The following is a 72089-nucleotide window of genomic DNA, read 5'->3' as shown; positions in this document are numbered from 1 at the left end:
AACAACAAGCAGATGGAAGGGATTTGGGATGCAACACCATTTCCTAGCATTGCCCGACTTCCTAGATGTTGAGAACATCCTAGATTTCAATTCAAAACACCAGGCACATCTCTAATGAAAAAGATCTTTGGTTTTCATTTTTTGCTAAAAGCAAAGAAAAGCATAAAAAAGGACACCTAGCGCTAGCCTACCTAACCTATTATCTTGTCTATAACTTACCTTAACCCAACCCATAAGCACAAAGTCTGAATGCAAAAACAAGGAGCTGACCAAGCAACAGATTTGATGAGGCAAAGGGCAATTTTTCATATTATAACAGAGCATATGCAGTAGAAGAACAATCACAAGCATTAAGAAATAGTTTAACTAAAAGATGGAGGAAAAACAATTGTAGACATCTGACTATCCTCGGGAAGTTCAAGAGACATCAGAGACATTCCTAGCTATCCAAAGGACAACCAGATGTCCCTGGATGTAGGGTTCAGTGAGGATGCATCCCTGAAACTCTTCATGGCAAGGGGCAGCCAAGGAACATCCCAGACTATCCCCATTTCTTGGAGCCTATATAATCCTTAAAAAATAATAGAAAAGACTATTGAAATAATAGCTAGTTCGGATCAAATATAAGTATTACTTGTATTGGGTTGGGCCCAAACGCATTATGTAACTTGTAACCATTAAGGATGTTGACATTTGTAGCTAGGTCGGATCCCTTCTAGGGCCGATCTAGCACACTTAGCATGTGTATGGCCCTGTCAGCCTTAGCCATGTTTGCTATCACATTTTGTTACATAAATTCTTGTTTAGGTCTAGCCCTATTTGGGCGGTATATGTAACTTGCAAATATGAAATTGGGCGAGACCCATAATGTAACTTGTAATAGGTCAAGACCTATATGTGTAACTTGTAAATCATAATGTAACTTGTGATTCTTGGCGTCAAAATTATGCAAGGCTGACTAGAGACCTATAGAAGCCATTGACACCTATATATGCAAGGTGATTTGGGGTCAAATCACAATTAGATCAGTGAATCATCTATCTCTCTATTGTGTGACTTACCTTTGCACATCAACCTGCAAGTCATCTAAGTACTCTGCGAACTCCTTTAACAGAGCATCAGAAAAATACATTCCTTGAGCAAGGTAATGAACTATTCCCAAAGGACAACGAATCAATTCTAGGACAGTGAATACACTTCAAGATCAGCGAATCCATCTTCAATAACAACGAACTGACTTTGGAGGAGAGAACTTCATTTATAGTCAGTGAATTATCTCCTTTGATCAGCAAATGGTGTCAATGATCAACAAATGGTCATCAAAAGTTGTCTTCCTTTGATTAGAATTCTTCAAGTATATTGTAGATAATTTTATTATTCTACAATGCATGCCCTAGTTTGGTTTCATTATACTATTGTGCATATACTGTTGTTCTAAATGCTTCAAGTGTTGAAGCCGAATTGTAAAGATACTAACTATTGCATAATAAGATCTGAGATTTATAGCTGGGTTTTTCACCTCCAAGAGGGAGGTTTTCCCAGGGTATGTTGGTGTTCCTAGTGTTCATTATTTGGTTTTATGTCATTGCTATCATCTGTGTGATTCTAATTTATCAGTCAGATCCAATAGGAGAAGCCTAGAGTAAGGAGTTAGAAGCCTAGATACATTGATTTGGCCTTGTGGCCATCAATGAGTATTGACCCAATAGGAGAAGTCTTGAGACTGACAATTTTAGAAGTGTGGCATTGTTGAGAGCCAACACTTAGGTGTGAACCCTATCTTCACGTATTATGGTTAGTTTCCATGATACTTGACCCTATCCTCATGGTGTTGGCTCAATTCATATTAGTTTTCCCAAGCCTAGAAGCCAAGTAATGTATCCAAGGGTGTCTAGAAGAATGGACTATATGATCATTGACTGTGTATGTTGAAACCATTATACATGCCCCTCCCTTGAGGGTATTGAGGAAGATTGGGATCAGAATAGTGTGTTTTGTTGAATAAACATGGTGTGAGAAGTTTGATGCAAAGGCAAGGGTAGAACTCAGTATTTCATATTAGGAAAACAACCACATTGATTAGGAAAGTCAAATAAGGTCTCTCCAATGTTTAGGATACACAAGGGAAGCATTAGTCATGTAAGTATGCACGAGCATGGGAAAGGATAGTTACTTTCCTTTTAGACTCATTTGGACAGTATTGAGAGGATCCTATAAAGATGACTATCACCATACTCTCGATCACTTCACAACATTGATAATGAATTCACATTAGACACTCATGAATTGCCCCAATTAGACATTAGTCAACTTAAGATATGATACAAGGATTGCATACCATAAAGCCATTAGCATATCACCTGCTCTAAATCACCACAAAGCCATTAGATATGTTTTGAGATGAAAAAGAAGAGTTAAATGGTTTTGGTTCAATTTGCATTATTTCCATGTTCAAGTAATTTAATTTGGTATATTATACTAAAACATGATTTCATAACTAACATTTCAACTTCTATATAACTAGTTCTATAACCCCTTTTTTTTGCCTGTAAAGAAAGACCATGTCAGACAATATCAGCGAACAACAAAATAAGGAGACAATTTCTAGATTGTGGTCTAACTTGAAAAGAAGGTGATGGAAAATTTTATTGTCACTACAAAATTTGTAAGGGGTTAAAGACTAGAAGACTTCTAATCAAAACAACTAAGAAACATTGTAGGCTGCATGGTCACATTGAAGGGGGACATGATTATCATCCATTTGGTAAGTTTTTCATTATATCGTTTTAACAATTTATATACATAAGAAATTACTTGATGGTGAGATCATGATCATGGTTTATTTATGTTGATCATTTTTTATATAGGTCGAGCACCCCGGAGCACATGATATGGATCAACACAACCTAGAGAATATGGTTTTCGAAGTGGAGGAACATGGAGGTGTGAATATCGAAGCTGAAGATAATGATCTCATGGAAGATGACTATCATGAGCCACAAAACACAATTAAAGATGATGATACAAATACATTGATCCATGGCACATTTAGTATTAGCGCAGATGATCATGATGATGAAGATGACCTTGATGTTGTTCATGATTTACCTCTACTTGAGAAGGCATATGAGTCCCTTTACAAAGGCTCCCAGACAACTCTTCTCTCTGCTATATTGTTGTTGGTGAACTTGAAGGTTATGAATGGTTTATCCAACATAACAATCTCATGTATGTTAAGGTATGTCATATATGTCATTATATTTAATAAATGGTGAATCATGTACCATTAATATTCTTTATATTAACAAATTATATTTTTTTGTTGTAGATTGATAGGTGAGTTTTTGTTACCACCATCAAATATTCTACCTCCCTCGTACCGAGAATTATCTGCCATTATGAAATATATTGGAATGGAGTATCAAGCAATAGATGCTTGTCCCAATGATCATATTATATATCACAAACAACATGAGTTTCGAACGGAATGCCCTGAATGTCATATTAGTAGATATCGAACAGATCAAATAACAAAAAAGGTGCCTCGCAAGGTTCTTTGTTATATTCCCATTATTCTACATATGCAACAATTATTCAAGTGCACTATCTTGGCACAATTTATGGATTACCATGCACGCAATAGAAGTCGAGATGAAATTATTCGAATGCCTACAAATAATTTAGCATTTACAGACATAGAGGAAAAGTGACCACACTTTAAAGAAGAACCTCGTAATCTCAGGCTTTCATTGACAACGGACGGTGTCAATCCATTTGGAGAGCTGAGATCTGTTTACTCAGTGTGGCCTGTTTTTGTTATCAACAATAACATTCCTCCATGGATGGCAATAAAGAGGGAGAACATAATGTTGGCAATGATTGTTCCAAGTATTATATCATTTAATAGTCGTCTACATTTAATTATAAATATTGTAATAAAATGGTCATAATAATTATGTAATGTTTTTGTTCATTCAATTAGGTAAGTACCAAGATAAAGATATGAATGTATATATTGAGCCTCGTGTCGATGAGTTGTTGGAATTATGGAATGGTGTCACTATATATGACGTCTCTAGACCAATAGGATAAAGATAATTTCAATTTCATGCGATGCTTGTATGGACAATACACGATGCCCTAGGGCTAACACATTTTTGTGGTATGTTATAGTGTTCAAGTTGCACATGATAATTATAATTAAAAAATTAACATATTTAATCCAATTATACATTATCTTGTAGGTCTTCAAACAAAGGGAAAATTTGCATGTCTAGTTTGTGTTCCAAAGATGAAATCTCATCATTCAAAAAGTTTAGGAAAGAAGGTGTTTGATGAGTATAGGCACTTTCTCCACAAAAATCATAAGTATTGAAATATTGAAAAACATCTTCTCAATGGGAAAGAAGAGAATACATCAAAGCCACAAAGAATGACACCTCACTTGTGGAAGTTGGAATATAATAGAATTAATCGTCAAGGTAATGCCATTCCATCTAATGTTTATGTCATAAAACATATTTTCTATTATGTTTTGTTTACTAGATGATGTGATTGATGATCGTGAAGGTCGTCAAGGCATTAATGACCACCTTCCTAAGGGACTAAAAAGTTATCCCTGACAATTTAGTAGGTTTCCCTACTATGAGTAGTTACAAATTGTGCATTTGTTTAATACTATCCATATTGGAAAGAATATAACAGAGATATTATGAAAAATATTGGATGGAAGGCGTGACAAAGAAAAAAATGTCAAAATTTGTGGTGACATTCAAGAATCCAATCATGCAATGAAAAATGTCATTCAATCAAATAGCCATGGAGACCATATTAATATAAGTGACCTTCCTTGGTTATTAACGAACCAACAAAGAAATGCTATAAAAGAAGTCATACGAAAAATTCAATTTCCCACAAGATTTTCTCCGAACATAAACAATCTCATATCAAAGAAAAGTGAATTTGGGCCAGGGATGAAAACGCATGATTGACATACCTTCATTAAGTTAATTCATGTTCTTGTGTATTTACTATATATTTGTATACTGTGAATGTACTTTTCATTGTATTATGTTAGAAAAACTAAAAAGATAATTTTATAATTGTTGCAGTATGTTCTACCTCTATCTACCTCTATCTCTCCTAGACCACTTCGACAATAATGTCAAGAAAGTCATATATGATCTTGGAAAATACATGAGGTAACTAGTGATATTTGTTCAGTTCATTGTATAGATATTATATTTGCTATTTGTTTTACTTGTTATGTAATATATATTTTTGCATCTTGAATATCTTGTAGGTGGTTGTCATGTAAAGAAATCCATAAAGAAGATATAAATGTTGGAAGAGAAAAATTCCTCATCTAATGTGTGAAATGCAAAAGTGTCTACCTTCAGCTTTTTTCAATACACAAGAACACTATCTCATACACCAAGTTGAGGAGATTGAATTGTGTGGACCTATACACACTAGGTCAATGTGGATGGTTGAGAGGCACTTGAAATTTTTGAAGGCTTTGGTTTGACAAAGAGCACATCCTGAGGGTTCCATGGCGGGGGGATATATGGTATAACAGACTATGGTGTACATTTTTGAATGTCTTCCTAAGTTTGTAGCAAAGATCCACGTGGATCGCATTTGGTACCCCAACCCCATTGACAAATTCGAAGGGGAGTACTTGACGGGGAAAGGTAGATTGAGGAAAGTGAGAGGTAATTATAAGATGTTATTGTAGTTAATTAATTCTTAATCTTCAAAATAAATCGGTTGTAAGACGTCTATTTATTTTTGGTACATTTGGTCAAGAGTGGGATGCACTACATTTGTATATTGCAAACAATCTTGATTGGATGACGGTATGGATTGAACGTTGTCAACATTTCGGTCGCACATTAACATGGGAAGGTATGGCTTCATTGGTTAAAGAAGCTCATCGTAATGGAGATTCCATTGTTACGCAAAGGGAAATTGATTTAGTATATGGTTTAAGAGATAAACAGGTACGTATAAATTTATCAATCACCCATATGTTTATCAACTCACGATGCAATATTTTTTACATGTTTGACATATTGCAGGTCAAATACCACAACGCTATGTGCTGCAATGGTCATAAATTTTGCATCAAAAAGTTGGATGACACGAAGAAAACCTGTGATTCTGGGATAATTGCAGCCTTTGAGGTGACAAATATTTCATCAAGAAATGACATACATCCTCAAGAGTCTCAAAATTGATATTATGGCATTCTGGATGATGTACTTGAGTGTGACTTTAATTCCTTCAAATTAGTTTTGTTCATCATCAAATGGTACAGGCTACGATTGAATAAAAATGATCCTGATAGAATTGTTATTAAACATGATAATGGTTTTACAATGGTTAATACAAGGTCGTTTGAACCAGTTGGGGATGAGCCCTATGTTCTTTCAAGCCAATGTGAGCAGGTATTTTACTCAGAGGTTCCACATAAACCAGGTTGGTCATTTGTTGTTAGACATGATCCAAGAAGAAGTCCAATAAAGTATAATGTGATGGAAGAAGAAGATACCAAAGAAGTAGAAGATGATGTAGATGATGATCACGATCAACAGTTACTCGATGATGATGAAGAAGAAGAAGGTGATGATGATGATGATGATGATGATGATGATGATGATGATGATGATGATGATGATGATGGTGATGGTGATGGTGATGGTGATGGTGATGGTGATGGTGATGGTGACGATGACGAAGACAATGATGGTGGTGGTGGTGGTGGTTATGATGATGATGATGATCATCATCATCATCATCATCATCATCATCATCATCATCATCATCATCATGGTCATGATGATGAGTTGGATGAAGAAGAAGATCATTGACATGAATGAAATGTATGAGGTATGCGATTAGTATATTATCTATTTAATATTGATTTCTTGATAGAAATTTATTTGACTTATATGGTTACATAATTAATTCATTGTGTTTTGAATTCTAATGCCATTACATAATTAATTCTTGATGCACCTTTTAATGTTTTTAATTCATGTTCCACCTCTAGCGGGTCCTAATAGTAGAACTATGCCACTCCGAGGAGATGGAGATAGGGAAAGTGACTATTTATGTAATATTTTTTAAACTTTGTGTTAATTTATGGAATTTGGATTGTTTATTAACTATGTGATGGATGTAATTTAAATTACATATGTGATGGATTGCATGTTTATGATGATACATGCAACATTTTTTGAACTTTGTGTTTATTTATAGAATGTGGATTGTTTATTACCTATGTGATGGATGGTGATTTATGATACATATGTGATGGATTACATATTTATGATGGCACATATGTGATTCTTATGATGTTGATCAATTACATATATGATGATACATATGTATTTATTGTTTATCAACTTACAAATGTAATGCTTATGATGCTCAATTGATGGTGTTGATTTCATGTATATATTTTGTGTGATGTTGTCACCCTTGGTGGGAACGTGTCATTGACTACAGACATCGTCAACCCTTTAGTTGGGGATTCTGCATAGTCTACATAAAGTAAAGGTAAGGAATTATAAATTTGCAATGATTATGATGACAACAAATTTTTTTTATTTAATATTTTTTTTGTCTACAAAGTTCATGTTGTTCATGTTGTGTACTATATAATTTTTAGCTAACATAAGATAGTTGAATTACATGTGCAAGAACCTAAACCCCTTTGACGAGGATCATGCACAGTCTCCTGGATCGACATGTATAAGTCAATACACCCTATAGAAATTGTAGTCACATAAATCTGTCCACTTAATTAAATGAATATTTAATATTTATTTGATTAATAAACCATCAATAACCAGTTAATTAAATTAATATTTAATTCATTCATTCTCAACCTCTTCTCCTATTAATTAAATAAATTATTCAATTTATTTAAATTAATTCACTAAGCCACATTCTAAAACAATCAATTAAATGAATAAACATATTAATTTAATTTAACCCCTTTCCTCCTTTAAATAAATAATCAAATATTTATTTAAATCCCTAAATTACCATATTCATCTACATGTGGGAAACTCATGCATACCCTCAAGTCTTTGACTTGTACACATTGATGTTGAGGACACTTATAGGCTCTATACCCTTCTCTGCACTAGAAACATGTTCTATGGAAGCTTCCTCTTTCTATAATTCATTGTCTTCCTCTTCCTATTTTATCTCCACTATTTTGATCGCATGGGCAATAGACATTATTTACATTTTGATTCTAACTATTACTAGATTTTTTATTATTATTTTGGTCTTTATTTCAGCCTCCATAAGATCATCCACCAATCTTTCTACCACAACTTCTATTTTTATCACTCTCAAATATTTTGTTCAACTTCTCTTATAACTTCAAAGAATATTGATATGCATCTTCAATGGTAGACTTTCTTACCAAATTTAACTCTTCTTGAATGCTTGGCTTTAACCCATTTATGTAATGGGAAACCTTCTCCTTGTTGGCCTCAAATTGGCCTATTCTGATCAAGACCCAATAGAACTCTTTAACTACTCTTTGATATATTTTTGTGTTTGTTTCAAACCTCACATCTTTTTCTATAAATCAAGCTCATGTAGTCAACATGAACAAATTGTCTCTTCAATTTGTCCACCATTTGATCCCATCTTGTTATTTTCTCTTTTCCTCTTCTGTTTCTTTCTAATCGAACTTCTTTCCACCAAATACTAACATGGCCCTTTACCTTGGTCTTTGCAAACTTGACTCTTTCAGGATCACCCACTTATTCATACCCAAAATATTCTTCCATATCTCTAATCTAATCGATTAACTCTTCTAAAATAATATTTCCAAAAATACGGAAACTTTAATCTTTGGCCTTTTTCCAATCTTGTGAATGACTCTAAAAAACCTAGCCTCATTGGGATCTTTAGCTACTTCTTGTTCTTCTTCAAAATGACCTTCTTCTTAGATTCATCCTCACATTCATCTCTTGCCCTAATATCAACTCCTCTACACAACCTCTCTTGTAGTGCCTAGACTTGTCTCTGGATGACTCTAAAAGCCTCTTCTATCACACCAACATTTCTTCTACTTGTGTTCCTTTGTGAAGGCATTTTTCTCACTTTTCTCACAAACCCAAAACCATAGTCTTGGTGCAAACTGCCTCACATTCAACAATTTGTTTGCACACTTAGGAACTTTTTCTCTAATACCATTTGATAAAGGGTACTCCCCTGACAAACCCAAACACATAACAACAACTTAGAAATTAAATAAAAATGTAAGAAAGGAAACTCTTGCATTTGATTATTCCAATAAAATAAAATTATAACACAAAAAAATAACATGCTACAACCACATGGGTTTTCTCATTACAATATGTGTACCACTAGAACTATGTTATATAAACTCGTCTAGAAAGTGAAATCGCCTATTTTTGGTTGCCAAAACCCTAACAGACCAATCTTTTACATAAGAAAATATTTTATTGAATTTCTAGTACTTGAAGCTCTAGGAGACACAAATTTAAAACCAACCATTAGATCTTCGATCATCATATATTTTTGGAAATCTTGTGATGAGACCTACAATGGTACAGTGTGTTGATGCATACTTTTGTTTACTTTCAAGCCCATCTGAGGCCTCTAAGGCCCTCAAAATTGCATTAGAATTTTTATTAGAGGAATTTCCTAGAAAACTCAAATATCTCTTGCATGCCACAAGATATTAGGGTAATTCATTCACCATAGGCTTCATTTCACCTTTTAGGAGGTTTGTGTAACATTTCGTACATAATTATCAACTTACTAAAAAAAGTAAATTTTCCATAAATAGTAATCATGCCATTATTAACCCTTACTAAAAAATTAAACATTATTTTTGGGTGATGTTTGATTGCTCTTACACCCTAGATGCTTATGCATCAATCTTGTTTGTAATTGTAATGCCTTAGATTTTTGTTTAATATCTAGCTATGAAAATGTTGTATTGATTCCTTTTGCCAAAAATCTAGTGTGAGAAACACATTTTTATTGATTTTATAATTCTAAACATAGAATTTAAGTATATACTTGCATGCACTACCACATCATTCCTTCTTCCACAAACAAATATTTATACCAATTTTACCACTTTAAACATATAATTCAAGTATATGCTTGCGTGATTATAGAACATTCTTTTTTCAAGAGGGATGGTGTAGAGAGGGTTGTCTTGAAACTTATAAAATGTTATGTGTAAACTTGGGTATAACTTTAGGGCCTCTCATAGGTTCAATACTATTATGAGCTCTAAGATCAAACAAAAATAAAATTGAGATTTACATTTGTAAATAATTTAAAAGAACACAGAAACCATATCATGTTTTGATATTTTATATAACTACATTATTCAATAAACTTTCTAAAGACCCTTACACTTAAATTTTTACATCCAATTTTCTTATACAAGCCAATTATTAAGTACTCAGTTGACACAAATAATAAAATATTAAATGTGCATAATGAAATTAAATCAACATGTTTAACCATTACACTCAAAGACAAGGTTGTAATAATAAGACAACATTATGTACATATATGCATGAAAACTAAAAAGAGACCCAACATATTTTTAAAAAAACTAAAGCCATATAATAATTCTAAAATAAATGAAATAAAAATAAATAATTATAATGTTAAACAATAACTCAAATAAGAATTAAAAATAAAATTCAAAGATATATTGAAAAAATTCTATTTATTAATATGTAAATAAAATAACTCTTTAGCAACTAAAATAAATTTTAAGTAAAAATAAATTATTTTCAAATAAAATTTGAACAAATAATTTTAAAAAAATATGATTCTAAATTAAATAAAATAACTTAATATTGATGTTTATATTTTTTTAATAAATATATTTAAGATTTTTGTATTAGTAAACATAATAATTATAATATAAATTATATTAATTTATTTTTAAAAATATTAAGTAGTTTTACATATACTTCTTTTTCCAAAAAATAATTATACATTTATCTTCTAATTTCAAACTATATAAATATTAAGTAGTTTTACATATACTTCTTTTTCAAAAAAATTATTATACATTTATCTTCTAATTTCAAACTATATAAATATCTTATAAATTATTAGTCCCGCCTATCTATAAGCGGAGACTAATGTTTTCATCTCCATCATTTTTTCAGTTCTTTTTGCTTTAAAAATCGTGTGAGACATTTATTCTATAGTTTACCTTATAGTTGATCTGATTTATTTATTAATATCATTTTTCTTTTTATTTTTAGATTTTCCCCATTGGCTGGTGCACTTTTTCCTAGGCTTTTTATTTATTTTTATTAAAATAAAAATAAGTGGCCAATCAAATATGATGAGTGACAAAATTAAAATGATTTTCTAATGTCTTTTAAAAATTAAAATCTGGTCCGACAAAAGCCTCCGTGAAACATCTTCCCGGCTCCCGACAAACTGCTTTCAGGTGGTTGTTAAACATGTACAAAACACTAGTACAGAAGGCGGTTCTGTAACATGCCCAAAAGATGGATTACAGAAAGGTGATCTCTATTGGTTTCTTGACATTTTCCATCTCTCTATCTTCATTTTCGTCCTCTCAGTTCTCTCAACGTTGTCAAACTTCTGATGAATTGCAAGTAGATTTCCAAAAAAATGAACCATAATGGAAGATACATGACGGTTTTCCTAAGGCGGTTTGATGCAGGACAAACCACCGAACTTTATCAAGCTGGGTGAATTTGTAGCCTACAAACAAAATCTTGAATCAAAATTTGTAATATCATACACAAAATGAAAAGCTCACTTAAATATATTTAGATCCAAAATAATATACTATATCTGAAATAATTTCTTGTTCCTAACATTCAGTTTCTAAGATGTACAGGAGTCCGAATCAGATTTACCGGCATATACTCTGTTTCAATTAATACAAACCAAATTCCTTATTCAGCTGGCAGTCAAATTAGGCTCCTTCTTCTCTTTCTTTCAAAACTCTTGATGCAAGACAAAAAAATGCCCTCCCGCTACAATTTTACAATCTTAGACAAAGAACTTCAATTCTTAAATTACAACAATGAATAAATTCAATCACATTGCAAAACAATATTTACATAACAAAACCTTCAATTTATTAACTTTTTCACATGAATCTTGCCTTCTCTTAGGCAACTGTCTCACCTCCCTCTTCTCTCATTACGTAGCTCCTGCTCAGTTCAAAATCTGCAAACTTAAAGTTACACCGCATTCTAGTAATGTGTTCTTTAATTAATTCAAAGCAGTTTTATACTTCCTCTGTGCATAGTCACTTCTTTACCCACATTCAGGTTCATCAAACATCTCACTGGCCATACATTTGGCTTCTCTCTTTCTTGCCCTTTCTTGGCCAATATCCCTTACTATGCAACCCACTACCCACACTGCCTGTGTTGCCTCCCTTTCTCCTTATATCGTACTTTTTAATCTGCAAACTATTCACATTCTTCCTTTTACAAATTCTCTATTCTATCAACAGGCCCAATATGTTTGAGGGTTTTCAAATTCCTCCTTTTTTAATATGAAATTGAATTGGTTGTATACCAAGCTTTCTCCGTTCACCAGATGTCTTGGTCCCAGTCTACACATGTCGATTTCCCTTCAATTCGCCAATTTAAGTAGAAAATCAAAGTTCAATCGTTCCAAAACACCTTTCAATTGTGAAGGCTATGTGTCCTGTGGACGTTATAGAAGGTTGGGAATTTGGTTTTTATGTCAACCAATTACTTCAAAGTATCTGAATTTTCTAAAGTCCATTTTGCAATAATTTATTTTGGGCATTCTGTCAAACGATTTGTGTGTCCTTCCCATGCCTCTACATTTGCCAGCGTGTCTACCGGGGCAATTCACATCTTCAACATCTCACCAAATTTTCACTCTTTATACTTCTATGGATGTCGCGCCCTATTACAATGATCATATTTTCACACGGGCTGGGAGTCTGATATTTTATATCTATGACATATAAACACAAAAAAAATTATGTTGTTCTTCGTAAGGTTGTAAGGGAATCCAAGGATACATTTATTAATTGTGATGGGGAAAATGTGAGAAAAATGTAGTTGATGATGTCTAGAATATTTTGGATATAATTTAGTGAATTTATAGAAATGTTTGGGAGTGGTGCTTGCGCAATGACAAATTTTGAATAAGATATTGATTTTGCAGGTGTTAAGATAAAAGGAATGGATTGGCTATGATTTCAATTCATTAGTAGTTGGCTATTATTTCAATTCATTACTACTATTTTAGTAATATTTATAAATTTACAAGTAGGGGCAATAGGGAAGTCACTCAAAGATGTTGTATTGATAGGTATTGGTGGTAGCTTTGTAAGGCCACTCTTTGTGCACATTGTGGTTCAAACAAGTGGAATGACAATATAAATCTTTTGTTTACTTTTACAATTTTCTTTTGCATGGGTCTCCATTTTTTGTTTATTATATCATATTTTCTTATTAGAACTTTTATTTTATGTTCATGGTAAGACTATAATTTGTTTTACAAATATTAATAGATCTCGAGATAGCATATAAGCGATTGTATGTAGGTAAATAGTATATTATTTTCTTGTTTTTTCTAAAATTTGTTTTGAGTTTTACGTGTTTGAAATCATTGCAAGTTAATGTATTTTCTTGCACATATTCACTGAAAAAGAAACTTAGTTAATTTGAATCTCATAAGTATTGTACATACCATGTCGCTAAGTTTCCCACCAAGGATTCTTTTCTTTTGCAAAGGTTTGAGAATCACAACCATAGTTAACTCAAAACTAGATCAAAACCATGACCAATATTGAAGCTTTACTTTTGCAATCATTTAAAATAATTTCTGCTAATCTCTTTTCATCTTTCTTGGGATTCAACCTCCACATATCACCTTATTGTTGAGCAACATTCATATCAAGATAAGAAATGCACTATAGACAACTTTGTCTTCTTAACACAAGGAATGCTACTCTTTCTACATATCCATATTTGTTTGTAAGTTTATATGTGCAATGAAAAGAATTATTAGCAATGGGTGAATTCACAAAACTGGTTCCCACTTTTGCCAACGAAAGAATTTGGCGAAAGTGGGAATTTCGGATTTGACAATGTTCGAGCGAAACACAAATGTTCGCTCGGACTGCCCCTGGGAGTCCGAGCGAACCAAACGGTTCAGCTGGGTTCGAGCGAACACGGTGGTTCGAGCGAACCCATTAAATATCGATATTTTAATGGGTTCGCTCGAACCCCCCATTCGCTCGAACCCTTGGCAGTTAGGATTTTTTTTTAAATTTTATAAATATCGAAAATGACAGTTAAAAGGTCATTGTTACATTTGACTTTTTCTGTCTGGTGGGGGTTGGATCGAACCAGTCATCAGCATCACGTCATCGAGCCTTGTCTGTAGCAGTTAGCATCTTTCTTATTTCAGTTTTCGACCCTTGTTATATCAGGTGCACAAAATAACCCTTTGTTTGGTTTAATAATGTCTTTTTTTATTAAATTTGTAAATAATTTATTTGTTAATTTAATTTTTTAATTAAATAATTATATATAGTTATTGGTTTTGAACATTTTAGAAAAATGTTTGATAATTTATTGTTTTTCATTATTTTAGAAAAATGTTTGATAATTTAATATTTTGATTGAAATGTGTAAATTTGTTTTTAAAATTACGTAATTGTATAGATGTATATTTTTTTCAACATTTTAAAAAATTGTTATGAAAAACATAGAAAACTACCCTGTAGTAAATCAGATCTTAGAAAAACATTAGCAAAAAAAGAAAAACGTTAAAAAAATTAATTTAAATAAACATTAGAAAATTTAGATACCAAATTTAAACAAATTAGACAAAATAAATTTCCTCTACAATGTGACCTATTTTCACATCCTATTACACGCACAACATGACCCCTTAAGACCACATATGACACTATACGTTCTCTTAGGAGGTCATAGAGGATCACATATAATATAATAGTGTACATGTATGACATTCCCTTTAGGATCACATCTAGTGTCCTAAGGGGTCATACGTGGTTCTAAGGGGTCACACGTGTTATAACACATGCGAGACCCCTTAGAATCGCATATGACCCCTTATAAAATTGTAGGGTGAATGACATACCCCTTAGTCCATCAAATAGTGTCTTAACACATACGTGACCCATTAAAATCGCATATGACCCTTTATAAAATCAATCTTAGTGTGAACGACATATCCCAAAACCCATCACATAGCGTCTTAAGGGGTCGTATGTGGTCCTAAGGGGTCACGCATGCTTTAACACATGCGTGACACCTTAGTAGGTCACATAGGACCCCTTATAACATCCTACTATACATATGACATTCCCCTTAGGATCACATAGTGTCATAAGGGGTCATATGTGGTTCTGAGGGGTCATGCATTTGTTATAACATATGCATGACCCCTTAGAACTGCATATGACCCCTTATAAAATCCTAGTGTGAACGACATACCCCTTAGTCCATCACATAGTGTCTTAAGGGGTCCTATGTTGTCCTAAGGGGTCACGCATGCATTAACACATGTGTGACCCCTTAGTAGGTCACATATGACCCCTTATAACATCCTACTGTACATATGACATTCCCCTTAGGATCATATAGTGTCCTAAGGGGTCATATGTGGTTAGACCCACATATGACCCCTTATAAAATCCTATAACCACATATGACCCCTTATAAAATCCTAGTGTGAACGACATACCCTTTAGTTCATCACATAGCGTCTTAAGGGTCATATGTGGTCCTAGGGGCCATGCATGCATTGACACATACGTGACCCCTTAGTAGGTCACATGTATGACCCCTAATAACATCCTACTATACATATGACATTTCCTATGTGTCCTAAGGGGTTGAATATGTGGTCCTAAGGGCTCACGCATGCATTAACACATGCGTGACCCCTTATAGAATCCTAGTGTGAACGACATACCCCTTAGTCCATCACATACTATCTTAAGGGGTCGTATGTGGTCCTAAGGGGTCAACATGCATTAACACATGCGTGACCCCCTTATAACATCCTACTATACATATGACATTCCCCTTAGGATCATATAGTGTCCTAAGGGGTCATATGTGGTTAGACCCACATATGACCCCTTATAAAATCCTATAACCACATATGATCCCTTATAAAATCCTAGTGTGAACGACATACCCCTTAGCCCATCACATAGCGTCTTAAGGGGTCATATGTGGTCCTAAGGGGCCACGCATGCATTGACACATGCGTGACACCTTAGTAGGTCACATAGGACCCCTTATAACATCCTACTATACATATGACATTCCCCTTAGGATCACATAGTGTCATAAGGGGTCATATGTGGTTCTGAGGGGTCATGCATTTGTTATAACATATGCATGACCCCTTAGAACTGCATATGACCCCTTATAAAATCCTAGTGTGAACAACATACCCCTTAGTCCATCACATAGTGTCTTAAGGGGTCCTATGTTGTCCTAAGGGGTCACGCATGCATTAACACATGTGTGACCCCTTAGTAGGTCACATATGACCCCTTATAACATCCTACTGTACATATGACATTCCCCTTAGGATCATATAGTGTCCTAAGGGGTCATATGTTGTCCTAAGGGGTCACGCATGCATTAACACATGTGTGACCCCTTAGTAGGTCACATATGACCCCTTATAACATCCTACTATACATATGACATTCCCCTTAGGATCATATAGTGTCCTAAGGGGTCATATGTGGTTAGACCCACATATGACCCCTTATAAAATCCTATAACCACATATGACCCCTTATAAAATCCTAGTGTGAACGACATACCCTTTAGTTCATCACATAGCGTCTTAAGGGTCGTATGTGGTCCTAGGGGCCACGCATGCATTGACACATACGTGACCCCTTAGTAGGTCACATGTATGACCCCTAATAACATCCTACTGTACATATGACATTTCCTATGTGTCCTAAGGGGTTGAATATGTGGTCCTAAGGGCTCACACATGCATTAACACATGCGTGACCCCTTATAACATCCTATTGTACATATGACATTCCCCTTAGGATCATATAGTGTCCTAAGGGGTCATATGTGGTTAGACCCACATATGACCCCTTATAAAATCCTATAACCACATATGACCCCTTATAAAATCCTAGTGTGAACGACATACCCCTTAGTTCATCACATAGCGTCTTAAGGGGTCATATGTGGTCCTAGGGGGCCACGCATGCATTGACACATACGTGACCCCTTAGTAGGTCACACATGACCCCTAATAACATCCTACTGTACATATGAAATTTCCTATGTGTCCTAAGGGGTTGAATATGTGGTCCTAAGGGCTCACGCATGCATGACCCTTTATAGAATCCTAGTGTGAACAACATACCCCTTAGTCCATCACATACTATCTTAAGGGGTCGTATGTGGTCCTAAGGGGTCAACATGCATTAACACATGCGTGACCCCTTATAACATCCTACTGTACATATGACATTCCCCTTAGGATCATATAGTACATCCTAAGGGGTCATATGTGGTTAGACCCACATATGACCCCTTATAACATCCTACTATACATATGACATTCCCCTTAGGATCATATAGTGTCCTAAGGGGTCATATGTGGTTAGACCCACATATGACCCCTTATAACATCCTACTATACATATGACATTCCCCTTAGGATCATATAGTGTCCTAACATACATATGACGTGTTAGATCTCTCTATTCTTGAATTTTTTATGTATGTCAAAGATTTAAATATGTACATGTACATTAGATCTCTCTATCTCTCTGAAATATATGTTATCTCTAGATCTGAAATATATGAACTCTCTCTCTCTCTCACTGAAATATTTGAAATTTTTACATGTATTTTTTGAAAATGAAAATGATCTCTCTCTCTCTGTCATGAAGATTTATATGTATATAATCTCTCTCTCTCTCTCTCTCATGAAAATGATCTCTCTCTCTCTCTCTCTCATGAAAATGATCTCTCTCTCTCTGCTTACGTATTTATTTTAACTTTATGACATGTACCTAGATAGATGGCATCCCAGGATATACCTTCGCAGGCTCCTGATTAGGATCCACCTTTGCAGGCTCCTGATCAGGATCCACCTTCACAGGCTCCTGATCAGGATCCACCTGCGCAGGCTCCACATCAGGAGCCACCACAGCAGGATCCTCCACAGCAGGATCCCCCCTTGCCCGATATTGCCACTATTTTTCATTACAGTGATCGAGAGCTGCATAGGACGAGGGCCATACTAGATGACCCTCGTACTGATGGCGTGTACAAGAGTACGTGCACGTCCATTTTTGACAGTTTGCAGACATTGAGGGACCGCTTAGTATCTCATACCTCATTCTCACCTAAGGTTATAGAGGATATATATAGACAGTTGAGGAGTGAGGTGAGGGGTCCTCATTCTTTTGCTGATGTGGTGGGGGTGGTCTCGAAGGAGACCATCAAGGAGAGATGCTTCCCACAATATCAGGAGAAGAGTAAGGTGAGGGGATATCAGGTTACCAGATGTATTGACCCACAGGTTGCGTCACTGATTTACCCACGATTCTTAGCAGCCCATGGTCGTTATCCTAATAACGACCAGATTCCATTATACTTTGCACAACAGGTATTTGCTGAGGTTCATTGTCAGATGAAACCAAACTACCTTGATATTCCGGGATATTATGGACAGGGGAGGGGCAGGATTGCTGATAGAGATGCATACCGTAGGCGTGATAGAGCTCCGCCTAGACACAGGGACCTTGTTGGCCAGAGATTTCCTACAGTAGTCCCAGCCATGGCACCCATAGCAGATCACATTGTGATTGCTTCTCAGAGAGAAGCAATTGATAGGATTGGACATATTGCATCAGCAGCAGCCACCATATCTTCTGACAGGGTGGGCAGATATATGATGACTCGACCACGTTCGCGATCATCCATAGATCATGCATCTTCTAGTCATGGGGGGGCTTCAGATTCAGATGATCGGTATATTTCTGCTGGCATCCCCTCCCCAGATGAGGTAGCAGCTATAGTCAGAGGTAGTAGACATGTACAGATGTCGCAGTATTTAGTCGAGGACCTACTACATGCTTATAGTTTTATTTCATCTCGACTTGGGATACCATTGGGTGATGTTAGAGAGGAGATTCTCAGAGATGTTCAGGCTACAGCGGCATCGACGCATACCCCGAGGCAGTCACAACATTCTCATCACTCTACGCATGCTCCAGGCACTGACCCACCTACAGATCACTCTGTTGCTGCAGAGGAGGAGCTACGAGCTGATGAGCTCCATATCACAGATGAGGGCCGGTTGGATTCATGTGAGGAGATACGAGCTGATCAGGTACATATCACAGATGAGGGTTTGGACTCATTTGAGGATCAGCTGAGAGATTTGAGCCATACTGGATTTATGGACATGCTACTACAGTCAGACACTTCATCCACGATGCCCACTCATCTAGTTAGCCCCTTGCACTCCTCAGTGATACGTACAGCTAGAGAGAGATATGCTGCACGAGTGATGTTGTTGATATGATTACGGGACAGGATCAGTCTACTATACAGCCTACTCCAGGTGATACACAGGTATGTACATGTACATGTGCGTTTAAAATTTTAGAAGATATGTATACTTACATTGCAAATTTGTACCTAATAAATCTATATATATATAGATCTCATGTTTAATTTAAATAATCTAGAACTTTCTAAGTTTTAATTTGTAGATCATTTAAATTGATTGTGGACTAATCCTTAAATTGACAGTTAGCTCATGTCACTCCTTCCTTGAGCTCTGAGCATGTACGTAGGAGAGATTCTTTAGATGCTGACATTAGTGTACAGGTTAGTTATGGTTTTTGGTATATATATATTTGATGTACATGCACGTCTAGAGAGATCTATATATATTATATTTAATATTTAAATAAATTCTACTTTTGCAGGACTCCCCCTCAGATGGTCGCTCAGTTCGTAGCCGACATGATGATCCCCAGTGTTGATTTGCTCCAGACTTTATAGCTCATTTACATTTATCTTTTTATATACTTTCATATTATATATATATTCATGCACGTACATGGAGTTTAGACTCTAGATTATACTTTATACCTGGTTTATGTTTGACTCTGGATTATACTTTATACTTTATACATGGAGTTTAGACTCTAGATTATACTTTATACCTGGTTTGTGTTTGACTAGAGCTAGATTATACTTTATACATGAAGTTTAGACTATAGATTATACATGTTATAAGTTTTATACATGTTTGATTATATTATATTTATACACATGTTTGATTATATTCTAGATTTATGTACATGATGTTTGATTAAATTAGATTTAAATACATGATTGATTAGATTGTATATTTCATGCATGTGTACAACGACTTGTTTAGACTCTAGATTATACTTTATACCTGGTTTGTGTTTGATCAAGATCTATTATACATGTTTGATTATATTAGATTTATACACATGTTTGATTAAAGATTAGATTTAAATTCATGTTCAAGATTAGATTGTATATTTCATGCATGTACAACGACTTGTTTAGACTCTAGATTATACTTTATACCTGGTTTGTGTTTGATTGATCTATTATACATGTTTGATTATATTAGATTTATACACATGTTTGATTAAAGATTAGATTTAAATTCATGTTTGATTAGATTGTATATTTCATGCATGTACAACGACTTGTTTAGACTCTAGATTATTCTGTATACCTGGTTTGTGTTTGATCATCTATTATACATGTTTGATTATATTAGATTTATACATGTTTGATTAGATTAGATTTAAATACATGTTTGATTTTCAAACAAACTTGATTTAAATGTATTCAATTATACATGTTTGATTTTCAAACAAAAGAGTATGTATGAAATGAACAAACTAAACTAAGATAGGTCATGTATTGAATAGTTCACATCCAGTACATGTATATTACATAGGTATGTATATTTGTAGGTATGTATATTGTAGTTAAATAGTTCACAACATGTACATGTCCTAATTCCATATTAAATATATCAATTTTACAAATGTACATATTACATTCTAATTTAAATATGCATTTTTTAATTAAATACAAATACAATTACATACAATTAAACACGTGCACATTTAAATACATCCTAATTTGATATAATGTATAAATAAACTTAAAAAAATATTTATCCTAAATAGTTTCAAAACAAGTTACTTGAGATCTAGAATTTATCTTGAACTTTTACATTAAAATTCAATTCAAGTGGATTACTAAATTATGTATATATAGTTCATACCACATCAAGTGGTTCACAACGCTCTTCAATAACACTTAATATTTTGTCATGATCTTCACTATCTAGTCTCCACTTTTGAGTCCGCCCTCGACGTGGAACTGTTTGAAGAATTAGGCCAACAGCAATGACCAAGTGACTATACTGATATACCTTGTTATCAATTTGGTATTCAGTGAAATGAATCCCATGTTGAACAATTTTAACTTGTTTGAAATATGTCCCTTGCACTACAACTGATCCTGCATGTACATGTATATAAGAAACATGAGAAATTAAAAAAATTCACACAAGCGATTTGTATGTATGTACATATTCAAATCAGAACTCAAACCTGTGGGAAATGACATTCCATCACTCATCTCAGATTTTGATAACTTCTTTCTCTCTTCTGTGCAACGCAATAAATAATAACTAACACCTTCTATATTTCCATCTTCTGCTATGACTGCAAAAATATCTCCTGCAATTTGACACAAGTTAAATAAATTCTAAGTTATATGTCATTTTTAAGGAAATGTTTACATGTGTACGTCATGTACATACATACCTTTTTTAATCAATCCTGAAATATGATCGTAATCACCAGAAATCAAAGGAATGTCTTCAAAGTTTTCATCCTCATTTGAATCCTCGTATGTGTCAGAAACATCTAGTGGCACCATTTTCCATTCACTAACATATCCAAGCTCTTGGTTCTTGCAATCAACATAGTTTTCGAAAATGCATTCAGAACAAAAACATGAATAATCTCTAGTGTATAATGTCCATGGGCGATTATCTGTACTCATGACACAATGCAAAGATCTTGTCCTCTCCACACTCTTGCATCCATGCATTGATTTTCTATCCACATCTGTAAAATGTACATGTGTACAAGAATACATACATGTAGATCAAGTTGTTAAATTAAAAAAAAATAGAATAAAATACTAAAAGAGAACACGTACCGGTTATCTCCCAAAACACTCTATATGGAATGGGCTTATATGTTCTTGATGATGATTCCCCAGGATAATTAGGTTGTTCAAAGTGTTTCTTACACCATTCAACAACATCATGTGCATTTTCTATACGTTCTCCTGTGTACTTTATTTGATGCTTTCTTATAGCACGTTTGATACAAGCTCCTGCACCATCATGTTCACCCTTTCCATGACCACTCTCAAAAAAACTCCAAACATGTGGTATTTTGTCATTTCGATGATATCTACATAGTGCATAAAATGGCCTCGAAGATTTGAATTGTGCCGCACATCCATCAGACCAAACAAAATGTTTAACTATTGTTATGCCTCTATCTTTCAAATATTCAAAAAACTTCTTAAAGCAATGTTGTACAAAAAGTGTGTCATGCTCCTTATCATCACTGATATAGAAGTGGTACTCTTTCTTAATGACACGATTTTCAAATGTACTATCAACACCATCTAAATTCATCTGTGCATGTCGATAACACACATGCACGAAAATAGTGATTTGCTTTGAAAAATAATACTCTGATTGAATCTCTTTTTGATGCACAAAAGAGTAATTCTCTGCGAAGTCAACTACAGATAAAATAGTTCCAAGTGGGAAAGTGTCTCTTAATCTTTTAAATTGTTCTGCTTGCCACTTGGCAAAAAAACCATGGCATATGTATGGTTTTATCAACTTACGAAAATTTTCCATAAATGTTCCAATAGGTATTTCTTCTTCTACATAATCTAGTCTTGTAGATTCCTTTCCAAATTTTGTTTCAATTTTTTTGTACTTATAACTCTTGCAATTTACCATCTTCCTCATGTCAGTATCTTCATCTCTCAAAGGCAATTTAGCCAAGTCCCCGCATGTTCCACAAATTCCTCTTATGCAATTTATTTGACCGGTTGCATTATCATCTGATTTATCACATAAGATGGATGCTATGAATTGACTTGTTCGTTTAGGAGGAGCATTTTCATAACCATCATTATCTTCTCTAATCTTTCGAAACACCTGATAGTACAAGTCAAATTCGATGTGATAACGACAACAACAAGTTTCGAAAACTTTGTTTAACTTCACATAATATGGCCTTAACCGTTCAAACATGGTTTGTCCAATCTTTATATGAGGGTTTGTTTTAGTAAACAATACATACAATTCATGTTTTGTTGTGTCTAGCCAATGTTTTACATGGAGATCATAACGATCAGGACCAATCCTTTGCTTGATAACATCTCTACTATTTGATGAAGGGCGAGTATTATCATTCCAAAAACTTGTCACAAAGTTCCTAACAACATCTTCAATTCTATCAGAACGAGGAGCTCTACACATAATTGCCCAATTCCCTTCTGAGGTAGTATCATCCAAAATCTTTCTCCTTTTAACATATTTAGATATTGTCCTTCTACTAAAACCAAACTCAGATGACAGTGAAGAGATTTGTCTTTTTTGAGGCAATCTTTCATTTACTAAAGATGTCAACATCACTCTTCTTGAAATGGTCTTATCTAGTTTTCGAGATTTTTTACCAATGTTCACCAAACCTTTCTTAACATTATCAACAATAGATTTTTGTAGCTGAGAATATTTCCTCTTTTGATTTGTTGTATCTATACCCAACAATTTCATTGGATCTATTAAGTCTTTATGAGTAAGTACAATTGATAACAATTGAGCTTTTTCTAGTGTAGTATCAAGATTGTTGAAATGCGACATTATTTCTTTTGCACTTTTATTCATTGACCTCCTTTTAGTATGTCTAGGTTCTTCACTGAGACGTTTCAACTCATCCACATCCATTTCAAGTAAATGATCTAAATTTTTATAAGAAATATTTCTCTTCACCTGTTTAGCTAGATCCACAATATGCTCATCCATATCAGTGGTAGGAGGTAAGGAGCCTGACCCCTCTCCTTCAAAGGTCTCCATTGGTTCAACTTGGACAATCTCCTCCCTATGTTCATCAACTATATTGTGTTCTTCAACAGGTTCATTTGCCCGTTCTACACATAATTTAAGCGTTTGTGTAAGGTTCTTGAATTAATCAGAGATTATTCAATTAGGATTAAGAATAGGGGTGAATTTGGCTTAAAGCTTTACATGTTAAAATTAAAGCCCATTCAATTTGGTTTATTAAATTTAAATACTTTTTTAAGACCTTATTGTTATAACTCTAATTAAATTACTTGTTTAGGTTTAAAGTTCAATTTGTTCTCAGGTTAGGATTAAAGTTCAATCTCTAATTTTGAGCACTTATTTAACACATAAAATAAAATTTTGATAAATTAGAAATTCCAATTTTGAAAATTAAAAGTACAAATATTTTGATGCATGCATACGATAACTTAGGTGACCTCATATTAATTTGTTATGGACCATAATGTAAGTGGACTATAATTTGTCACATGTGAGTATATTTAAGACCTATTATTGCATAATAGACCTCCTAATCTGAAATGTTTTTGCATGTACGTGAAGTTGAATATAAATAGTTCACCTAAATTATTCAACATGTTTAATAGGAGAAAAATGCAATTACACAACAAGCAAGTTGATGGAAATTGAAATTTGCAAATACACATGTATTATCTCAAATTAATTATGTTTTCCAATTAAAACAAAATTATTTTTAATCCTATTAAAAATATTAGATAAAAAATATTGAATTCTAATTAATTGATACGTAATACATATTAAATTAAATAGAAATAAAATTAAAAATACATACTTGCATCATGATATCTTTGTCTTCTTTGTTCTCGATATCTTTCTTCCGTTTCGGGAGAATAATTCCTTGCAGTCTTATTTTGCCTTCTCTTCTTGTTCCCCATGCTTTTACAAAAAACCTTCAAATTATTCGCTTTCAAAATAATTTTCAAATATCTTCTCTCATCCAAAAGTGCAAATTATTTTAATCATTTGAGTGATAAAAAGCGAAAAAAAATTATAGATATTTATACGATTCCACAAATGAAAAAAAAAATGAAAAATGCGTCGGCCCGTGTTCGAACGAAAGCCGACAGTTAAAAATTGTTGGGTTCGCTCAAACATGGCAGTTACCAAAAAATGCGTGCCGAAATTTAGCTCGTGGGTTCGAGCGAATGGGGGTTCGCTCGAACCCACTTTGGTTCGAGCGAACCCAATCCGATCGAACATGTGTTCGATCGAAACCCCAAAATTGGAAGTTTCTCCCAAAAAATTTCAGAGTTCTGAAGAATTAATGACTTCGGAGCTCTGGTTCAGTACACGAATGAAATAATCTTCATAACCCAAAAATATTAGATGGTAGTACTCGAAACAAGCTTTCCAACGGATATAATTTTGTTATATTTTGAATTTATTATGTTCTTGATTTTTTAATTTTATTAAAAGTTGGTTTTTAACCGAACATGAACTTCTCTGTTCAACGCATTGGGAAAAATAAGAAACTAATTCAAAAAAAATTTGAAAAATATCTATGCCCTTGGTATTGATGTCTTCTTTCTAACAAAAAAAAAAAAATTGAATTTCGATTTATATAGAACAAGTTATGTGTTCAAACGTAAACCTATGTTTGAATTATGACTAGTCGGAATTCAAAACTTTATAAAATGAAAAATATTGAACATATCACTATAAAACCAAATGCATGCCCTGGATATTGATGTTACAAACCAAAATTCGAAAGAATTGAGTTTTTATCATTTATAGAAAAAAAGTTATGCGTTACGGAAGGCACATCACTCTTAAAAAATGTAGTTTGTTGTAAAAAACTACTTTTCGAGGGAGATGGAAATTTTTTTAAAAAATCTTTCAAAAAAATTTGAAAAAAATGTATATAGAATCTACAAACAAAATGCTAGAAATCACTAATTTACATCATCTTCAAATTTTTAATAGTTTAAAAGTTATAGTTCTCGGAAGTTGAAGATTATTTTAAAAATGTACATCTCAGTGTCAAAAGTGGCAAAAAAGTGGGAACCATTATTGTGAGTTCACCCCAATAGATAAAGTGATGGATTGTTTCTTCATGGGAATCTATTTTTTTCCAAAAAATGAGAAAATTCAAGAAAATTTAAAAATTTATTAAAATAACATATATATCTAATTATATGATACAATGATTATAAATATGTATTGCTATTGAAGTATATATATAATATTTAAAATTAACTTTTTATTTTCTATCAGCATTAAGGATAACCTCTTTTAGATGCAAGTGCTAGTTTTAATTATTGATGGGCCCACAAACACTTTTCTTAAGGATAATTGTCACTCTTGTTTAATATTTTTGTATTCAATTTTATGATAGAAACCTTAAAAATTCTTAGATAGCTCACACGAGTTTTTTTAAAAATTTGTGAAAATTAATGTATTTGAGCAAGCAAATGAACTTCTAATAAAAAATTCATATAAAATATTGATTATAAAATATAAAAAAATTAATAAAAAATTCTTATAAATTATTGATTATAAAAAAAAAAAAATTTAATAATATTTGACATTATCTATGATATAAAAAAAGATAATAAAAAAAATACATAAACAAAATTATTTTTTAAAATCTTTTTAATATGTTTTTTTGTATTTTTAATTTTTTCACTATGATTTTATTTGTAATTTTTAATGTAAAAGTTAAAATGTAAATTGTATCAATTTTAATATAGTTTATTTTATTTTTAATCTTTTACATGAATTATATAATTTCAATTTTTCAAATCTAATTTATTTAAGAAATTAACTATATTTACGTTCAATTTTATAATTAAAAATTATTTGTTAATATTGAATTTATCTTTCAATTAATCTTATTATTGTTTGTAATATCAATATTCTATATTTCTATACTTTTCAAAATTTAAATTTAGATTAAGAACTGCATTGCTAGCATGTTTTTAGCTAAAGGCAGGGACTCATGCTGTCTCACAGCTCTTGTTTTTTTTTATAAATCATATATATGATAATAAAATGATTATTTACATTATAAAAAAATTATAAAAATACACCCATTCTACATTTCATTGTTCTCTACAACCTCCCTTTTCTCAACATTTGATTTTCACATTGGATTCTTGGCTTTCATTTTTTTCCATAATTCCCCACCCTCCTCAAACATATGTGTTACTCCTGTATACTTAAAGTCACACTCTTTCAGACTTTCCAGAAGCTCAAATTTACTTGGAACTTCGTGAGCTTGCAACAGCGTTCTACTCGTAGGATCTCAAGATGTGGCATTGCTCCATCCTCTAATTCTGGTAACTCCTCTAACTCTGAAAAACAATCAATTATAAAATAACGCAGCTGAGGAAATCTCCCGGACTTCCCGAACCCTTTTGGCAATGCCTTGCAATTTCTATTTCCATCTAAATGGATCTTTATTAAGTTGGGCATCATTTCTAGTGCTGGATATTCAGCACAATGGCAATCAAATAATTCCAAATGCATCAGATTTGAGAAGCCGCATATCCAATCTGGCACTTCAAGACGACGAAGAGAAAGGAATTCAAGATCCTTCATAGCTAACATTTTCTCTGATAGAGGAGGTGAAAGATTATCATCAACATAATTGACTATTGTCAGAAGACGCATCTTCACTAATGTGGCAAGGATCCCGTTCTCTATACTTTTCAATTCAACCTCGTGATCAAGATTTATCCACACTTCACGGAGGTTGACCAAATTGACAAAATGCTCCAACTTGAAGGATTCATTCTCTTCCACGGATAGTGTGTTGTCCTCAACTAGTTTCAGTACCTGTAAAGACACAAGCTTCGATATACCCTTCGGCATGGATTTCTTACTGCATCGGCATATATCCAGATGTTCCAGGCAATTAAGCTCACCAATCCACTGAGGGAACTGTTGTAGACTCCTGCAATTAGAAATGTCAAGGAAGCGAAGACTCTTATTGCTTTTCAGACATTCTGGTACCTCGGTAATATTTGTCTTGCTTAAATTCAAAACTCTAAGGAGCTTCAAATTTCCGACACAAGCGGGCAATGAGGAGATTCCAGTTCTACTCAAGTCAAGTACATGCAGTACTCTCGCACCATCAAGCAAGATTGCTGGAATATTTTCAATGCCACTATTTGCTGAGAATGATAGGGTGCGAAGACATGATGTAGAATATGCCCTGTTTCTTGCCATTAAATCTACATCATTATCACCTATGCTTCTCTTGCCCATTAAAATTCTTCGATACCTCCTGCCCGTTTGCACAGTGACATCTTTCTTGAAGGCTTCCTCCACACTGAATGCACATTGACTTTCTTTTGCTATGCTAATGGCCAAATCAAGCAATAAATCATGCTATTTGAACCATCTGTAATACTGATCATACCTGTGTTTCTGATACTCGTATACTCTCTCGACCAAGCATAGACTGTGAAGATGACATACATAACTCCATCCAATATCTAGCTGGTCGTCTCCTTGAGGAACATATCCCTCTGCTACCCACAGGTTTATGAGATATTGGTAGTCTATCTCCTCATCTTCAGGAAAGAAAGAAAGATACACAAAACAGGGCTTAAGATGAGGAGGGAGAGAATCATAACTCAGCTTAAGGATCTGCATAATTGGATCCTGGGTATAAGATGCCGCTTTTAGCTGCTCCAGTTTGGATTCCCAGTCCCTTGACAACGTCTTGTCCGCCAGAGAAGCTGCCACTGTTTTAACAGCGAGGGGTAATCTCCCACATTCTCCTTCGACTTGACGAGCAACCCCTTGAAGATGACGTGGCGGTTGATTTCCGTGGAAGGCAAAAGCACAAAACAAGTTCCAGCTCTCTTCTTCTGACAAAGGCTGCAACTCATAAACACAAGCATTCATGTTGCTGCACACAAATTTGCTCCGTGTGGTGACCACAATTTTGCACTGGGTATTATGCCCAGCTGGAAGGCCAAGTGCAGCTATCAAGTTATCTTCTCCAGTTGCCCTCCACACATCATCCAGCACAATGAGAGAGCTTCTGCTCGTTAAACAGTCGTGAATACACTCTGCTGCTTGCAACTCACTTACCTGTCCATAAATGACCATGTCAGCTTTGGACTTTATTTCCAAGTCCTCCCCAGCTTGTAACTTTATTTGTGAGGCCATGTCAGCTTGCAACTTTCTAAGAGAGTAAGTCTGAGAAATAGAGAGCCAGATGGACTTCTCAAACTTATCCTTTATTCTCTGGAAAATATTTTGCATTAAAAATGTTTTCCCCTGGCCGCCCATACCAACGACGGCAATGACAGGAGTAGAAGGATCTTCCAGTAAGCGGAGGACATCTTCAACCTTGGGCTCAATAGCCACTGGTCTTGAATCAATCTCCATCTGACTTGTTCCCCTCCACTTTACATTCCCAGATGTACTCGTTGAGGGTTGGTCTGAATGGGTCACATCCCCAACAAGCTTCAGCTCCGCTCCCTCTTCCATAACGGACCTCATTCTATCTTTCACCTCCTTTATCCGACGTGCCATTTTACAGCGAAACACTAATTGAGAACAGCTGAAAGCACAAACACAAGAGGACTGGGGGATTTCATTCTCAGTACCTTGAGATTTAAGAGCACATTCATCCAGTATGTCCTCTGCATCCAAAGCAATCTCTGCAACATCCAGCAGCCATCTTTTCACGGATGCATTGTGTGCACTCTGAACATCTGCATATGTGAGGTAGCCTTTTATTGTTGTGAGCTTCTTGGACAGCCATTCAAAGTCCTTTTTGAAGTTAAGGACAAGTGAAACCTCCTTGTTTATCTCTTCAACCATCATCTCAACAATTTTTCCAACAACAGCATCAACCAAAGCAGATTCCATAGTTGATTCTCTAAATAAAGACTGACAAACTGAAGCACTCCCAAATACTAATATGGACTACAAATAAAACTTGAAGCACTCTTAAAATTTGATGTCTCCTAACAACTGAGAAACTAAAGCAACTCTCAAATACTAGTGTGTGGACTACACAGATAAAACCTTGAAGCACTCTCAAACACTATTATGAACTCTGACAATTTGAGGTCTCCAATGCTAGACTGCAATGAATGGGAGTAGAGAAGGTAAAGAGAGCAAATTTATAAGAGAGCAGAGATAGGAAGGATTCCCAGACTTCCAAGGGCCCAAGTTATTCCAATCACTTTTACTTTAATTGTTCTATTCTTTTCTTTCACGGTGACTATTAATCCTGGACTTAGAATTATGCCCGAGCATTAACTTTAGGTAGGGACAAAGTTATTCAAAACACACTTACTTCAATTATTTTCCTCTTCTTTTTGACAGTGCGTATCATAATTCTGGACTTAAAATTATTTCCTAACTTCAACTTTAGCTTTGCAGAACAAGGCAGGCCCATCTTATTCGAGTTATCACGGTTTTTTTCCCCCTTTTATCAAGAGAGAGAGGACTGAAATGACAGATAGGGAATATATGAAACTGAAGCAATGGGTAGCACAATTTTTAAGTTATTCTTAATACTTTTCTTCTCATACAAACTTAAGCTTTTTAAAAAATTTATTCTTATACTTTTATTTCTCCATCAATTTCACGAGTACATATTGTCATTCTTACTCTTATGCTTTCCTTTATTTATTTTTAGATGAACAAGTGTCAACTTTTCTTTTATTTAATACTTTTATTTTAAATATTCTTATGTTTCTCTTTTATATATTTCATATTTCTAATGATATATGATAATATTTATATATTTCTTTTTTCATTTTGATTTCATGTTGATGATATTATTTTTAACATAAGATATAGTGTATAAAATGTATATTTAGTAAAAAATATAAATCTAATTTAATTTTATATGTACATATTTTTAAAGATTAGTTCAAATTTTTAAGTTATCCATTCTTTAACAAATAGTTTTGCAAAAGATAAAAATAATTTGAGATTTTTGAAATTTAAAATTAAATTTGGATTTTGCTAGAGATTTGATTTTGTCATGTGAAGTCACCAGTGAGCAACAAATGTGGTGAAGCTGGATGGCCAAGACTAATTAATAAATTTTAAGTTTATATTTATTACTGTTCAATATGGTTAATATATATGCAAATGCATGAAATAACATGCCACTATTTTGGGCTATAGTTTCATATGCCCATATTCTAACTTATATAGCTTTGAAATGTAATCAGCTACATTTTTTAGTTAACTACAGTCAAGTCCATGGTTTTGTCCAGACAACATCTAGTCTGTTTGGACATTTTTTTGGGTTTTCAATTCTCTTAGATACTTAAGACATGATCTCTTATTCATGGTTTTCACTTGTTAGGGTTTATCTGCTACATAACATTTTGGAGTTTTATATTGCAAGCCTTTGATATTCCTTAAAATACTTTGTGAAAAAAAGACTTCCCAAAGATTGTGCATAGATTTTTCAAATGTTACACTCCCTCCCTACTTGGTCATATTATTTATTTATGTGCCTCACTTTATTTATTTCTTTTCAAAAGCATCGACTCAGAATAACTCCAAGGTAGTAACTATAACTAATTCCATGTTTACAAATGCTAACCCACTAAATGCTCTACTATATATGGATAAAAGTTGGCTAAGCATGGAGATAAAAGTATTTTCAGGTTATCCTCAATTCCTCTTTATGTTCTTTCTAGAATATGTTACTAGAGAACTAAGGTTATAAGGTTGCAACTGCTTAAAATGCTTACCAAGTGACAGTGTAATGAAACTTGTTTTGGTCAATGTAGATTTAAATTTGTCAATAATCAATTTGTGAATTCCATTTGGATCCAAAATGTTCTTAGTTGTGAGAGTTTCAAGCAATAATTGTAGCATATATTTTAATTGAACTTTTCAAATGCATTTTAATGGCAATGACAACATCTCCATATTTTTCTTTTGAATATTCTATATAACATGTAAAGGCCACACACTATCTCTAAATTAGTGTTTATGGTCTATTGAAATGGATTGTATTTGTTTCACTCTGGCATTGTTCTTGTATTTGATGGCTATGACTTCCTAAATTATTCTCACCCATTCTAAATAATAAAATATGCATATTCTATGCAATGCCCTTTTCTTGAAATAGTTGCAAGATGTATATGAGATGGGAAGAATCTACAATCAAATTTGAAACCCTAGAACACCACATCTGCCCTTAAAGCTATTTTCCCTCTTGAACTTTATTTGTTATAGATTTATAAATGGTAGTTGGGGTTAGTAATAGACACACTTATACTTTAAAAAATAGAAACATTTAAAATAATTTTAAAGAAGTCTTAAATAGAGAAATTAATCCCATTTTTTAGGTTTTACAGGTGACGCAAATATCCTAAAATTGACCTAACAAATATATATTCATTACTTAGGAGATACATGGGTGCCATTATAACTATCGTGCAATAACACTCAAGCCATTAAACATAAAAAAAAATTCACCTTCCCCTAGAACATGGGATTATTCTTTTTATGATATTTTAAATAGCATGTGAAGATATGAAATGACAAATCTTGAATTTTGATATGAAAATTTATATATCACTCAACCTTATTTGGAATTTCTATTATAACTACCTTTTGGGAAGCTCTTGAAGTTTTGTTTTTGATAGCACTAATGCCATTTAGTTTTAACAGTTTTGGGATAGATTTAATCTGCAATAGCTTCTATTTTTCTTATTCAACTATGAAAATTTGAGAAATTTGTTCTATCTTTTATCATTCTTGCAGTTTTTCTCAAAATTTTCATCAAGAGTTGCATTTCAAAAACCTTCAAAATTCTCTTTGGAATTGGAAGGGTGCTCGTTTGGCTTTATTTTGGCATATTGGAAGGCACATATCTCTTCTCTAAGAGAATTAGAATTCCCTTCAAATACTAAAAGTCTATAAAGTCTATACTCCAATTCAACATGTATTGAGCTGAATATTGCTCAAACTTACTATTATCATGAATCTTCATTCTCTCAAATTTCTCTTTTTAATGGTGTAGAGATGACTTGATCATGTTACTTAAGTTAGGAGATAATCCCTGAATATTAATTTCTAGACATTTTCTTCCAAAACATTGGTGAACAATCTGAGGTATTCTTATCCTAGGGTTGTCAGATGGATTTCCTTGTTGTTGTTCCTAGATTCTCCATTAAATGTTGTCTCATGATTGTGTTTCGATGATTGTCATGTATTTTCTCTACCATCTCCTTTGTTATTTGTCATACAAAAGGTCACCTCCATTCTTGTGTGTTGTATAAGACTCCCAAAATATATCTTTTGGCATCTTCACCTTCATGGTTTGATCATTACCTTACATTATGACAATCTCCTATTGTTTGGCTAGTCACTGCTCCTAACAAGCCACTATGCACTTGGAATGAATTCCTTGGTAATTATGTTTGTCCATTGCCTTTAAAGTGTTTTGTATACTGTCATCCAAGGTTTGTGATCTATCAAGAGTCACTCTACACTCTTATGACCTCTATTCATTAGCTTGCAAAGCTTGCAACTAAGCTTCTCAACATCTTCCAATTAGTCTCATCCTTATTTGAACATTCTTCATAACTTCCCTATGGACTGCTATGACTATACTTTCTCTCTTAAAATATGTCACAATACTCACCTCATGCTTACATGGTCAAGGTCTGACTTATTTCTCATGAATCAATCTTCTCTATAGTTAGTTCTATTTGGCATTTGAACTTAGTGCCATGACTGCTATGGTAAAGAAAGTTGTCTTCTAAATCTCTAGGTTGATCTTTATCAACTTGTGTCTTTTTTCCCTAGCTCTTCAACATTACACTAACCCCTCTTATCTTTGTCCTAAGAAAGGCTGTGACCTCTACATTATTTTGTATACCAACATCTTCACTATTTTTACTATGCACTATCCAAATTGTCATGTGATCATGAATTTATACTTATAATCTCTCTTTTTAAGCTACTCTCATTATAATGTCTTAACATTGGCTACCTTATTTTGCTAATTTTCCTTCTTGCATATCTTTGGAAATAGTGTCTTTGTGGGGAGTGTAGTTGTAGGTAGACGTATATGCAAAATTTCAAGGGTGGCAGTTGGGTTTGCAATTATAACCTATGTTTTGTTAGCCTGTGCTATCTTGGTTGTTCTTCCAATGGACAAAGAGATACGTAGTTTTATAACGAACTAAATTTGATAGAATCTCTACAAGAATGCCAAATGTAAGCACACAGAAGGTGAGCCTAGAGCATTGACAAAATTTGATTTCAAAAGTAGGTATTTTCCTCCAGTTGAGAACATCCTGTTTTTTCTCCAACTAAGAACATTCAAACAGTGAACTCAAACATTTAAATTGTTACTGGGAAGCATGCACTTGCATTCTTTAGTTATGGATGGATTCCCTATTCCAAATATAGATAAATGTAAAGAAAATTAATATGGCTGTATGACAGTGATACAGAGAAGTGATGTTTTAGAGTTTCATTTGTTGGTTAAAAATTAATAAATATATGTTAAATTTTTTTTGTATTAGAACATATTTTGTCTAGGCTGTCATTTTGTATATTTGTATAACAAAGTAAGGCAGATTTATGGTCATGTTTTTGTTCTATTTGAAAGTTTTGGTATATTTAAAAGATTTTGTAACATTGTGTAAGTGTTCATATATTTTCACTAAAGTTATTTATCTTTTTATGTCAATTTTATGTTAATAATAGTATATCTAATCGCTTTCTATTTTATTTTCCAGAAAATTAATCTAAATTTAAACCATAGTTGATGTTGAGTGTTTTGACAGGCTGCGCCATTGTTAAGAAATGTTTGCAAGCTCATACAAGTAGTTGTAGAAGTCAAGTAATGAATGTAATATACAAAATTTTAGAAAAAATGTTTCAAATATTTAATGGGTTACTAAATGTAATATTAATATCTAAAACTAGATAAATTGTTGTATTTTTTAATTAATTGCTAAAATTGATGTAAATATAAATTGTAAATTGAATCAATTTACTAGATAATGCAATATTTAATATCTAAAAATGGAGAATTTATTGCATTTTGAATTGATTGGTGAAATTGATGACATCAATAAATGTAATTTGTATTGAGACAATGTTTATCGAGTAAATTGAAATGTAAACTGATTTATTATTTAATACCATTGTTTTTATTTAGAAGGGGTTGAATTTGCCCCCCTCCTAAGGTTGAAAAGAATGGTCATTAGCCATGGTCATTCTTTTAGCTAAAAGAGGGGTAAAAATTTATTAAAACAAAAAGGAGGTACAAAGCAAGAAGGGCCAAACGCCCAGAAAGCATTGCACAACTCTATCATTTTCCATTAAGTGGTCCAACATATGAGACAAATATGGATGTAATTGTCCCCTATCCACAATATTCTAGCCTTGCAATTGGTTAGAATCCCATTTGGCCAAACAATCCACAACTCCATTCCACCCTAGGAATGTGATGAAAAGTAACAAATTCCAAAGAACTGCACAACTGAAGAATTTATCTAATAACCAAATCTAAGTGCCATCCAACATCATCAAGTCGCTTGCCATTCAACAAAGTCACCACCACTTGGGAATCCAACTCACAAATGATCCTATTCCAACCCAAAACACAACTACGTTCCACGACATACAAAATGGCCAAAGCCTCCATAAAGTTATTAGTATAACAACCCTTATTAACTGAAAAAATAAATTGAATATCTCTAGAGCTATCATACCCAACTCCACCTATACTAGCATGACCAGGATTCCCATGACACAAGCCATCGGTGTTAATTTTTAAAACTCCATTAGGAGAAGGGGTCCAACAATCCTCCCAATTTATCTTCCACAAAGGATGTATGCATTTGTTGTGCATGACTTGACCAACCCCCATCTGAACACCCCCTGAAGAGGAAAATTGAGACAATTACCATTATTAATCTTTGGAAAAATATTGCTAATAAATACCCTTTCAAAATTAGAGTTGAGAAGATGTTAGGAGATCTATGTAAGTGAATTTTCAATGGAAGATAAAATCTATTACCTTATCTTTTATACCTTGATTGTAATGTATAAAATCAATGTAACTAATGTGTAATCTAATGTTGACTTAAATATTTTCTACCTTGTAATATCTATAGCCCCTCAAGTTGGGTGATGGTGATGTCTATAAGAAGTATGTGAGGGAAGAGATTTAGAATTAGGTGACATTATTAGGTAGGCTACTTTAGAGGAGAGACAAATAATGGTCAGTTTTGGTGAAATAGGCATTTATTATCAAAAAATAATTATGGAGAGAGAGAGAGAGAGAGAGAGAGAGAGAGAGAGAGAGAGAGAGAGAGAGAGAGAGAGAGAGAGAGAGAGAATGGTTCAATTTGGTAGTGAGTAGAAGTTATGCAAGAGGAAGATGACATCATAATAAGGTTAAAGAAATACAAAAAAAGAAATAATAAGTGATCTAATAATTAGCCATAATGCTATAGAGAAGGTATGGTAGGTAGTGATATTCCCACAAATTATTAAACTCTATTGAATGTATATTGAGTTGAGGGTAAAACTAATTGAACCATAAGTTTAACATTTAAAATAGTTTGGTTTGGATGAGTTCTAAAATTTCATAGGACTATATGGTGCCTACATAAGCATGGTATGATTGAGGGTGAATTTAAGTGAATTAGAAGTTTATGTCAAGATGCACATTTTGATAATGGGTTAGACTTTTGCAGTAGCTTTAAAAACATGTTATACAAAATTGTGTTGTAGGGATATGACAAGAACAAGGCATACACATTTATAAGAAGCAAGATCATTAGTATTCAAAATATCTTCAATTGGGAATGAACTAAGTGAACCAAAAATTTGTGGGAAGATTGAAGGGAATTAGTACATTGTTAATTAGATGCAAAACATAATCAAGACTAAAACTTTCTCAATTGAACAAATTTTCACAAAATATAGGAAAATACTCCTAATAAATACCCTCTTGATATTAGAGTCAAGAAAAAAATTAGGATATTTTTGAGAAAACGTATTGTTGATAGAAGTTAAAATCCATGTCCTTCTCCTTTGTGCCTTGATTGCAATGTGTAACATTGATGAAATATGGGTTTAATCTTGGTGAGTGACAAACGTAGCATCATCTAATAGGAGTTTATTATAAAAATGGTAGTAATCATTATGAGACATTTAGAGTGGACATCATGTGGGGTGGATGACAATGGGGAAGGAAGGGTAATGAAATAATGAATAGGAAGGAAAACACATGTATAGGTCTAGATGAGGGTTCATATAAGAGATATGTATGAGGAAGGGGTAGTCAAAGAAGGATGATAATTTCTATCAAAGAACAACAAAAATGATTCGTCATCATATACTATATGAATTATAATATTTGTTAAATAAAAATAAAAAATGATTCATATTTACATATGATAAGAAGTTTGAGCATTAAAATGTATAATTTCTTTATTATGAAAATAAAAGACAAAGATAATAGTGTAGTAAATGAACACTTACCTAATTGTGATAAGGTATATATGTTGTGACTATGTTTATGTTTACTCAAAAACAAATTTGAATGATAGAAAAATTAAAACACGCGAACTAAGTATGTTCATTGTTGTCAACTCTAAACTTGTATGGGTTCGTTTTCAATATGCTATGACTATTAGATAGATGCTTGTCAAGTACATGTTGATGCATTGATGATAGTCTTACTAGATGGTGTAGAATGATATCTCGAGTACTAATATGATGGGTTCAAATGAGTATGTAGATGGTTGATGTTCTTGTTGTAGAATGTGCAAAGGTGGTTGTGAATTGTGGTGTCAATAATGGGTAAGTGCACCAAGATGGTGAACAAAAAATTGGACGCCATCCAAAAATAAATAAAAATCAATGTAGCGTGTACCGGTTTTTTTTTTCAAATAACCTGTATGCGTTACATGTAGGAAATTGTGAAACAAAGCACCACATACGTGGTACTATTAGGTTTAGTAACATGCACACGGTGTTTTTAAAAACATCGTGTGTGCGTTACTAAACGTAATAGTAACGTGTACGCATTATTCTGATGATTTTTTTTTGGCCTAACTGGGTTCATTCTACCTGCGACCCAATTGAAAAAGCCATGGTGAGAAAAGCATAGTGCCCAAAACATGAATGTGATTTGAGACCTATTGGCAAAAAATGAATGCCATGCCATCTGAGAGATGAGATTACAATTTATTTATGTATTTTTTGTTTCCTATCTCGAATTTCACTATAGTTTTGTAATTTTTGATTTATTTTATTTTATTTTATAAATTTTATATCAGATGCTCAACAAAACAACCCCCCTCAAGAGAACATTCCCCATCAACAAAATATGCCTTGTAATCCTCCTAATCCTTTGGTGACCCCTTCCCAAACTACACAAGAGGATTTACTAGGTCGTTTAGCACAAAATAGGGTTACAATTACCAACCTTGTGGCTAATTGAAAGCATCAAAATAGTAGCACCATGCAGACCTTGCCCAAGCCCTAGAAATAATGGTGGATAGTGTCAACAAAGTTTCAAAACAAGTCACTGAATGGGATGCATATAGAAACTCATGTCAAAACTTTTATGCACAAGGTCTCTCATATGATGTTGTAAAGAACAAAGAAATAAGAAAAGCACAAATATGTGCTTTTCTTCACTGATCCCTAAACCGAGGAGACCCTACCTCTTAATTCAAAGAAGTTTCCTATACATTGGTTTAATCACATTGCCATGAAGACACAATTTTGGGATAGGTGGTGGATGGTCTTTGACCAACCTCCTTGCAATAACTTTGAGGTGCCATTATATTTTTTGAGGAATCTATACTATGAGTTCATCCTAAATGAGATCCCTAATTATTTTGATATGAGGGAGTTCCAGGGGAGAGGTGGAGGCTCTGCCCAAGATAGGCCAGAGGCTCGATGTGTATAGAATGTTCAGAATCAGGTTCCACATGCTCTGAAACCCTTGGTGCATGTGACAATCCTTGTAGCCTTGAAGGAGTCTATGGAGATGGAAACTCTTCAATAACTTGCATCACTAACCGACAACATTATCAAGCATGGGATATGGTTGTCACATCCTCTTGGCCTAGATGATGTTACAGGAGCCCATGATGGTGCATCAACAGATGATGGTGTTGTAGCTATACCACTTACTGGTAGCATGCCCAACAGTTATCAGTGCATCACCTACTTTGAGGTATGCTATGGGGTAGATGACAATGCATGTGCAGATGGTTCGAGCTCCCATCAGTGCACACGTTGTAGGGCTAGTTGTGAGGTTTGTGGTCCAGATGATGTGGTTCTCACAAATCACCTCGTGCAACTGGTCTTTGGTAGTCAAGTATGTTGATTTGAATTTATAATGTTTCATTTAGTAAATACTTTAAATTTTCAAGTGTAAATAGATATTTAATTATAGTTCAAATTAAACTAATGAAAACATAATGCATTTTAGGATATACCAAATTTGGGTATGTCATCCACCACACCTATCACAACTCTTGCACCTATATCATCATCAGAGGTAAAAAAAATTGCAATTCATGTCAAAATAGAATAATATCTTGATTTCAAATTAATGTTTTATAATTCATCTTATCTGTCTAATATTTGACAGGTGTTGACTGTGGACCAACTTTCATAGGTTCATGATGCCACAACTACGACCATTTCATTTAGCCTAGAGAGTTATACAGTAATCTTCTTTGTACACATTGTTAGACACAATGCATCACTGAGAGGGGGGTGAATCAGTGGTTCTCAAACTTTTCCCTTTAACTATCCTATGTGAGCATATCAGTTATCAGATTTAAATTAATACAAACTTGTCGGTTAGTGGGGAGACCAACACAAATGAAATCACACACAAAGGGGCATCTCATAACACCAGCATATATGAGGAAAACCTAAGATGGGAAAAACCTCAGTGAGAAATGTTGTTGGAGTCTACTGCTCCAATCTAGTCTCACAATCAATCTTTGATTACAATGTTTAGGGCACCAACCCAAGGAGCACCAACCCCTGATTTAGGGCATCTTCCCAAGGAGCTACAACCCCTGCACTGAGCTACAACTCAATGAATACAAAAACATATTTTGATACCAAAGTTATCTTCTTGTTACAAATGAATTTTGTTTCTCTTTTTTAAATCTCTCTGTCGGATCTCTTGTCCAATTCTATGTCGGCTCTCTCTTTTGGTTTCCTCTTCTCTCCACTGCTCTGCTTCTCTTTACTGGTACTACACTCTGTCAGTTCTATGCCTGTCTTCTCTACAGTTACCTTCACTTCTTTCCTGTTAGTATGGACACTACCAGTTCTCTCACTGCTAATAGTTGAACACTTCAACCTGGTTCTCCCTCACACTTAGTCTGTTCTATTTCTTCTTGATGAGCACTTGACTGATTTCTTCTCACATGCAGGAGCACTCTTCATCCAATGGCAATACTCTCTCCTTCAACAATACTTAATAATATCTTTGGCTTGCATACATATAGCCTATTTTTCTCGCCAAAAGCCAATTCAAATTTGAGGCGGTTAGGGTTTTTTGATCAACCTCGAGGCAAACCAAATCCAATCAAATCTCATTCAATCTGATCTCCAAGATATTTGTTTGTACATCACCACCATTAAAGTGCCTTCCAATACGCATTTTCTAAACTTAGCAAACACGGCCTTGTATCTCGACCTGCATCTATCAAACGCCATAATATCTCAGTTATTTCTTTTGAAAAGCAAGCACAAATATCAGATCATCCTTCCTTGATCCACTCAACAAACTTCTCCTTCAATCTGCTACCATCTACAAGATCAGTCCTTTATAGATTTCTATTGTTTTCTTCATCTCGAGCCCCAATCTTCTGCATTTCTTCCTCGAGCCTCGCAATCAATATTTAATGTCAACCAACTGCAAGCTACCTCACCAACATGACACTTCACCTACCTCTACAAGCTTTCCACTTTATCTCCATGTGGCATCCATGTTGGCATCCACCTCTCCTTGAACAACTGTGTCAGTATGAATGGAATCACCGACCAACTCTATTATCGGTTTCATCTACTCGCTTACTAACCCTGTCTGTTAAACCCTCAAATCGGTCTGTCATCAACCTTGCACTCTACTTCTCTTCCAGTGGAACACTCAACCAGTCAGCAATTTTGCTAACCTACCTTATGCACATCTTCATTAGATGGAAAGTCTTCTGTATCTACAACTTGTCCATATTACCGGTGGACTTACATACCGGTAAACACTCTTGATGACACCATGTCATCATCCTTCAATGGAATCCATCTTCAATCCGGCCATTTTCCTCTGTCTGCATCTGCTCAGCCTTACCTTCTCCCTACTCAGCTCGGACTATGTCTCAACCGGTTTGTCAAAGTGACAAACCCGTCACCCTTCATTTGTACCAGCAACTCAACATGTCTTCTTTGTCAATCCAGTGCATATCCCTGATCTCATGCACTTGAGGCATTCCTTTGATTCACCGGTAGGTCCGGTGTGAGTCTTTTGTTCTACAACCACATAGCATACCGGTGACCTATACATCCTTATTCTCCTATGTTGATGTGATTCAAGTAATATTATGCCTCTTCATCATAATCAATAGCTAAAGCACCTTTCTCATCCTACTTGTACACAAGTCATAGGCTTGCCAGTTGGCAACCACTCACTGTCAACACATCACTCACCAGTTGACATATTCTCCTTACCGGTCATACATTGTACTAGTAACCTGTCCATTTCGTCCACATAAGTCAAAACACTAACTTGTGTACTGGTGACTCTAGTGGACATTAATTTAAATGACATTCTCTCCCTTACCTTACCAGTGTTCTGCAACACAAGGTGATATTGAAGATATCTCATCCTGTACTCATTCATGATAGTGTTGCACATACATCTCTTATACCGGTAGGCATCCTATACCAATTGACATCAATGGCAACACAATGCCAACAATCTCCTCCTTTGGCATTTATGTCAACTCATGTAGTATCTGGCATACTACATAGTCTCTCTCATCCTTTGTGCGATCCAACTCTCCCCCTTCGTATAATCCATGGATTCTTACACATGTAGTATGCGGTATACTACAGAAAATTTCTCCCCCTTTCACAACAATGGCAAAGGGCACTGCCAGGATATCATTCCTCCTTGTATTTTCCTGTTACTGACATAAATTTTTCTCCCCTTTTTCTTTACTGGATGTATCTCCTCCTTTGATACCACTTGTTACATCTTCTCAAGTCACAACACTTGAGATGTAAGATTCAACCATCAACTGACACCAATTGAGAATACAATTTTGATACTTATCTGTTAAAGCACTCAATTGCAAACGAGTGTCTCAATGAATACTATTTACTTGTTGGTCAAACTGCATCACTTTCCGTTTGATCCCAAATTTCTTTAGAATCAAATGTGATTGTACTATGAATACAACCAACCAAATGACAAGTAGATACCCTTAACCATGAAATTCTCTTGGATATTCCTATTGCAATTTACATCATTTGCAGTTTGGGCAGTTAGTATCCTTAAAAGTTCAAGCATGTCAGCTCTATATCATAAGCACTTGAACTCCCTCTGAGCTATACATTGTTAGGTCCACAATGCCTGTCAGGTCTAATGTCGGGGCACCAATCATCTCCATATACTGGTTGAGCTATGAAAGTGTGGTCATCTGATGATCTTTCAGCTCCATTATATCAACCACAACCTATGACATGATCCTGGATATACACAATGCCATACTATTTCATCATCATGCCAAGACTCAAACTGGTTAGCCCAAAAACATGCATGCCTGCATGAACAACAACTGGGCCATCATATATCTTTCAGGTCTTTAAAAACACCACCTGAGACATAAACCCCACATTCCATGCTACCAGGGATAATGCAATGATCTCCAGCCTCATTGTCTTACATAACCTACAAGTACCTATTAGCATTCATGCTGGTAACATCCTACACATACCAGTTTCCTATACCAGTCCATCATCACTACCATAGGACCTCCTTATAGATCCTGACATTTTGTGTCACCTTGCATCCGATTCCAATTGATAATCTCCATCCATTGACATAGTAGTAGTGATCCAACTTTGATTTGTAGGTGTGTAGCTAAGGCAACCATTACACACTTATCTTCTCATTTCCATCCTTCATATCGGCAGTGTCTTGTTCTTCCAAGTGTCCTTCTTCATTGAGGGGGTGAATGATAAGTTTAGTGTACTGCTCCTCCTGAGGTCTTGCATCTCCTTTAAGCCTTAGGAGATATCACCTATCCATTGAATGCACAGTGTCGATCCATGATCTTCTTCCTCCATACCTGCTTGGTCTCATTTTTCTTCCTATTTTCAGTCATGGGAGCAAGTCTTACCACCTTCTTCTAATGGGTCCTTTCATTTATGGACTCTGCATCACAACCAGAGGTGGTGATATAGTAGCACACAACATCCATCTCTACTTCATGATAAGAGAATCTCTTAGCATGTCGGTTTGACCATCTTCTTTTGGTCATGTTGTTGTGACTAGCAACCGAAACTAGTGGACCTCTTGCTCCTACAGGGACATTTCTCCTTTGACTCCATGCAGGTCTCTGACTTCCATATGATCTGGATCCGTTTCTCTGTTGAGAATAGCTACTATATTGGCCTCTATATGACTGCAAATTCCTCTTCCTGCATTCAAATTCTCTATGGCCAATTCTATTGTAATTATAACACATAATATTTTCACGACTAGGAGAGGGGACATGCATGTATCTACCCCTGGATACATTTTGTTGATATGCATAATGTCTATGAGATCCTATATTATTCCTTCTAGATCTCTTTCTACATTCTTCTTCCCTATGGCCATGACCATTACATGCAAAGCAATAACCAAAGAAGGAAGATTTATTACTTACAAATCTATTCTGCCATACATGGGGAGATCTTACCGGTCTGGCATCTCCATTTCTCCTTCTTTGAGGATGGATCCTCGATTGTCCATTCTTTGCATTTCCTCTATTTGGTCATTTCATCTTCCACAGTTGTCTTGACATGTGGGCGGTAGCGTTTCTTTGTCTTCTACTGGTAGGATGTCTTCCTTGTTGTCTTCTCATGTTCTTCCTTCCAGTGAAGTTGTCTTCTCCCATTTTCCCTTTTCCTTTGGGATATGCATTGCTCCTCCTTCTTGCAACACCAGTCTTCACCAGTTGTGGTTAGGTCAACCTTCTTCCAAGGAGCATTTCTGACTGTGAAGATTTGTCCCTTGTTTTCTCCATTTGAGGAGACAAATAGAATGTCATTGTGGGGGGAATTCTTGTTGGTTGAGTATTCACCAGCACCACTGCCTAAACCTTCAGTGTCCTTGGCAATACTGCTACTATCAAACCAGATTCTTACCCTGAGCTCATCTTGACATTTCTCAAGGTCATTTTGGAGAACCTTCATTTCTCCAAACAACTGTTGATATTCTTCATTTTTTACTTTTAGCCTAGATGGTAGATCTTCACACCGGCACTCCTTGGTGCCTTCTTCTTGAGACTTCAACTCTAAGAAGCATTTCTCAAATTCTTCAAGGCATTTTACCAACTAGTTCTACTCCATTATAGCAGCATTCTTGAATAGCTTGTACTCATTTCTTACTCTTCTAAGTTCTTCAAGTGCATTTACAAGCTCTCCTTCAAGATAAACTTTTGCTTCATCTTATTTTTCACCTTCACTATCACTGTCAAACACATCTCGCTAGTAGGAATGATCTGCATGATCATTCTCAGATATGTGCCTTTCATCTTCTGATTCTTGAACCATGAAGAGGTGGGTTCCTTCTTCGTCAATGTTGTGGCTGCTAGTAGATCTACCTTTATCATCTACAAATAAATGAGATGCATTTCTCATCATATCATCACAAGTCAGTCTTGCAGTAGTGGGTTCATTTCCATAGAGCTTCTTCAAACTCTCCCATAAGTTTTTTACCGATCTGCATTTGTCCACCTGTGAGGAGACATTATTTGTTAACCCATGGAGTATAGCCTTCATTGCTGCCTCACTGCACTAGTTTCCTCTTTCTGCATCAGAATCGGTGGGAAGACTGACTTTCCTAGGGAAGCCATTTACAACAGACATCCACACATTAAACCCTAGAGATGATAGGCAGACTTCCATTCTACAACTCCAAATAGAATAGTTTGAACCATGAAAAACTGGAGTAGGGATTGACACTAAACAAACCATTGTATCCTTAAGACATAATCTACCCAAGTTGGAGAAATCTTGTCTGATTGGGAACTTAGGCTCTGATACCAATTGTTAGACACAATGCACCACTGAGAGGGGGGTGAATTACGCTTATCAAACTTTTCCCTTTAACTATCCTATGTGAGCATATCGATTATTAGATTTAACTCAATATAGACTTATCGGTTAGTGGGGAGACCAACACAAATACAATCACACACAAAGGGACATCTCATAACACTAGCATATACGAAGAAAACCCAACATGGGAAAAACCTCGGTCAGAAATGTTGTTGGAGTCTACTGCTCCAATCCAGTCTCACAATCAATCTCTGATTACAATGTTTAGGGAACCAACCCAAGGAGCACCAACCCCTTATTTTAGGGTACCAACCCCTAATTTAGGGCACAAACCCAAGGAGATACAACCCCTGCACCGAGCTACAACTCAGTGAATACAAAAACATATTTTGATGCCAAATTTATCTTCTTGTTATAAATAAATTTTGTAACTCTTCTTCAAATCTCTCTGCTAGATCTCTTGTCCAGTTCTCTGTCAATTATCTTTCTTTTGTTTCTCTCTTCTGGTTTCCTCTTCTCTCCATTGCTCTGCTGCTCTTTACCGGTACTACACTTTGTCAGTTCTATCTTTTCCTTCTCTGTAGTTACCTTCACTTCTTCTCTTCCAATATGGACACTACCGGTTCTCTCACTGTTGTCAGTTGAACACTTCAAACTGGTTCTCCCTCACACTCAGTCTGTTCTATTTCTTCTTGATGAGCACTTGACTGATTTCTTCTCACATGCAACAACACTCCTTCATTCAGTGGCAATACTCTCTCCTTCAATAGCACTTAATAATGTCTTTGGCTTGCATACATATAGCCTCGTTTTCCCACCAAAAGCTAATTCAAATTCTAGGTAGTTAGGGTTTCCTCATCAACCTTGAGGCAAACCAAATGCAATTAAATCTCATTCGATCTGATCTCCAAGACAGCTGTTTGCACATCACCACCATTAACGTGCCTTCCAATACACATTTTCTAAACTTAGCAAACATAGCCTTGTATCTCGACCTACATCTATCAAACTCCATAAATATCTTAGTTGTTTCCTTTGACAAGAGAGCACAAAGATTAGATCGTCCTTGATCCACTCAATAAACTTCTCCTTCAATCTGCAAGATCAATCCTTTCTGGATTTCTGTTGTTTTCTTCATCTCGAGCCACAATCTTCTGCATTTCTTCCTCGAGCCTCGCAGTCAATATTTAATATCAACCAACTACCATCTACCTCACTGAGATGACACTTCACCAACCTGTGCAAGCTTGCCACTTTATCTCCACGTGGCATCCATATCGGCATCCACCTCTACTTGAACAACTATGTCAGTATGAATGGGATCACCAACCAACTCTGTTACCAGGTTCATCTATCGAATTAATAACCCTATCGGTTAAACCTTCAAACCAGTCTGTCATCAACCTTGCACTTTGCTTCTCTTCAGGTGGAACACTCAACAAGTCATCACTCTTTCTAACCTACCTTATGCACATCTTCATTAGATGGGAATTCTTCTTCTTCTATACCTTGTCCATATTACTAGTGGACTTACATACCGCTAAACACTCTTGATGACACCATGTCATCATCCTTCAACAAAATCCATATTCAATTCGGCCATTTTCCTCTGTCTGCATCTTCTCAACCTTGCCTTCTCCCTGATTAGCTTGAACCATGTCTCAATCAGTTTGTCAAAGTGACAAACCCATCACCCTTCATTTGTACTGGCAACTCAACATGCCTACTCTGTCAGTCTGGAGCATATCCTTGATCTCATGCACTTGAGGTATTCCTTCTATTCACCAGTAGGTCCGGTGTGAGCCTATTTCTTTGCAACCACACAACATACTGGTGACCTGTGCATCCTTCTTCTCTTATGTTGATGTGATTTAGGTAACATTTTGCCTCTTCATCACAATCAACATCTCAAGCACCTTGCTCATCCTGCTTGTACACAAGTCATAGGCTTTTTGATTGGCAACCACTCACTGTCAACACATCACTCACCAGTTGACATATTATCCTTACCGGTGATACATTGTACCAATAACCTATCCATTTCATCCACACAAGTGAAAACACTAACTTTAGTACCGATGACTCCAGTGGTCATTCATCTGAATGACAATATCTCCCTTACCTTACTGGTGTTTTGCAACATAAGGTGATATCGAAGATATCTCATCATGTACTCATTTGTGACAGTGTTGCACATACATCTCTTATACCGATAGGCATCCTATACCGATTGACATCAAAGACAACACAATGCCAACTAGCTTGTTTATAGTTTTTATTGAATATGCATCTCATTCAAATTTTAATTAGTTAACTTTATGATAGCATTATATGTTTGTGTATATTAATTATGTTACTCTTTTAGGGTATGTCACCTATGGATGATATTTCTCCTTTGCAAAGGACATACTCGAAGACCCCTAAGCATAAAAAGATAATTGAGCACAATTTTAATCAAAATACAACATTTTTAAGAGCTTACATGTGTTATTGTAGCTTGATTTAGATTTTTTTTCCAAATTATTATGATTATGTACATGTTCATCTAGATTGATCAAGTCTAACATCTTTTGTCTTGTACATGTACAACGACGACTAGGATCGATTACATCAATGGTGAATTCACCTGATGATGTATTGGAAGAAGAGATGCAGGAGGTATCTGTTTTTTAAATTTTCTCAATTTCATGATTATATGCACATGTGCATTCATTGTATTACAATATTATCATTTTACATACAGAGAACATCGATGCCTATTTCACCAGTGATGAACCCTCCTAGAACAACAAGAGAACCATTAGAGCCTCTGGTACACATTTATTCTATATTATAAATATTTCTTTAAATAGAAGTAGATATATATTTATAGTTTATATTGACTTGTATCAATTGTATCTTAACCGGTGTAGACACCTTCGCCATTTTAGCATAACACGAATCCTCTACCTAGGTGATTTCATAAGACTCATATTAGTCAAAGGGGTCAAAGGGGGCCATCATTTGTTGAACAAATTTAAGCAAAACAACTATAACATGAGGTAATGAAAAATTCAATTGTAGATAAATAATAGTAAACTATAGTTATTTTGATGTTAATTTGACAACTGTAAATTATTATTGACATAATGAATCTAACTTGTTTTGTAGGCATCTAGAGAGCCACACACTACTTGAAAGAGGCTCAATTTTGATGATCTGCTACAACTATAGTATTTTTTAGAGTTATATACCATTGGTTGTGGTTACTATATATCTATCTTGAGATTGCATCTATGCCATTGTTTAGTAAAACTTGTATTGATTTGGCACATATGTCATTTTTGTACATTTTATTGAGTTGGCACATATGCCATTTTTTGTACATTTTGTTGAGTTGGCACATATTTCACAATTTTGTAAAACTTTTATTCTACATTTGGATATATGTAGATATATATACATACATACATACATACATACATACATACATACATACATACATATATATATATATATATATGTATGTATGTATGTATGTATATATGTATGTATATGTATGTATATATGCATGCATATGTATATATATAAATGTGTGTGTGTGTGTATGTGTGTGTCTATATATATATATATATATATATATATATATATATATATATATGTATGTATGTATATATGTATGTATATGTATGTATATATGTATGTATATGTATGTATATATGTATGCATATGTATATATATAAATGTGTGTGTGTGTGTATGTGTGTGTCTATACATTTGGATATATATATATAAAAGATAATATTTGATCTAATTTGTTTGTTGTGTGCATATGTTCATACTTTGAACAATCTATTAACATTTTAAGAAATGTTATGTTATGAAGAATGTATATTGATTTCAATAATCTAATGGTTACGTTTTGAACCGTAGAAACAATAGAAGATAATCTTTAACTTCAACTAAACAAATACCTTTTGTTGAATTCTACCCCATATAAAAGTCTTACCAATTGCCATCAAGGAATATAAAGCATTGCAACTATGGAATATGATTTGATAAGATTTCTAAAATACTGAACTACCCCTTGAAAACTCCTTGCCTCAATCACAATGAAAGTCTTGGATTACTTCAAAATGGCTTCCACTTTTACTAAATTCCTAACAATAGTTGGATGTCTGTTTGATAAATTTTGATCTCAACTATTTCATAGACTTAGCTAATATTTGATCTTTAGACTTGGACAACTATTTGTTGTATTTGGTGACTACTCTTTTAATAAGTTAAATGGATATTTGCCTATGTAATTAGCAATATGAATATAAACAACAAAAATCTCTTTTCTATAATTCATGGGTTAAACTCTATTTTATTTACTCTCTATATATCTATGCTATGGAACTACACTTATGAAGCAATCATCGATGAGGAGGGACCTCAAAGAGATCAATCTAGACCGGTCAGCGAGAGTAAACACAACGAAACACAAAGATATGATGGAGGCAATGCAGAACAGATTGTGTTATTGCATGAAATTCGATTACATCCAACTGGTAACAACCAGGTTACAACATACCTACTCACAGGACTGGTAGAATAGGTCACAACCGGGACCTTGAATCTTATGATCTATCTTTTACGTACAGTATAGCTACTTGATTCTCTGATTGATTCTCATTGATTCCATTCTAATGCGTAATCATATACATATATACATACATATATATATATATATACATACATACATATATGTATACATGCATACATATATATATACATACATACATACATACATACATATATATATATAGATATATGTAAATACATACATACATACATACATATATATATATATATATATATATATATATATATATATATATATATATATCGATCCAAAGGATCCAGTCGGCCCAAAAAGGGATCAAAACCTAAAGAACAAGACCTAATATGCAAAAATAAACAAGGTCGGCCTCCGCCAAGAGATTCCTCTAGAAAATCCAAAGGATGAAACATAGATTGCGGGAAAAGGTCAGCCACACACCAAGGAACATTGGAATCAATGCCCAAGGCTTCGCAAGATTCGGAATGGGTTTTGGTAGATCACCAGAATAGGTCCAGGCAACCGGTAACAAAGGAACAATTGGTAACAGAAAATTGGCATGGAAACCAGTAGCGATATCTTGTCGGAAAATGATCCAAAAGCGATGTGGTCTAGAAGCAAGAAAGATGATCAAGTCTTCAAGTTGAATCCAACTCCACGAGATTTGGTGAGCCAAAACTGGGACACACAGAAAGGAAAATTGAAACTACAAATAGAAAGGAAATTTTTTTAGTTCATACAAGATTTCAATGAACCGAGGATGCTCCTGCATCAACTTAAGTTTAAAAAAAAAAATAGTTTGTGTCTATTTTACCTATTTTTCAAAAAATCTTATACTTTTGATTTGTCGATTTTTTCCACAAACCTTTTTTGTTGCTATGATATAAAGCATTGCAATTGTGGAATATGATTTGATAAGCTTTCTAAAATATTCAATCAACCCTACAAAACTCCTTGCCTTCTTTCTAAAATATTCAATCAACCCTACAAAACTCCTTGCCTCAATCACAATGAAATTCTTGGATCACTTAAAAATGGCTTCCACTCATGCAATTTCTAGTAAAGGCCTATCATAAAAGCGTGTCCAAAAGCACATCCAAAGTGATGTGCTTAGGAGAACTCCAACTATTGGAGCATGGCTCTACCTTCATCCTCCACTTTTACTATTTGTATGTTAACTTTTGATCTGTTACTTCATAGACAATTGGTATTATCTAAATTCCTAGTGTTCAATTTAGTTCCCTTGGGAAACTTCACCAAAATTTATGATCGTTAAGATCAAAAGTTGTCAACAGTTGTCAATAGTTGTCAATAGTTGTGAAAAGTTGTCAATAGTTTTGAAAAGTTGTCAATAGTTGTGAAAAGTCGTCAATGATTTTCAAAAGTTGTCAATAGTTGTCAAAATTTGTGAAAAGTGTCAATAGTTGTGAAAAGTTGTCAATAGTTACAATGCAAAGTTGCAAGATAGGGTGAATCTCGTTTTCTTTGTTGTATCCACAAAACATCAGTATGAACATATCTAGGTGGGCATTTGTATGCTAGGCATGTTCCTGGCTGGGTCTATAGGCCACTCGAACATTTGTCGCCCTACTGTCGCAATGTCATCTCTTGAGTGCCCTAAGTTTAAAAAATTGTCAAACTTTGACAAGTTATTTCTCAGAATTCGGGCCACATACAAGTGATTTGTTTGAGCCCACAGGGTCATGTTAGGCCCCTCTACAATAACCTATCTCATATTTTGAAGAAATGAAGTTATTCTCTTAGGGCAATAATTTTTCTATTGATGCAAATATCGCCAGTTGCATGCAATGCAAAGTTGCAAGATAGAATAATGCATGAATTACACATTTTCACAATTTAATAATGCATGAATTACACATTAACAAAAGTGTAGTGCATGAATGTCAAGTAGAATCATAGATACAAAATTTATCACAAAATTTCATTTATGCATTTATAATCATTTGGTTGTTTATGTATACAAAATTTGTCCCTTAAATAGGTATGAATCAGCTCATGGTCATCTATATACAAAATTTGGCCTTTGATTACATAGAAATTGGCTCATGGCCATCGTCTATATGTAAGATTTGGCCTCTAAATAAATACAAATTAACTCATGGTCGTATATACATAAAATTTGGCCTCTAATTACATACAATTAGCTCATGCCTGTCATCTATACACAAAAGTTGGTCTCTAATTACATATAAATCAGCTCATGCTTGTCATCTATATAAAAAAATTGGCCTCTAATTACATATAAATCAGCTCATGGTCATCTATATACAAATTTTGGCCTCTAGATCACTCGACCCTTTTCTAGAATCAACATAATGAGCCTTGTGGATCAACTCTAACCCTTATTGTGTCAAGTATTGCCTCATGGTCAGATTCATGAACTTTACATAAATTCTTGTTGAGCAGTCTACCACGATAGTTAATCAACTGAATATTTACTACAACAATAAGGTTAGAGTAATGAAGAATATGCATGTGCGTGTCAAAGTCCTCAAAAAACCAAACATAAGATTCCTTCATAGGCTACCTTAGAGTTCATGTTCCTATTACAACAACGGACCATGTTGGGTACTCAATACCCTCTCCATTAATGATTGTGGTTGTCAAAAAAAAATTTACCTCAATGCAGCGACACAAAAATTAATTTGTCCCTTCTTCAGTATTTTCATTAGCAATAACTGCATACATATGATTTGCATTTTATTGAATGATAAATTAGTACAAAAAATAGTGTAAAATGAAATAAAATGAGTTAGAATTTTCAAATAACTAAGTAGCATTTAACAGTACGTGGTTGCACTAAGTCAGATACATGGTCAAAATCCATGAAAACTTGCATTTGGTTCAACTGTAGTGGTTTGGGAAGTTGATATGTATCAGTTGGAATTAAAGGTCTACAAGACCATCCATCAACAAACTCATATGATTCACAATCATCCCACATTAAATCCATACATGATGAGAAAAAAACATACCATTTGTCTAGTATAATAAATTGGTGAGCTTGCATCTAAGCTTCTAAATGAGTGCAAGTCATTTGATCCTATAACTATGCAACAATCTACATATCTTGCAACATCAAATTCACATATCAACCAAAAATATATAGAAACAGTAGAATTACCTTGATTACCTGGTCCCATTTTTGAGTTACACCATTGCACAATGGTTGTTGCATTTGTTAAATTATCACCACCTTCGTACTATAGTTCTTCTCTAGCAAGAGCTCCTTTTACACATGCACCCATACCATCATTCTCTCCCTTACCATGTCTAGCCTCAGTAAAATTCCAAAAATGTCGTACACCAATCCTCATATGCATCCTACTCAACCAATAGAGCATCCTTCCATTCTTGAATTGTGATGTGCATTTATCTAACCATATGATGTGTTGGTTGTATCTGATATTCCTTTCCCTTAAATTCTCATAGTAGAGTTGAAAGCATCCTTGCACAAACTTTGTCAAATGAGTACAATCGTTGCTTATGTAGAAGTGATATTGATAGGGAGGTAATGTAAGTGGGTTGCCCAAGTGGCTTGTATGGTTACTAAGTGATAGGTCCTTGTTGGTTTCAAGGTGTAGTCACCAAAATCAGAGTGCAAGACGTTTATAACCAACCTAACAACTCTCCTTGATCCACCTCCCTAAGTCCAACTCTCCTTGGTTGCTCAAGGGCTTCAAAACCATAGCTTTAGGCTTTGTGGTTTGACACCTTAATCTCTCATTTGGGATTCATTCTCTCTGTCCCTGACTAGCTCACTAACTACACAAGGTCTCCTTTTGTTTGTTTACAAATTTATGTCAAGTGTTGCTCCCAATGGGTGACTTTTGGGCTTCTACGTTTTGAGGTGTAGAAGTCCTTACAAGTGCTACAACCTAAGTTTTGGAGGCTATCTCACCCAAGGTGTTAAGTGCATGCAATATTAACTTATTTCAACTGGACTTGATGGGTTTTAGACCTTACATCCTCCCTTTGTGTACCCGATTTGAGAAAAACCCAATTTTGAGGCCTAAAATGGGCTACAAGGAATTGGCCCTCCTTTTGGGGTTTTATGTTCACCCTGCTCCAAGGATGGACTTCCAGACTAAAATAATCACATATATGGATACCCTTTTGGGAATTCTTGAATATTTTCTAAGTTTTAGGGTCCCTTAAGCCTTCTCCATGACTGTCCCAAAAATGGGTGCAAAAAGGAGGGTTTGGAAGGGTTTTGGTGGCAAATATGGACTAACAAGTTAAGACCTTCAATATGAACCATGAAAACTTGGTTCTACCCTATTACATGCTATTTAAGCCACAAAAAGACAACTTTTTACCTTTCCAAGGTTAGAGAACAAGATTTCCAAAAATTGCTCATGAGGGGTATGTAACAATGACAACTTTTCCATTCTTGCTGTCTACAAACACATCTTGGGTATGAAAACCAATTACATTTCCAAAACAAGAGAACATGTCTATCATTAAAGACACACAAACATCACATTATCCTTGCACAAAATCCATTAAGCAATTACAAACAAAGATTTGTTCACTGTCAAGTCATTTATGACTGCACTTTTCTCTTTTCACTGTTTTTTTTTCCACTTTAGACCTGCACTTTCACTATCAAAACTCTTTTCAAAAGGTTTGATTGGTGCTCTTTAAAAATTCTTTGTCTTTATTTGTTTGTTTAACTTCATACCTGCCATTTTGAAGAGGGAGATTACATATTCAACTTCAACAAAAATACAAAAATCAGTCATAGATGACTGTGACAGCCAACTAGGCATTACAACTTTGCCTCAAGGATCATCAATTGATCTTGGAAAATTTCCAACCCATGTACAATACCAAAAATAACTCCTTGTTCTTTTTAGAAAGCAATTAGAAGGAGGTACAATGCCTTACAAGCTCCAATGCATGGTGAAGAGTAAGCAAGTGAAAGGAAATTAACTCTAAAACAGTGACTCACTGTTTTTTACATTATTTTCACAAACTAAACATGAAATAATCCTCCTTATGGCTTATAAAGCTTCTTTTCCTTGACATACAACCTTAAACATCAAAGCAAGTCTGTCCAACTAATAAATGCACTTGCTATAGAAGAGCAAAGCATCAAATTTCTTCAAAGACCCTAGCCAAATGGCACACTTGCCTAGGGCTTCATGGCCACAAAACTCCTTACACCTGCAATTTTGAAATCAAAACAAGTATGTACATATCTTAAAATTTGACCAACTGGTTCTTGGGAAGCCATGAGCATTTAGGGCCTCAAGAAGCCAAGTTGGTCAAGCATCCTTGCCAATTTCCTAGACAAGGCAGTGAAACTGTCAAAACTAGATAATTTTGCACAAAACTCAAAACTTAATAAAATTCAATGCCACCAAAGGGAAAAGCTTAAGGAAACATAGAAGAACTAGAAAATGTAGAAATAGTACGACCACGTACAGTAGGTGTACGGACTGCTTCTCAAATGGAGTCAAGACATAGGGAAAATAAGGTAAAAATTAGTGCAAGTTTGCAAAATGCATCATAACTTCAAATGTTCAACCCTTACAATGGTTCAAACAAGAGAATAAATACCTCCACATATACGTTATCCTCCGGTATGGACAGGTACATGTCCAAGAGCACACAAAGTTGACACTTTCATGTCTAAAATGACAACTATTGGTGCCTAGATGATGCAAGGTTGATCTCAAAAACTAAAAATCAACTAAAAACATTATTCATACCTAAAAACCAAACACCAAACATGTCTAAAAATTTTTCACAACCAAAACACACTAAAAACTCACTTTTGACAATATTTTGCCAGGCAACTCCAAACTGGCAACCTTGAGCAAAAAGATGAAAACAGGAAACATGACCACACAATGAGTTCAAAACTCATCCAAACAACCTAGGTCAACTTCAAAAACATCTTAGACAACTTTCCAATTTAAAACTAATAAAAACCAACTTGCTATCAAACTTGGATGAAAAATGAGGCCTAGATGCTCCTGCACCAGATATTCTCTTACTATATTTCTATCCTACTCCATGCTATCATGTGCATACATGCATGCTATATGTACAAAAATAGTTACTTATTGAGAGTGGTAATATTGGGATTTCACTTCATTATGAGGTTGTATTGTATAATTCTCCACAAAATCTACAATAGCTCGACGATGGTACCAAGAGGAAATGTATCCTTACATATCTTGAATTTCTCATCCACCCACCACGCTCTATGTGTATGCATTTGATAAACTTATAAGGCACTGAGAGGGGGGGGGTAAATCAGTGCAAGCAAAGACTTAATAAATCTTATAACAACTTTCACCAACTTGAAAATCAATAAGCATGCAAGAAATATAGCCACATAACCAAACATCCAACAAAGCATGCAAACCATAACACAATGATTTTTCACGTGGAAACCTAAATGGGAAAACCACGTTGAGAATTAGTACCCATAGGGATCTTCTAACTGCAATATAGAGATCTAATCGGTTAAGGTCATACAACCACCCTGTTAAGGGAACACTCAGTTAAGAGTGTTTTAGCCCAGTTAAGAGCTATACAATAAGGCCTGTTAGGACTCAACCTTGTTAGGAGCTACCCACATTAATGGGATTTACAAATACAAGCTAATATGTCACCTGGTTAGAGGATTTCACCTTTGGACCTTGCTAGGATCCTACCACACTCTGTTAGGAGTGACCTTGTTAGAGTATTTTCTTGTTGTAACTATTAGGAGGACAACAAGTTCAACTAATCTAAAGTTAGCATCTTTGTGCTTGATGAGATCTTCTTCTTCTCAACTTCTATCATTGACTAAACATCAAACCCTAACTTCTCCTTCAACCACTCGATCAAATTCTCACTCTTGATCCATGAAATCATACAACTTACATCTCCTTATAAAGAACTCTATTAGGTCGGTTAAGAACCTTAAAACAATTCCCTAGGTTCGTTGAATCTAGTCACCTTTTACATTTTCCCTCTCATTACACTTTTCTCTTGTCGTCAAAACAATTTATAACTTAAAAACATAACAATAAGTTTATCGATTACCGGTCAAACTAACTCTGCTATACCGGTTCTCTATTCTTCCTAGCTATGACTGGAAAATTCATCATAACTCACTCAATACAATGAATCTATTGATGTGGTTTGGAACATAGGTGCATGTTCCTATGTACAACACTTTTGTAAAACTGCAACGTCTAACTCTTCACCAATCATCTATATCGGTCGCTTGATCATCGCTATGTTCCTTCTGACCAGTTGACAACAACTTAGCAGTTTTGTTGTCTAACTGGTTCCACTACCAGTTAGGCTATACTAGTTGGTCTAGATGACCTATATGACTAAAAACAATATGGTTACCATCAATGAAAACATAAATAAAGTCATCAAATAACCTATTACAACTATATCATCATCATCAAGCCAACAATCACCCTCTTTGGCATTGATGGAAACACTTAGGAAATTTTTTGTCTAAGTGTCACATTACAACAATCATGACTCAACTCAAATACATAATGCAAAACTCCCCCTTAGCAATTACATGATATTACAAAATTTTGACTGACTTATAATACTCCCCCTTTGACAACAATGACAAAGGTAAGCAAATACATTTGAAATAAATGAATACAACACACCAAAATTTGAATTACCAAATGTATAAGAGTTCAAAAGTTTACAATTACATTTTGAGAAAAATATCAGCAAAATTAGTCTTCAAGACCTTCAAATCATTCTCCCATGTCTCCAAAAGAGTAGATGCAATCTTAATGTGTGTTTGGACCTGGTATGCAAGCTCTTCCATAGCATCAAGTGAACTCATTTCAGGTGTAGTCAAAATGCCTCTCTCTCTTAGTATCCTCTCTGCAAGATTTCTAATTTGGGGACTAGGTGAGTCTGTAACTCTTGAAATGATGTAGTCCTCTTAATATGTTCTTTCTTATATTCCTTAAGCTTATGTTGTATCACTATGACATATCTACCAAAAATTGTTGTTGAATCATTTAATGCTTCAAATGATTCACTCAAACTCTTTAGCTCCTATTGAGCTTCCTTTCTTCTCTTACCAAGATCATCAAAGAACAATGAAAAGTTGTAGATTGTAGAAAGAATTTTACCTCCATTCTTTAAGGCTTCTTTGATTTGATCCATATTCATAGTAAGACCTTCTTTGTCTTTGTCAATTGCCTTGATCGATATCTCAATTTTTTTCTTTTCATATTCTTTCTCTACATTATGTAGAGAAGCCTCTCCAAGACTTTTCATTTTCTCCCCTGTTGTTGTGAACAAGTGGTCCAATTTTCAATGGGAGTTGTGAGACTATCAGTATTAGTCTCTGGTAATAGACTGGTAAATATGTCAACTGCAGTCTGTACAATTTGAGCTTCTCTCCGCTGAGTTCTCATTATCTTCTTCTTGGCCTTGGATTGCATTACAGATGCAATCTCCATAAGTTATGTTGGACTCAACATATCCATATTTATTGGCCCTTAGATGGCCATTGTAGCATCATCCTCATCATCATCAATGATTTTCTTTGGCATAAGTGACCGGTGGGTCACTTTCTGCTCTTGTGCTTCTTATTTCTGCTTCTCTTGTTCCTTCAACGGTGGCTATGTGGTTTGCACATCATCTATTTCTGCATTCTTTTGTGTCTTTGTCTTCTCTTCATCTTTACCAGTTGGAATAATTTTTGCTATCACTTGTTGTTCTTTTTCAATAGTAGGAACTGATGTCGTGCCACCTTCTGGTTCTTCATCTGATATCTGATCAATTTCAAACACATCTGGTAGTTCACATTCAATTACTAGTGCTTCAAAGAGATCTTCTTCCTCAGAATATTCTATCTTCTTTGGTTCCTCTTTTTCAAGTCCTAAAATATTTTTCAAAATTTCTTTAGTCTCTGCTTGGTCAGACTAGGACTCACTAACAAGCAATCTTGTTAACCTCTTTTGGTACAAAATAATGGTTTTGACTTTAAAAGAATTTCCTGCACTTCCTCCTTGGAGGTCTCTAGTTGCAAATGCATAAGTACATACTCGATTATTTCTTTATCCTGCTTAATTGCAGTCTGCCATCTAGCTTCCAATTTGCTATATGAAGAATCAGGTATTTGTCCTTGTAATTCAATCAATGCTTTTCTATAATGATTCATAAACCAAACAACTGAATCCTCAATATGTTTTTTCTCTTCCTCACCAAAATTGTTATAGTGCTTATGTACACCAATAAATATACCATACTTCCTTATATTCATCGACAAGTTCCCAAGAGAAGTAAGTTTAGTTATCTGTGGCTTAACTAATTTGACAATGGGTGAACCAACCACTTTAGACTTCTTGCCACTTTCCCTTAATTCTTTCTTACCACCTTCTGATTCGGTTTCCTCTGCCTCTTCCTCTATTACAGCTTTAAAAACTCTTTGTCCTTGTTATTTCTTTCTTTTTTCCTATAGCTTCTAAGAGTTTAGGTGTTTAAGGCTTATCTTCCTTTGCTTTTCTCCCAATTTGTATCTTTGGAGGAGGAGGGGGCTTCTCCTTCTTGACATTTGCACTCCTAGTTTGTCTACTGATGGAGACACTAGAGGTTCCTACCTTCCTTGCTTCAAATCTACTTCTTTCTTCATCAATCATCTCCTTTGTGAAGCCTTGTGCAACAACAAATTCCTCTCCTAGTCTTTTTGGCCACTACTGGTTTGGCCAATTCAGCATGTACCTTAATTGAATTGTCTTTAAATGTGCCAAACCTAGGTACACTTGGATCTACCAGTTTAGATAAGAGGTAGTCAGCATAAATAATCAAGATATCTTCTTCTACCTCATACCCAATAAGCATGACCCATGAATTCCTTGGATTTGCAGCCTCCATCTGACAAGTGTCAGTATCAACCATAAAACAAATGGAGTCTTCATACCTTTTCACCACATGCTCTGGTATTCTCTCTTTGTCATGTATTTTCTTTTGGAATTCCTTGAAGTATCCCTAGATAGTCATAGTGAACTCATTACCAAACATATTAATGTTGTTCCTAATTTGCAAGGTTGTCGGTGTATCCACAAACCATTGGATATCACCTATACTAGGAAAGTAATTCTGGAAATAGAAAAAAAATCCAATAATAACCTAGCCAAACTTGAACTTTTGTCACTTGTCCTTCTTGATTGATTCAAGATTCAGTACCAGTTGGACTCTCAAGGCCTCTGCTCGGTCATAATGAGAATTATCTTTTAACATCTGGTATGTTGTGTGGATAGTAGCTTCGGGAATGCTATTCATGTGGCTCGAATGGTATACTCTATAGACAATGACCATGGATGAAAACTTCACTTCTGGATCTTCTATATCATTCACCATTATGGCATGACCATCCCACTTTGACTTTGTTAGTTGGATAACATCATCCTTTGGGATTGTTCTCAAAATAGGGACTTCACTGGTGGCCCATAATCCGGTGACAACATGGATAGCCTCTTTTGTGATCTTTAGAGGTTTATCTAGCCACATAAACTGAGTGTGGATCCTTCTCATAACATATCTCACGTGATCTTCTTCAAAATCATCTAGAAAGTTTACAACATGGTGAAAACCCTTATCGGATACCCTTCTAAATTCATCCTTCATCAATCCTTGTTTATCACACAGTGTTAAGTATTGATCAAAGATGGAAAATGTTCTTAAATCCTCTAGTTTGCAATGGATATATGATCAAATGTCCTCAACATGCAAAACTCTATAGGGCATGCTGGATAGGGCTCCAACTAGATCTGTCTCCATGGACTTTTGAGGATGTCTCTTAAATTTTGGTCGAGGTATTTTGGTAGTATAAACAATATGTGGTGTATCCATTGTGAAAACTCAAACACAAATCTGGATTCACAGATAAATACCTTTAGACTTCTTTGCAACTAGGGTTTTCGATCTGAAAGCTCTTCCACCGATTCACTTTTCCACAAATCTTCACAATCTGTTATCAACTTTGCCAAAGTAGCAATCAAATGCTCTTCTATGTTTTTGTTTCTCTCCAAATGTGCTCTCGAAAATGCTAAGTTAAAGATGAGACTATAAAACACCATTTTTATTTGCGTTTTGCCAGCTGCATTTAATGCTAAACTGATTGAACATACCCTAATCACTGTTCAACCCTAGAACTTGCTATCGATTCACATATCACGTCCAATTTACCGGTTACATCTAAAAAATCACTTCACAACATCATATTGTATCAAAACATGTAGATTTGACATACCGCACACCATTTAGGGGTTCTGAAAATGGATCTAACAATATGCTCCCCCTAAGCTTCATACATAGCTTAGTTTTCTAGTGATGAATTCTCCACACCAGGTGAAGAATTGGAGTCCTCTAATGGTTTCTCCTCACTTTTCTTCCTCCATATCTTATTCATCTCACTTCTGGTTTCTTCCACATCTACCTTCTTTCCTTTTCGATCAACAGATTGATTAACCAGTTGGTTCATTCTAGCTCTACAAAGCCTTGCAATGTGTCTCAGTTTGTGACAGTGGAAACATGCCATTCCAAATGCTCTCTAGGGTCCAGCATTGCCTCTATCATTTCTTCTCCAAAAATTCATAGCCACATGACCATAGTTGTGATAGATTGAACATGTCACATTCCATCTATTCTCCATTTCATATGGACTAGATCGGTTCATATAAGGTCTCTACCAAGTAGGGTTTCTCTGGTCATTGTAAGATCTCTCCCATTCACCATTAGACCTCTGATCCATGTAAGATCTTTGATCGTTCACTCTTGACCTGCACTCAACAAATTTATGCCCATACTTGTTGCAATTGAAGAAATATCCATCAAAAGTACTAGGCTTATATGCATTAGGTCTATATCCATCAAAGTTAATGGATCTACTTCTACAAAAATTTGCAGTATGACCTACCTTATGACAGTTAAAACATATTGGTTTGTAGGTTCTCTTACTGGTGTTCTTCTTGGTCTTTGGTGCAGATTTGGATTCATGAATGGTGTCCTTGGTATTGGATGGCTCTCCTTGTTCAAAGGTTGTGTATCCCAAGCCATGTGTATCTCCTTTCTGCCTTTGTGTCTGAATCTGCTCATCAAGCATAACGGTGCTCTTGTTGAATTTAGCTAGTAACTCATTTGCATCAGCCAACTCCTTGGTAAGATCCTCATTCTTCTTTGTGAGACTTTCTCTAAGAGACATAGCCATGTCTAGATCAGCTTGTATTTCCTCTTTTTCCTCTTTTTCCTCATGAAGATGTGCATGCAAGGTACCAATCTCCTGGTTCAGTTTAAAGATCTCATGCTCCTTATCTCTTATTTTGTCTTTAATTGTCCTCCTAGCTTCCAACTTTTGGCTCATCCTGATGGTAATGGATTCCAACTCTCTCCTTCGAATTGTCTTTTCATCGTTCACCATTTCCACCACATTAGACAAGGCATCAATGGTTGCTTCCTTAGATGAATTTTTTTCATTGAGTTCCATCAACTGCTCAGCCAACTCTCTTCTCTTAGCTACTGAAACAAATGTCCAACAAAGCATGCAAACCATAACACAATGATTTTTCATGTGGAAACCCAAGTGGGAAAAACCATAGTGGGAATTAGTACCCACAAGGATCTTCTAACTGCAGTAGAGAGATCTGACCAGTTAAGGTCATACAACCACCCTATTAAGGGCACACCTGGTTAAGAGTGTTTTAGTCTGGTTAAGAGCTATACAATAAGGCCTGTTAGGACCCAGCCTTGTTAGAATCTACCCATGTTACTGGGATTTATAAACACAATCTAATGTGTCACCTGGTTAGAGGATTTCACCTTCGGACTTGCTAGGATCCTACCACACCCTATTAGGAGTGAGCTTGTTAGAGGATTTTCTTGTTGCAACTGCTAGGAAGACATCAAGTTCAACTAATCTAAAGTTAGTACCTCTGTGCCTGATTAGATTCACTTCTGCTCAACTTTTATCACCGACTAAACATCAAACCCTAACTTCTCCTTCAACCGCTCGGCCATATTCTCACTCTTGATCCATGAAATCATACAACTTACATCTCCTTATAAAGAACTCTGTTAGGTTGGTTAAGAACCTTGGAACAATTCCCTAGGTTCATTGAATCTAGTCATCTTTTACATTTTCCCGCTCATTACACTTTTCTCTTTTCGGTAAAACAATTCATAACTTAAAAACATAACAATAAGTCTATCGGTTACCAGTCAAACTAACTTTTCTATATTGGTTCTCTATTCTTCCTAACTGTGACTGGAAACTTCATCATAACTTGCTCAATACACTGAATATAATGATACGGTTTGGAACATAGGTGCATGTTCTTGTCTCCAACACTCCTGTAAAACTGTAATGTCTAACTCTTCACCAATGGTCTGTATCGATCACTTGATCATCGCTTTGTTCCTACTTACCGGTTGACAACTTAGCAATTTTATTGTCTAACTGATTCCACTACCGGTTAGGCTATACCGGTTGGTCTAGATGACCTAGATGACTAAACAAAACATGGTTTCCATCAATTACAACACAAATAAATTCATCAAGCAACCTATTACAACTATATCATCATCATCAAGCCAACAACATTATGTAGTCATAAACTAGTTTCTCCTATAAAATACTCATAAACTATGCTACAGGTATATCTTGACTCACCAGCTCACATCTCTTCAACTCTTTTCCATATTTAACCCCATATGTGATCGACTTGTATTTTCCACATGAGATTAGTGTCTTTCCAATTTCATGTATATTCTCTAAATGTGTACATTTTTGCAACTTTTGCAAACCACCACATGTAGAACATGAGCCTTTCAAACACATAATATTATAAAAGTTGTAGTCATCATCTCTTTGACATAATACACTTGAAATAAATTCTCTTGATGACTTTGGAGGTGCTTGTATACCATATTCCTACAAAACATTGTTAGTGTACAAAGTACAATATATATGACGATATATATCATAATGCATGAAAAATTCAATATGCATTCTACAATAACACGTAGTGTATGCATGATTTATCTTAACATAAAAGGGTTTTTCCATTTCAAAAAACCTTTGGCTAATTTGTATCTAAGGATATGTTTGGATGAATTTCTCGAAACAATGTGTTTGAGTCATATCCAAAAAGTGCTTTGGATGTGGCTCACAATTTCTTGATCTGATTCTCCTTCTAACATCTCTTTGATTGGGTGAACCTTTTGCATTGTCATGCCAAATTTTTTAAATTAATTGTCTTAATGGATCAACAAAAACTTTGTCTTTTCATGGATGTCTACCCAAAAATCCCCAAAGAGAATTATTGTACGGATCCTTAAGTTTCTCATGCCTCCCTAAGGCATGGTGTATTGTTGTTCTACTTATCTTTAATGACATATCTTTTTTGCTTATTAAATGAGACTTTTTAGTTTGGTTACTCATTATGGTTGACGTAAGAACACGTCGAGTAACATTTACATCGTTAGAGCGTGATGTTGAACCAATTGCTTGATACGCATCAAATAGATTTCTTACTATAATTTTTTTACCATCAATTTTAGATGATCTTAAGCCAATAATTTTTATTGTCTCTCTAAAATTTATATTTATTATCATTTCAACAACTAATTGGCATCTTGCGGTTTGATTTAAGCTCTCAAAATAATTTTTCCATATTTTATTAGTCATTATTCGACAAGTGCATTGGGAAATTTTATCAGGCATTGGCTTCAAAATATTTTCATCAATGTCAATTATATACTTTGGTTTTCTATGAATAATTCTAGGAGGTGTTAATATTGTTGCATGTTCTTGTCTTGCATTAAGTACATTTATTTGATCATTGATTAACACTTCTTCTTGGTTTGCATTTGATTCATTCTATCAATGTAATTGAGTTGGTGTAGATGGCGTACCTTCTCCTCCCAATTTTCTCATTTCATGTAGTCTAATCATGTTCTCCCTCTACCTTTCCTTTGTTGCCTCTTGTGATTCAATGGTTTCTTGCTTGTTCCTTCCCATCATGATTATGAATTTTTCTAAATAATATCATATATGTTAGTAAATATTATACAAATTAAACAAACAAAATATTTCATTAAACTATGGAAATCAATGAATTTGGCAATCAAAAGCATAAATGAAACAAAAAAAATTGAAAATATCGAACCAATAATGTATTTCAATCATTTGAAATCATATTAAATGAAAGCAATCATACACTGTCTGAGAATGTCACTGTTGAAGACAGTTTCATTGTTGATACCATTGGGTCTCTAACTTACAAGTTAGCTTCCTTCCTCACCAAATTGCTTTCCCCTCTGGTGGGAAATTCTAACTCCTTCATCAAAGATTCTAACCATTTTGTCGAATTCATCAAGGATCCTAAATTAGATAGTAATGGCATCTTGGTTAGCTTTGATGTGGTCCCCCTCTTCACCAAGGTCCCTATCCCTAACTCTATCGAGATCATCAAACGTAAGGTAAATGTAGAGATTGCCTTGTTGGTGGAATTATGCTCGAGATCCACCTTCTTCTCCTTCCAAGGCATTATCAATGAACAAGTGGATGGTGTGGCCATGGGCTCCCCCCTTTTTCCTATTATAGATAACTTGTATATGGAACAATTTGAGGAAATTGTCTTGCGTTCTTTCCCTCTCAAACCAAAATGGTGGAAGAGGTACATGGATGACACCAATGTCTATTGGCCTCATGGTCTTGATAGGCTTGAGGAGTTTCATGCCCACCTCAACAATATAGCCACCGAGTGTCATCGAGTGTTCTGAAAAGCCACCCACACTGACCTTTTTCTTCATGCATCTTCCCACCACCACCCTAGCCAAAAATTTGGGATCCTCAAATCCTTGGCCTTAAGAGCCCATCGTATTTATGATAATAATAACTTAAGCTAGGATCTTTCCCATCTTTGAAAGGTCTTCAAGTGGAATGGCTATTCGGACAAGAAAATCTCTAGAGCTTTTCACCAAGCCAAATCTTTCTTTCATTCCATTTCCAATCCCACCCCTTCTCAATTAGTCCTACCCCCTACTATTTCCCTTCTGTATGTCGAGAGAATCTCCCATAAGATCTCAAAAAAAATTCTAAATTAAGGTCTTCGGTGTGCCTTCAAACCCATGTCCACCCTAAAGAATAGGATCCCCTCTCTTAAAGACCCTAGGGATGTCTTTTTAGAGTCCGAAGTCTACAAGGTTGTCTATTCCTATGGGACCCCCTATATTGGGGACACGGGTCGCTCCTTCACCACCACAATCAAAGAGCATGGTGCAGACATGAAGCATGACCACACTCTTAAATCAGCTTTAGCTGAGCATTCTACGTACACTAGGCACCACATTTGTTTGGAGGACACTCAAATTGGTTTTAAGGAGGACAACTTATTTAAAAGGAAGCTCAAAGAGGCTATTGAAATGATTAATAACCACACCAACCTCAAACATGATGAAGGATGGAATTTAAGTCTTTCCTAGAACCCCTTATTAACCATCTTTAGGAACCCCCATCAATCCCCTTCTTGATGCCCCTTTGTCCTCGGTCCCTTCATTCCACTTCCCCCCTTTCCCTCCCTCTACCCCCTTTCATCCTTCTTGTGGCCCCCTCGCCTCTTCCACCCCTCCTCCCCTTGGTACCCCCCCCTCCCCCATTATTGGGTGGCCTCCTCCTCGACTTCATTTTGCTTGCCCCTTCTTTTCTTCGTTTCCTCTGGTTGGTGGAGTTGTCTTTCTCTTTCCCTCTTATGTTGTTTCCTGTATTACCTTATTTGTACTTTCATATATATATGAAAACATATATTCATTTATATATACATATATAGATATGTATATATATATGTATACATATTTACATGTGCAAATACGTGTGTGTGTGTGTGTTGTTTCATATTTATTGTGCATTTATGTTTTTAGATTGGTATATTTTTCTTATTGGTTGTTCTTTATTAATTATGTTTTTACATGTTTATGTGATAAGGGTATTTGTGCATATTTAAATAAGTATACACTTCCTTTTTATTTTTATTTGTATATTTGTTTATTTATTTATTTGTATTTCCATTATTTATTTTATTATTCTTTCTAGGATTTACAAGTTCTTTGAATTTGTTTGTATATGTATGTATGTATGTATATATACATACATACATACATATAGACATATATGTATATGTATATGTATATATACATATATATAATATGTATATATATACATACATACATATATATGTATATACATACATACATGTATATATACATACATACATACATACATACATACATATATGTATATATATACATATATATACATATATGTATGTATGTATGTATGTATGTATACATATACACATACATATATATATATACATATACATATATATATATGTATATATATGTATATATATATATACATGTATATATATATATATATATATATGTATACATATATATATATATATGTACATGTATATATATATGTATGTATACATATATGTATATATATATAGATATATATATGTATATATATATATATATATATATATATATGTATGTATGTATACATATATATATATATACATGTATATATATATATATACATATATATATCTATGTATATATATATATATGTATACATATACATATACATATATGTATATGTATACATATACATATACATATATGTATATGTATACACACATTTTGGAAGGTTTTAAGATGAAGATTTCAGAACCTATAAAGATTTTATGTGATAATACAAGTGCCATAAATATTTCCAAGAATCATGTTTTGCACGCACAAACCAAGAACATTGAATTGAAGTATCATTTCTTGAGGGAAAAAGTGCAGAGCAAAGATGTTATCTTAGAGCATGTTTCTACCGAGGAGCAGCTTGCAGATATTTTTACCAAACCTCTACCTAAGACTACATTTGAGTATCTTAGAAGTCAACTAGGGGTTGTACCCCTTCATAAGGTTATTTGAGCATGATGTTGATTACATAAGTCCCTAAACCACTTGCAGAATTTTACAAGGATTGGTGTAGAAGTGGATGTATTCCATAGGGGGAGCATCAAGTTGTAGTATGTTGTTGATGCAAAGTGAAACTTTTACATTACATGTTTTACTTTCAATTTGGTATTGTTGTCAAAGGGGGAGAAGAATTATGTGATTATGGGAAGGAAAACCAATGACAAGTTGAAGACATGAAGCACATGGTGAATACTTGGTAATGTAATCCAGGATTCCTATTCACAATCACAACAACAATCAATGGTGTTGATATTTGTATTGCCATCAATGCCAAAGGGGGAGATTGTTAGCATTTGCATGAAGATTGCATTAATGATATGTTATGTTGTCATTGATGTCAATTGAACTGGTAATGATATTGTTGATATTATTGTAATATTGTTATTGTAACCAGTAGGAAGAATTTGTGAGGAGAACCGATAACCGGTGTAATGGTGTAAACCTTATCTATTATTGTAACCAGTAAACCCTACCAGTTGTTTTTGTTAAACCCTAACCGATTAAAGTTGTTGAATTGGTTATGTTGGTTTATGATATGATGTCGAGCGGTAATGATGGTGACATGTATGGTCATTATATGAAGACAAGTTCAAAATGTTTTGGTGTGTTGTTTGTCTAGGGAATCAGCAAATGTATTTGCATCTAATGCAAAGCGCGTGATGAGTTATTGTGCTTGATGAAGCGGTAATCAAGGAGTGGTTGAGGTTTTCTTGATTGATGTGTAGAGATTACTATGTAATCCAAGGGTCATACTTAAATCGACTTGTTTGTAATTGCTATGAGAGAATTAGGTTTTTGTTGTGTTACCGACCTGATTGATTTGTTTATAAGGTTAATGAAGTTTCCTAGTTGAAGTTGTTGGCAGAGATCAATTGAGTGTGTGGTTGTTGAACTAGATGATGACCCTACAGTTTGAGTAAAGGCGGATAGGAACTTAAAAGAATCTGATCAAGCAAGTGTAGTGATATTCACACAGATCAACAAACTCCTATTGTTTTCTAACAATTACAGTAGAATTGAAATCCCCTAACCGAGTAAGTTCTAATAAGCTTGGTGCTATTCACATCCTCTAACAAGGTAGTCCATTAGTTTGGATTTTCAAATCCTCTACTGGGGTTACTCCTTATAGGGTATTGCTTCTAACAAGGCATTTGTAGTCAATCCCTTAACCGGGTGATTCCTAATAGGATCAGTTCTTAACAGGACTTTGTTAAAGCTTTAACAAGCTTGGCTCCTAACAAGGCAAACTTCAGAAGAGTTCAGATATTATCTTGTGAGTCTCATCTCACCATGGTTTTTACCTATTTGGGTTTCCACATCAAAAATACTTGTGTCATGTGGTGAATGTTTTTGTGGTTATGATCTTATGGATGATTTGATTAACTACTTAACTATTTTTTATAAGGCATGATAACCGGAAGTATTGAGAAATGAAGCATGTTAACATATGATAAAGCATTTGGATGTTTACAAGTCTAATGATCTATACTGTTAAGTTGTCATAATAGTCAACCAGTTTTCTTATGAGTTTTCATCTTGACAGTAGTATTTCATTGATAAGTTTACTTTGTGTGATTGAGATTGAGATTGGGAAAGTTTGTATCAATTTTTCTATTTACTGATTCATCCCCCCCCCCTCTCAGTAATCTACCAGATACTTATTCTTTCATCATACCATCATGGCCGACCTTTTCCCGTGATCTACGTTTCATCCTTTGGATTTTTCGGAGGAATCTTTTGGGGGAGACCGACCTTGTTTAGTTTGCACATTAGGTCTTGTTCTCCGGTTTTAATTCATTTTGGGCCGACTGGATCCTTCGGATCAATATAGATATTTGTAATTAAGCACTAGAATGAAATCAATGAGAGAATCAAGTAGCTAGACTATGCATAGAAGATAGATCATAAGGTTCAAGGTCTCGGTTGTGACCTATTCTACCAGGCCTGTGAGCCAATATGTTGTAACCCGATCGGATGTAATCAAATTTCATGCAATAAATCAGTCTATTCTACATTGCCTCCATCATATCTTTGTGTTTCTTTTGTGTTTAATCTTGGTGACTGGTCCGGATTAATCTCTTTGAGGTTCCTCCTCATTAGTGACTACTTCAAAATCCCAAATGGAAAAAGCCATGGAGATGGTTTGCTCTCAATATTATGTAACCGGTTACAGAGTAGTCCAGGGATAACTTTAAGAAACCATCCCCCAGGCAAAAGTGTAAAATCCTGGCGAATCAGACATTATTTTTGGGGCTAAAATTTCAAATTGATGGTGAATTTTTTTTCAAATTTGGAAAAAAAAATTATTTGTATTGGTGATTTTATTTTTAGGGTTTGAAAATTCCATAAAATCCTGGCGAATAATTCATTATTGTGTGGGGAAAATAAATAATGGAGGAGGCGAATATTTTTCATTTAAAGGAAAAAATATATGTGTATGGGCGAAAAATTATACTCTGAAGGAAAAATTATTTAAGTGTAGGCGATTTTCGTTATCTATTAATAACCATTTTTGTTATCTAATTAATGCAACATCACATCGAGTCCATAATCTACATGATGTATTGATAAGCACGACTTCATCAACATGTCACACATACGTAAAATCCCTCAATGATTTAAAACCATTCAATGATCGCATATCAATGGTGAAGTTTTATTTCAGCCCAAATTTCTGAAGAGAACTTAGTTCTCCAAAAAGTCCCTGGAATGGAATTAGAGACAATAGGCATGAATCAAATCTTTTCCTAATCAAGTATTGACATTTATTAACATCTTGTCACTGACATTCTCTAATTGCAATCCACTCGGCACGCACGACTTCCAATCCGGTAATTGGTAGTGGTTTACGATTGTTTCCAATTTCGCACACTCGTGCATTTATGAGAAAGATTTACTAAGAGATACAATTTTGCAAAATAGTAGGAGAATTGATTCCTCCTAGCCAATAAATATTTATATGGCTATTGGCGAATTATGTTCATCTATTAAGACAACCTCAGAAAGTGTAGGCGAAAATATTGAATTTACTGCGTGGGAAATGTAGATTCTATTGGCGAAATCTTGATAGAGATACAATTAAATACATAAAACAATGGGCGATTGGGCCATGCATTTTATGAATATTTATAAAGTTTGGGTGACATGGCCACCCTCGATCGATGCAATATATTCACCATTTTCTAGGTCATCGACGTGAAATATTCGCTATTGGTGAATATTTGCCACTAAAGTAAACCCTGCAGAGTACAATAGGTGACTATAATTCAAGCTTTCCTAATCTGAAATTTCTTAAAGGAATCAATCTTGTTGAAGTCAACAAATAATATGAAAGAAGCAATGAGTTGGAATGTTAATGGAGCAATAAGCAAATTTTCTAGTACGCTAGAGCTCGTACTAGCTTCCACCTTTTTAATGGTGTCAGCTAATGAGGCACATTCTTCAGATGAAGTCTTTTCTTCTACTTTCTTTTCTTCCATTTTATCCTCTTTCTCCTTTGAACTGTCCGAGGGGCATCAACAACATTAGGTACATTTTTAAGAGGGATTTTATCCATTTCAATGACATCAAGAGGAATATTATCAAATACAATATCTTAAGAAATAATTATTTCATTGACATTTCTATCAACAATAGCTTCAGTAGACACACTTTTCGGACCTTCAATAATTGGGAAAAGCCTGAGTTTCCCTATTATGCCCTCACCACTCTTTCCAATTATTCTACAGACTCCACCTTTGAACTCCAAAATGAGTCTTTTGTCGTTCAGCTGAGAAACACTCAAAAGGTTGTGCTTAAGGCCTTCCACCCAGTAGACATCATCCGCATTGCTCTTTTCATTTAGTGAGATGGATCCTTTTCCTTTCAC

The 72089-nt window shown here is 34.7% G+C and overlaps 2 protein-coding genes across 2 annotated transcripts; both read right to left on the bottom strand.

The window, feature by feature from the left end:
* Window positions 1-27290: 27290 nt before the first annotated feature.
* Window positions 27291-30349, bottom strand: LOC131044722 (disease resistance RPP13-like protein 4). Its single transcript, XM_059218349.1, has one exon. It carries the CDS (start codon window positions 30136-30138, stop codon window positions 28642-28644), a length of 1497 nt encoding a protein of 498 aa, XP_059074332.1. The 5' UTR covers window positions 30139-30349; the 3' UTR covers window positions 27291-28641.
* LOC131874207 (putative disease resistance protein RGA3) lies at window positions 27484-28518 on the bottom strand. The gene has a single exon (XM_059217471.1). It carries the CDS (start codon window positions 28516-28518, stop codon window positions 27484-27486), a length of 1035 nt encoding a protein of 344 aa, XP_059073454.1.
* Window positions 30350-72089: the final 41740 nt, after the last annotated feature.

The sequence above is a fragment of the Cryptomeria japonica genome, chromosome 3 (assembly GCF_030272615.1).
Source record: "Cryptomeria japonica chromosome 3, Sugi_1.0, whole genome shotgun sequence".
NCBI classification, from domain to species: Eukaryota; Viridiplantae; Streptophyta; class Pinopsida; order Cupressales; family Cupressaceae; genus Cryptomeria; species Cryptomeria japonica.
The sequence above is the reverse complement of the archived record's forward strand: the minus strand, read 5'-3'. Positions and strand labels throughout refer to the sequence as shown.

Coding starts and splice junctions, on each gene's coding strand:
- LOC131874207 (XM_059217471.1), bottom strand. CDS start 28,518: ATGGGCAAGAGAAGCATAGGTGATAATGATGTAGATTTAATGGCAAGA.
- LOC131044722 (XM_059218349.1), bottom strand. CDS start 30,138: ATGGAATCTGCTTTGGTTGATGCTGTTGTTGGAAAAATTGTTGAGATG.